The sequence below is a fragment of the Mytilus edulis genome, chromosome 7 (genome assembly GCF_963676685.1).
Source record: "Mytilus edulis chromosome 7, xbMytEdul2.2, whole genome shotgun sequence".
Lineage (NCBI taxonomy): Eukaryota > Metazoa > Mollusca > Bivalvia > Mytilida > Mytilidae > Mytilus > Mytilus edulis.
In genome coordinates, this window is record NC_092350.1 from 41200914 (window position 1) to 41273002 (window position 72089).

Below are 72089 nucleotides of genomic sequence, written 5' to 3' on the forward strand. Positions count from 1 at the left end.
CAAAGTTTTATAAACAGGAAATTTATAAAAATGACGACATTATTGATATTCATGTCAACACCGAAGCATTGACTACTGGGCTGGTGATACCCTCGGGGACGAAACGTCCACCAACAGTGGCATCGACCCAGTGGTGTAAATAGTTATCAAAGGTACCAGAATTATAATTTAGTACGCCAGAAGCGCGTTTCGTCTACATAAGACTCTTCAGTGACGCTCATATCAAAATATTTATCAAGCCAAACAAGTACAAAGTTGAAGAGCATTGAAGGTCCAAAATTCCAATAAAATGTGCCAAATACGGCTAAGGTAATATGTGCCTTGATCGAGTTATCGGGTCAGAAAAAAAGATACTCATTTAAACTGTATCGCGCGTACATGGATACGTCGAAGCGTAAACATACAATGTATTTACATATTACAGTTATGCAACATGTATGTTAGTAAGTCTACTGTATGCATGTCAGATTCGTTTAAAACGTTGTACTTCCAAAATGGTTTCAGTCAGATTATCTATTTTCAAGTTCCATTTGAAATTTACCAGTTGCAAAAGCAGGTCATTTATTTTCAACATCATCTAGATACATCGAATACAACCCTATGATATCAATAAGTTGTCCTGTTCGATTCTTCTTAAGTTCTCAAAGGCAATTGAGCCAATAATTCAACACGTGGTCTGGTGGATTTGTGCATTATTCAATAAACGATGACATAGTGGAAGATAACAAAATTTGGTATCAAACTTAATCAGTTGAAACCGCAATTCGCACACAAAATGCACCTACATTAAATAAACACATCTTATATATAAATACGAGATGAACTCATCTCAATTGATTTTTTTAAAAGTGTTCTCTTGACTAAGATGAGCGAAATATACCAGAGGGACATTCAATCTCATCAATCGAAAATAAACTGACAAAGTCATGGTTAAAAAAAGTAAAAGACAAACAGACAAACAGTAGTACACAAAACAAAACATCGTTATCTAAAGACTTAGCAACACTTACTCCAACAACAATTGAGGTGATCTCAGATTCTCAGGAAAGGTAAGCAGATCCTGCTCCACATGTCGCATCTGTCGTTTTTCTCATGCTAGAACAAGCCCAGTAACAAGTCTAATTATGTATGTCTCATTCGTAAAAAGAGAACGGGATAGTTATTTCGACATTATGAACATATCCGCTTTCAACTGAGAAACTTATATTACATAGCAGGTGTAATACCACCAATGATTTTCCCCTATAAGCCTTTGTTAAATTTGCACTTTTCAAAAAATTGTGCAGAATTTATCTTTGTTTCAAATACAGAAATACTTGGCATGAGTAAAGGTTTATGCTGTGCAGTACTATATAAAAAAATTCACATAACATTTCGTTGCATATATTTAAATAACTATCACTGAAAGTTAACCAATCAAGTTTCCCTTCTTATTTAACCTGTGTACAAGCTGTAGTAACCATGTAAACTCAAGTTTCCAACATATTTTATAGAAACCCCAGATAAAAAGTTAATGGTGCTCTAAAATACGCAAGACATATGTTTATGACACAGAAAATGTTTTACTGCAATAAAATGTAGGATGATTAACCTACAACTGTCAAATTCATCTTCGATTTATTTTCGTATACAACCGGATGTGACATATCTTGATGTGGTGGTATAACACCTGACAGTTATCCAACTCGTGAAGAAGATCGTATAATTTATGAGGAGATGATTTCAATATCTCCATTTGGAACTGTTGGTTTCTTGTGAGCACCAATCATGTATCAAGTAAAGCATGCAAGAAAATACGAGACCAGGAATATAGTATATATATATATAGTAGATAGAATATAGTACCTGCTTACCCTTCCGGAGCACCTGAGATCAACCCAAGTTTTTGGTGGGTTTCGTGTTGTTTATTCTTTAGTTTTCTATGTTGTGTCATGTGTACTATTGTTTGTCTGTTTGTCTTTTTCATTTTTAGTCATGGCGTTGTCAGTTTATTTTCGATTTATGAGTTTGACTGTCCCTTTGGTATCTTTGGTCCTTCTTTTGAAAAAGAACACCTAAAACTAGATTGCTCCACAAACCGTATTATTCCGGGGTCTTTCAAATTTTATTTGTTTTAAATATATATAAAACTTTAATCTACATAAGGTTTGGTCTTTTATAAAAATAAAGTCTAAATTTAATTTGATTTTAACACTTTATGAATTTTAACTTATTGTGTTAGTTAATCATCCAGGAAATATAATTAAACGATTTATTGGATGTAAATTTTCCTTCTTTCGTTGATATGATTAAAGATTATGAACAACCTACTCCTGATTAGGAAAAAAATAATTACCAAACTTTACCAACCGATTTAATTTAAGGAAGTGTATCTGTGAATAAAGCCAAAGTGGTAGCAGTGGACATTATAGAAATTAATAGTGTAGTTCATGTTGTAAATCATTTTCTAATCCCATTAAGATAGTTGCTTTAATTAGATTTGGAAAATACACAATTCTGTGTACAGAGTCCAACTTTGACAACTATAAAGTTAGATTTGACACAGATAACTGAATAATACTTGAATTCTGCGGAACTAAATAAACCTTGTTTGAAATTAAAAAAAGAAAAGAAAAGAAAATGGAGCGTTTAGATTGAAAAGCTGAAAAATAACTTCATCGACTATGTCATAAACAAAGACAAAAGCAGGGGATTGTTAAACTTTATTGTTCAATCTTATAGAGTGCAATATTTTAAATCCTGTAAATGCAAACATCTACAAAGACTAAATAGAATTCACATTGCATTTCATTTAAATTTTAATTTTTCATAATTACAATATAGCATACATAGAATATGTAGGTGTGAATAAAATGTATTTTCATAAATTGTGTCTGTTTATTTAACGCATCAATGTAAAAATATCGGAAATTGATGAGACTGTCATTAAAGTGAGAGGGTTAGCGCTATAGAACCAGGTTTAATCCACCATTTTCTACATTTGAAAATGCCTGTACCAAGTCAGGAATATGACAGTTCTTGTCCATTTGTTTTTGATGCGTTTTGTTATTTGATTTTGCCATGTGATTGTGGACTTTCCCAATTGATCTTCCTCTAAGTTCAGTATTTTTGTGATTTTACTTTTTACATTTGTTCAGAATATAGTGTACTCAGCATACTGTTATAAGTTATAATCAAAATTATTTTCCAAAGCCATATGCAATTCGTTTTGGATAAAGTACATGATCAATCACATGCACAACACCATATGTAGCTGTAATATCAGATTTTATAACATGCGCATACGACTTTATTGACAGTCCTTTTTCTGTAAAATGAAATGCATATTACGTTTACAATTATAAAAGTAGAGATACACTGTAAACAGCAATAATGTTCAGCAAAGTAAGATCTACAAATAAGTCAACGTGACCAAAATTGTCAGGTTACCCCTTAAGGAGTTATAGCCCTTTATAGTAATTTTTTAACAATTTTCATAAATTTTTGTAAATTTTTGTAAATGTTTAGAATATATTTTCCACTGTAATTACTGGGCCAAGTTCATTATAGATAGAGATAATTGTAGCAAGAAGAATGTCCATGAATATTTTTGTTTAATTTATAGAAGGGGTTGTTCATTGACTACGTAGGAATTCCATGGTCATTTGATAAGGTACTGACCAAATTAATTCAAACGTGAGACATTATTAAGACATAACTTCATTATCAAGTTTTACATAATTCATAGGTGCGTCGGTTTGAATCGAAAGTTTTACAAAACTTGTACACTTCTTGGTCATAACAATTTTAGAGGGAAAGATATATCCATGTATGTCATACCAATTATCGCTAATACATGTAATATGAATATCTATAAATATTAATTAAAATGTTAACCTATTAGTAATATGATATTTGAAAAATGTCTCATGCGTTGTTGAGAAAAGAAGATTTTTTTCAACATTAAAGTCGTTTCTTTTTTTTTAATTCTAGAAAACTAAAATGTTCATATATGATGTCGACGGGACGGTTTGAAACTCAACTGGATGTTTTTTTTCCAAACGGGATTATAATGAAAATATCAAATCATATCAGACCAGAGTCGGGTACAGTTAGGTTTATGTCGATTCTTATCAAATATGTGCTCAACTTTACTGGTCGAGTTCAAAATATAATCTATTCAGACTCTGAGCAGTTTGTAGTTGCCCCACATCTATGCAGCGCCACGACAAGAAATTTGGTCAAATCTCGGGTACACTGTGATCGTCGTACGATTGTCGCACGACATTTTTAGCATCGTGTCGCTGTCTTGTGTCATGGGACGAACATTGGCCATGCACCTTTTTGCTCTACGATTTTTTTTGTCCTGTCACTGTTTTGTTGCTGTCGTGAGAGTGTCTTCCCACAGTCGTGTCACTGTCGTGCGATAAACACATTGTCGTGGGTACTAGAATAAACCGTTTTAATTTTAAAAAATCGTACGATTGTCGTACGACTGTCGTTATGTGACAGTGGCAAGACAGTGACACGACAGTAACACCAACATCCCATGACATGAAAACCTGAAAATAGCCCCAAAACAACTCACGATAGTCGAACGACTGTCGAACGACTGTGGAACGACCGACTTGCTGCAAACCCACGACAATTCAATTGAATTACTTTTTCATCGTGGAAATGTCGTACTTGATGTGACAACTCGAAATATGTTTTTTCACGACAGTACCACACGACAACTATTTCATAGATCTCCCACGACAGGAAATCGTACGATATGTTGTGACTTGGGGTTTAAGGTCTACATGTGACGTTTATACCCATAACCCTTTTGAAAGCAAATTTTTATTTTGGATCTACACATACCTTCATCCTTAAAATTTGCATTTGAATGGATGACTTATTTCTAATGACTTGTAATCATTGGCGATTGCCATGTTACCAAGTGTATCAATCTGTACATGATCTGTACATGATTTAGACATAAAAGGGGAGGTTTGGCATGCCACAAAACCTGGTTCAACCCGCCATTTTTTCCTTTAAAAATGTCCCGTACCAAGTCAGGAATATGGCCATTGTTATATTATAGTTCGTTTCTGTGTGTGTTACATTTTAACGTTGCGTCGTTTGTTTTCTCTTATTTTTTAGTGTAAATTCACATTGCGATAAGACGTGTCACGGTACTTGTCTATCCCAAATTCATGTATATGGTTTTGATGTTATATTTGTTATTCTCGTGGGATTTTGTCTGATGCTTGGTCCGTCTCTGTGTGTGTTACATTGTAGTGTTCCCCTCTTATATTAAATGCGTTTCCCTCAGTTTTAGTTTGTTACTCCGATTTTGTTTTTTGTCCATGGAGTTTGAACAGCGGTATACTACTATTGCCTTTATTTAGAAATATTTGTTATACACACAATCACAGAAAAGGTGACGAGTAAATTTGTAATGTTTTGGGTACAATTTTCAGCAATCTGTAAGAAAGGAATCATTGGTAAATCAGAATGGTTCGACTGTTACACTTTTTGCGTTTGAATAAGGTAAGATTGGTCAGATAGCAATATATTATTTATAAGGCTACATTCCTAAATAGACATAAAGCATTTAAAAGTGGTAAGGATAAAGGCATGTAGTAGGTAGTAAACAAAAGGTTTAACTAGTTACTACACATATAGTTTAACCTTTACAGTTATTTCATGGAGTTTTATATCGGACAGTAGTCTCAATATCCTTTTATACATATTTTACAATCCTAGTTTAGTTATACACAGGAAGGCATAAAATCGTTACAACGAACATATTGTGAGTGCACAGTGAAAACAAATATCCACAACAATATCAAGGAACTATGTATATTAGACCTTTCATCATAATTTCAATAAAGAAGTGTACTTTTTTTTCAAAACAAGAAGCAAATCATTTCATTTTTTTTTTGATGGTTGAAAAAAGCATATAGATAAGAATTTTTAAAAATAGACAAAATGACATGGCTGATGACAACGACAGGAGTGCTCATAAAAATTGAAAATTTCGCTGAATAAAAACTACTTTTTGTTAGTTTAATTTTTTTTCTTACCTATTCCAGTTTGATTATTATATCTTTAAATTCATTGATATTTTTCACATGTACTACATGTTTAAAAATGTCTTTTGACAAAAGACCAAATGACACAGAAATAAACAATTATAGGTCACCGTTAGGCCTCCAACAATGAGCAAAGTCCATAACGCATAGTCAGCTATAGATGGCCACAAAATGACAATGTAAAACCATAAAACCGAGAAAACTAACGGCCTAATTTATATACAAAAAAAGGATGAAAAACAAATATGTAACACATAAACAAACGACAACAACTGAATTACATGCTCTTGACTTGGGACAGACACATAAATACATAATGTGGCAAGGTTAAGCATGTTAGCGGGATCCCAACCCGTTTATCTAAAAGAAATTAAGTGTTAACTGATTTTTTAACACCTTTTGTAAAACTTTTTAAATTTATTGTGTAAGTTAACCATCTAGGAAATATGATTAAACGATTTATAACCATAACGTCTCGTTTTAATTGTTATACATGGTCATTTTGCGGCCATTAATAGCTGACTATTCGTTATGGACTATGCATTATGGACTATTCGTTATGGACTTTGCTCATTTCTTCTACTTTGTTGATATGCGTAATGATCATGAATAGCCTGCTCCTAATATGGCTCAATAACGATAACCATACATTACCGATTAAATTTCAGGAGGTGTAACTGTGGATTATGCCATAGTGGTAGAGGCAGATTTTTAAAGATAGCTTTTAAACAAGGTCTAATCCACTATTTTTCTACATAAGAAAATGCCTGTACTAATTCAAATGTTATCCATTCGTTTGATGTAATTGCGCTTTAAGATTTCCATTTGACTAGGGTCTTTTCTTTTTGAATTTTTCTTGGAGTTTTTTTGTGATTTTACTTTTAGCAACTGATGGTGTAGTGCATTTTATAGATCACATTCTGATCCCATTAAGATATAGATTTAAATTTGATTTGGAAAGATGACAATTCTATCTACAGAGTACAACTATGACATTAAAGAGCGGGTTTTTTTTTCTTGCTATATTGTATTTTAATGAATAGATTTTGACCTATATATCCTTCAAATCTTTATCATGCTTATGACTATTTTTTCGTGTTGTTCTTTCGTTTTATACTAAAGCATATCCGACAATTGCACCTCTAGTTCTATCTGTTAAGACCCGAATTTTGTTACTTTTAAATTAAGTAGTTCTTCTGGAAAAATGGTAGACAAAATCGCTACCGATACAACTCCATAAACAGTACTACAGCTCAGATACTACACAGAAAACTGTATAATTCTCGAATTTGGAAGAACTGGACCCAACATTCATTTAACTGGATCCAGGTGATAGGACGGACAGGCAGCATTTCATGTCAAACCAGTGACACATGTCATAGTCCTTATAGTATATGACAATTTCGATGATAAGGAATGTCGTAAATGAGGAAAAGATTATTGAAGTGTGACTACAACTATTACGAAATGTTAGTGATAATTCGCAGAGAAGATGTATCAAAAAGTATTAACAAAATATTCGAACCCCCAACACGCAGAGTTTCTTATCAAATGGCAAAATTAAAAGGTTACAAACATCAACCGAAAGGAGAATATAAAAATTGTTAGATTAGACACGGTTTTATAGCTAGCTTATACTCTCACTTTTATGGCAGTTGCATTAAATGCCATTATATTGACAACATTGTCTAAACAAAACAAAGAGACATATAAAAAGTAAAAACGCCAACAATAGGGGTACATCAGTCAGTAAAGTTTTATAATCTTATTTACTTTAAAAACAAAATGTGACAACAAAGAAAAACAAAAAGGTATTATTTTCTTTGTTGTGATGTTATGCTATTGTTTCAGAAAACAGAAAAAGGGAGAAGGTTTGGATCCATTAAAACGTTTAATCCCGCTGCAAATGTTTGCACCTGTCCTAAGTCAGGAATCTGATGTACAGTAGTTGTCGTTTGTTTATGTAATATATACGTGTTTTTCGTTTCTCGTTTTGTTTATATAGATTAGACCGTTGGTTTTCCTGTTTGAATGGTTTTACACTAGTAATTTTGGGGCCCTTTATAGCTTGTTGTTCGGTGTGAGCCAAGGCTCCGTGTTGAAGGCCGTACTTTAACCTATAATGGTTTACTTTTTAAATTGTTATTTGTATGGAGAGTTGTCTCATTGGCACTCACACCACATCTTCCTATATCTATATACACAAAGCACATTACAATAAATTGAAGACAAGAATACAAAACAAAATACCATAGCCCATGTAACAATGACGGGATGTATAAGTACTGAACCACTTTAAATGGATATTTCCAAAACTAGATTAAACAGTGAAAATGATATTTACAAAGACAAACAAGAAAACAACTATATCACGTTTTTAAGGTGGTACCAAACACCTTGACTGAAATTTATTTGGCTCGTTTAATTTTCCTAAAATTTTGACGAAACATTTACTTTGACCCTTTGACAAAAATATAAAAATTCAAAAAATTTTAACAAACCAATTTATCTGAAAAATTACACTGGTCATATAGCAGTTTGACAAACACTAATTTTGATCATTGAGAAGATTAATATTCCCTTAACAACACAAAGTAATTAAAACGTTTAGCTGATTTTACAGAGTTATCTCCCTGTAGTGTTAGGTACCTCCTTAAGATGAGGAACAATATCAGTAACTAGAATATGTTAATAAAGCGTATTATTGTTTAAGTTGACTTACAATATTTATCAGCAAGGTCTTAATATCTTTCAATGAACATTTTTTCAGACGAGACGTTCTTTGACATGTTTGACACAACCCTGGTTCGTCAGATTTCTGCTCAGACACTGGTGACATCTTAAAAAAATCTTAGTAGCAGCTGCAAGCTCTTGAAACCGAACTGTATAGCAAATATATATCCCATGCTTGCCATACTGCTTATTGCTACATGTACTTGTGTGTAGTGAATTTGAATTAGGTGAGACATTGACATTTTTAAGATTAAAATCGTCTAGTTTGTCATAGATGCTGGTATTAAGATGACAGCTTTTGTCAAGTTCGAGGTATAAGTCTATAAATGAAACAGAGAAATTAGATCAAAGGATTTTTTGAAGTATATTATATCGAAATTATTTTACTTCAGTTATGGAAGGGAGACAGAGGTTATCATTTCGCTTGGTTTATCATTCATTGGGTTCATTGGTAGTGTCTTGACATATTACTGGGCAGATTGAATGACAGCTTCAAGATATAATAGTGGAACCAATCGACAATTGGATGCGCGATTTGCAACAGAGGGTAATCTTTTTAACATTTGTGTTTGATCTATGTTCTGTTAGATTTCATACTAAGTTGAATGTTTTCCGAAATTGTTGTAATGAGCGTATCTGGTGAAGGTTGTACTTGTTTGGCTTTATAACTAATTTGATCCGAGCGTCACTGATGAGTCTTATGTAGACGAATTGCACGTCTGGCGTATTAAATTATAATCCTTTGACAACTAATTATAGAATACGTGATGTAAGCATTACCATCGTTTCAATTTCCTTACACCTTATATACTTACGATTGGTCGTTCTATCTTAAAATTAACCGGGACGATACCATATTGAATATGCTTCAAGTCATAACGGTGACCTATAGTTGTTAATGTCTTTTGTGGATAGTTGTCTCATTGGCAATCATACCACATCTTCTTTTTTATATAAAATAATTACATGTGTGAGTTTATTATTTCTCTGGATAAAAATGCAAACTATAATTTACTACATTTAATTCGTTTGATAGTTTGTTGTTGCCAATAGGGGATTTATTTAAAGTTCTTCTTTGAAAGGTTTAGCAAGAAATCGACATTAACGCTTATTTTAACTGTAAAAACAAATATTACATTGTGTTGACAATTTATCGCAAAAATAAAGGGATTATTTTATTTTGTGAGATGAATTTTAATGTAAACATTTTCCTTATACTTTTAAAACAAGCCAGGTTAAACACATTCGTGTTAAGGATTTTGAAAATCTAATTGATTCATACTGAAAAGGAAATCATACTGTGACCTACGTGTATTGGTATTCGTTTTTTCGTGTTACATGTAGATGTCGTGTCAGCTCGTAAATTTTTACATATATGCATATCTTTTACTGTATCAAAATATAAACTGATAAAATATTCTTATATTCGGTTGAATTACAACCATGGACCTCGCAATGGGGTCGGTGGAGTATATAATTGAATAATTAGGGCCGAAAGCATAAAGCTACTTAAGTCAAGAATATTCCAAACGGACGTATTTCTACTATAAATTAGTAATACGATTGGATATCTAAACATATGTCATTTTATGCAAACGGACACTTATTCCTTGTTTTAAAAAAATATTGCCATTTAAAAGAAACAAATTCTGAATTGATCGTTCGTTAAAAATTGGTGAAAAAATAATCATTTTTCCGCGATAAAAATATCATTATAGATAGAAAATAAAAAAACAACATACCACCCCCTTCCAAAGTTAATTTTATATTATATGCCGTTATCGGGTGGTAATATAATTCCTTTGTGTCTTACTTCATGTAAATACATCAACAGTTTGATTGTATCTAGATTTCTAACTATAAAGAAAGAAGATGTGGTATTATTGCCAATGAGATACTCCCAACAAGAGATCAAATGACACAGAAATTAACAACTATAGGTTACCATACAGCCTTCAACAATGACCAAAGCGAAATGAAAATTTAAAACGATTCAAACAAGAAAACGAACGGCCTAATTTATGTACAAAAAAAGAACTAAATACGAATATGTAAAACATAAACAAACGACACTAATTAATTATATATAGATTAATAAGTGGATTTCCTTTCACATACTAAATGAACCACATGGAGTTTTAAAACCTGAACTTTATAAATAAAAGATGATACATATTTTAAGGTATTTCTTGTCGTAGAACATGACTTGAGACCGTCATACGGTCGGTCTTTTATTTGATCAATGCTGACCCCACTCGTGTTCTACGCTAAGAAAAACCTTAAAATTTGCATAACCTAATAACAAAATTACTGATTATAATCATATTTGTATCTCTATGGTACATTACTTTTATTGTTTCCTTCAATGAGGGGTGAAAGATACCAGAGGGATATCCGAAATCAGAGACCAAAACACAAACTGAAATAAACATTGTTACAATAGAAAAGGACAAACAGAAAAACAATGGTACACAAAGCTCAACATAGAAACATAAGGACTTAGCAACACGAAGCCAACCAAAACATTTATATGGTTATATTATAGTTCGTTTCCGCGAATGTTGCATTTTTTGTTGTGTCGTTGTTCTCCTCTTATATTAGAAGTGTTTCCCCCAGTTTTAGTTTTGATCTAGGACAACAGTATACTATACTGTTGCCTTAATTTATATAGTAAGATTAGCTTATAGAGTGCTATATTTTAAAACCGGTATATGCAGACGTCTAGGAAGAATTAAATAAAATACATATTGAATTACATTTAAATTTTAATTATGACATAATAACGACATTACAAACATAGTTTGATAGTATAAATAACATGTATTTACATAAATTACATATGTACAGATCATAGTGTAACCAGCACACTGTTGTCGGTTATAAGTTATTTTCCAAAGCCAAACGTACGCCAATATCGGAGTGGGACGAGAACATGGTCAATTAAGTGAACAACACCATTTGTAGCTGGAATATCAGCTGTTATAACGTGGCCATATGAGTTTACTGATACTCCTCTTCCTGTAAAATAAAATGTATATTAGGTATATAAAATAGATTGATTGATTAATTTGTGTCATACGCCACTTTACTGTGATATTTCGCCACTCTACTGTGATATTTCGTGGCGGTCAGTTTTAATTGTTTTAATTGGTGGAGGACGCGAGAGTGCGTAGAGAGAACCATCAACCTTTGGTATGAAACTTTACAATCCTAGTAAATTAAAATTGGAGTTGAGTGCACCTGCCTCGTGTGGGATTCGAACTCCAAACCTCAGTTCTGATAGTCCAATGATACAGGAGTATCACTCGACCATCGAGGCCCACTTATTTGAAATATAGCTTTTATAAATTTTAAATTTTATACAAAAGTTTCATCACTGATCAAGTGTCTAAAGTATCTTAATTTGTAATATATTCAGGTATCATTCCGCGTTTGAATATTTGTTGGGACTAGGTTTGAACGTGTGTTAGAAGAAATGTACTATTTTATACAAAACCATAATGCTTACAAGTCTGTTAAAGCAGGTAAATTGGATCATTTGAGACCGTTTATATATGATTATTAATTATAAACAGATTTCAGATTTTGAAATTGAAGAAAATTCTGCTACGATTGGGACCAATAATTAGGAAAGACTTCAATATTTTTTGTGTGTAATCTATGTACAAAAGAAAGCGATGAGAGTTTTACTTTTACTTCTAGTATTACGTTTCAAAGTCTAAAACGACTGAATATAAGTCCCTGTATTCTTTACATTTTCGATATTAACAAAATGCATTGCATTTTTTTTTTTCATTAGAGAACATGGGATATATGGAGGTTGTTATTTGTTAAAGAAAATCTTATCTTAATTGATCTCAATTCTTTTTAATAGTCTTTGTTATTTTTTTTTGTCTCAGGAGATTTGGGCTTGTATAGTGTTTTCTATCTACTAATTCACAAGGCGGAGGGAATATAGGAGATTGACAGAGAGTATGAGCTAATATCCCATGTGAAGCCAGAACTACAATAATAGTATACCCTTATCTTTATTTCAACAGTATCTCCATGTTTATCTTTGTTTTCTTTCACACAGGATATCCCGTTTAGATAACCAATCAAATTTCAGAATTAAACGGAATATTTCACTCCAGTAATATAAATTTTTGGATTTAACCCAGCTTCCGAGATATTTATTAAAGCTCACCTGACACGCTTAGACGAATGACATCCCTTTTTGCATCTAATGTTCGCAGATATTCTCTGTTATATAAACCAGGTGAGTATTCTGTATGTGGTACTAAATGATATTCTAAAACCTCTGTAATACAAAATGTTAGGTTCAGTGTGTGTTGTTGTTGGTACGGTGACATCATGTATGCCTTAATCGGTGAGAATGATTGATATCGAACAAACAAATAAAACCATAAAAACCGATCAAAAGACATAAATATCGTATAGTAATTAGAAACAAACAGAAAAGCTATTACTAAAAGGTTCATGTCGTCTTGTTCTTTCATCTGTCAAAACCTTTCAAGAGAGCACAAGAGATGATATTGCTGTTAGGTGGGGTTTTCAAGGATCAGTTTGTATTTTTCTATGCAGTGTTGTTTTTAATCATTTGCATTTCGTCTGTGTTTTGTTGTGGCGTTTTCTAGTAACTGTTCGACTTAAGCGTTTTGAGTGTCCTTTTAAAACTTATAGATTAAACATCTTTAGTAGACTAGTAAACGTTTTTGAAGTTATGTGAAGCCAAACACTTTTTAAATTGACTACTTTAGTGTGAACAAAGGCTAGTACGTTAATATAGCTTAAATTGGAAAGACTTATGTATATGAATTGATATTTGAAGCCTTGTTAGTTTGTATCAACTAAAGTTTACAATTCTACATTCAACTACAGCAAGTAACATAAGCTATATGTATATCTGAAATTTAGTCTCTATATAAAATCCTGTCCACAAAATAAGAAAAAATTACAGGAAGTTGCTAATTAACAATTACGTTTATTTCGCAGCTTCATGTATTCGTTTTTACCTTTAAGTAGAGCTGTATCACTATTTAATCTGTTTAAAACATTTGAAGATAATCTTGAAAATGCAGCATTAGTTGGTGCAAATACTGTTAAAGGATCACCTGTGTGTAAAAAAGAAGATGTCAATAACAACGAAGAGATTATCAGGATCAAAAATTTATTATAATTTTTATACCAAAAAAAATCAAATTCAAGACGTTTGGGATACAAACAACAAAAAGTAGTTAAATGTATTCTTTTTACGTGTTTTTGTTGTACTTAACGTAAAATCTTATCAAGGAATGACTGTAATATTTTTTTCTGTCTTTGAAGAAATAACATAAAAAAAGGTGCACACTGAATAACCCGCCTAGCGGTTTATTTTAAAAAGTGCACCACACTTTTTATGTTATTTCAAATAGACAGATTTAATATTACAGTTATTTCTTATAATTTAATTCTAAATTCTATTTTAAACTAGAGAAAACCCCGAAACATCGTTGATGACGACACGGTCACATGACTTCATTATGTCTATGAGCTGATAAACAAAACAACGTCAGCCAATCAGAAGACGCGTTACATTCAAAATTAAATTATATGTATACGTTTATTGGTAAAAAAGAAACCATTATACTAAATACGAAATACTAACTTTGAATAATTCCTGTAATATTTGCTTTCTGGACTAATGACAATAATGTGCTTAGATCTTTGTTCCCTGACACGAGGTCGACAACTCCTCCAGTAGGTGGTATCATAACTTTGTCAATGACATGGACGATCCCATTCGAAGCATCCAGGTCAAATTTCGAAATTTTGGCGCCCTCAACTGTAACTGCCTATATGAAAGATGAAAATAAGACCAGTTTTAGATTAATAATTTGTAAGTAATGCATTGCAGTACAAATGTATTTAAATACGGAAAAAAGTCAATAGAATCAAGAAGTTTATTGCTCATAATAAAGACTTAATTGCGGCTAACATTTTTGTTAAATTGTAGAAAATGACCAGTCTTGTATGTACAAGTACATATCAACATAAGATTTCCATAGCTAGAAAGAAACATTATGTGTAGCAATACATCAAGATTGCATTTCAAAATATAGATAAACTCATAACACGTTGAAATCACAGTCTGCCAAAAAAAAATACAATAACCTTATAAACAAATTACACTTACATTGTTATGTTCATAAATATTGAATCTGACTTTCAGTCCAGCAACTGATTCTACTGTTAGCTCATTCTTTGCATCTGTGCTCCTTATAACTCCATTTGTCAGATGATACAATAATATAGTGGTAAGAACAGTTTTGTCAGAAAGAAGTTCTTGTTCAGTTCCAAGTGCATCAAACGCAGCATTTGTGGGTGCAAAGATGGTGAAAGTTCCTGAAAGAAAATTATTAACTGCAATATGGTTTTTTGAAAAGTAGCAAATTTTATGTCAAACACAATTTTGTGGATGAGTCAAATTCTGAATAATTATTAACAATGAATGAAAGGCGGTGTTCGTACATACGCCAAGTTGAACATATTGGTTTTTTTTTAAGGCAATTAAACTTATGATTGAGTCCGTAAAACTATCAAAGTGGTCAGTAGATTTCAAAGTCAGCTGTTAATTAGCTTTCAGCCAACAATAACCCTCGTTTAAGGAAATGAGAAAATAAACACAAGTCTCAAAATATCGTACAAATTAGGAGAACTGTATATTTGTATATATGTGCTGATAGAAAACAATAGAATAGCAAAAGTAAAGGCCATAGAATTAATTTGAATTCATGTCTATTTTGAAGGAAACTATGCAATACAAATTGTGTTGAGGGTTTGAATTAGTAAAACGGTTATCTTGGTATGTTAGATTTAGGCTATCGTTAAAGCAATTTATATTTGAATTTAAGATTTTTGACAACAACTATTTTGGTCTGAATTATTTACTTACAATTTTAGGTTTTCTATATACAAATCATATGTATCCAATTACAAATTGAAAAATGTAAATGTTTATCAAATATTTGTTTAAATATAGAAAAGCAGATATGGCAAAAAAAAAAAACAACAATGAAACTAAATCAATTACTGAGGTCACAAAAAAGAGGTTAAAAAACCCCTATAATGCATAGAACTGATGTTCACTCGTATTTAGTAAAACATTAAAGGATACATCTACAGAAGTTTGAACTCTTATTTTAATCTCAATTTAACAAGCATATTTGGTTAACAGAAATACAAGTTAAAAGACTGTTCTTGTTAACATTCTTTTTGCAATTATTTTTTTTGTATTCTGAGTTCTATTCGTTGATAGGGCAAACTGATTATTTGCAGAAGTCCTAACTTTTTATTAAACTGTTAATTTGAATAAAGTGTAAAAATATGTATTCACAAAAATATTGAATTCAAGGAAAATTTAAGAAGTCCATAAATCAAACACGACAAAACCAAATTCCTGATTGTATAAACCAATGGAGCGAATGAGACAAAACAGTTTAACTCCCGACTTGAACATGCATTCAAAGGTAAATAAATATTTAAAACTGTATGTATACGATTCTTATTTATGTCTGTATCTAAATTGTGACAAAACAAAACTTAAAAATGGTAGTCAAAAATCTTGGCGTCATATCAAATGAGTAATAGCATCACAAAAAACTCAGTAAAAAAATGTTTGTTCAATTTTGTCACTTTTTGATAACTTTAAATTGGATTTGAAGCGTATAAAAAAACAATCTTCCTTTGTCAATATTGTTTAGCAGTATTTCTTATAATTTAAAATATAATACCTTCCTTACGCTCGAGGTACTACTAATAAATAAATGTAAGAAATTTTGTGCCAACTCTTATTCAATTTTTTATTAATATTCATAATGTTTGAAAAACCTTATAGTAGAACCTATCAATTGATGTTATGCAAATAAATTCATATGACTACATTTTACTTTATACGATGCTTCGTACATATCTTTTTACACCTTTTCCTTTTCCTCTATCGCAAACACACAAATTAACACATATATTATGTACTAGTAAATTGAAATATTTATATTACCTCCTAATATGGTATCAGCTAATCCACAGGCTGTCGCATACTGGACCAGTCTTGATTCGCCATTAGCTTGGAGCACCTCAACCAGGTTACCACCAAAAACACAATGAACAGCAAGAAAGATGCAACAATACCTAAACATGTTAAGACCTCAAAACTTCAAAATCAAAATGAAATTCATCTAATTGTTGTTTAATTTATAGTAGGGTTGGCTCATTGACTACGAAGGAATTCCATGGTCATTTTGATATGATAAGGTATTGACCACATTAAGACAAACGTGAGACATTATTGAGACATAACTTCATTTTAAAGTTTTACATAATTCAAAGGTGACTCGGTTTGTATCTAAACTTTCACGCGTTAACACATACAATACTTGGTCCTTATCTGTTTCAGGGGAACAGATAATCCATATATAGTCTGCTAATTATCGCCATTTCATCTGAGTATTTATTTTTATTTATTTAAGATAATTTAATCAATAAAAGTTGTAGGATATAAGAAATATATTTCAACTTTGTTGAGAAAATATTATTTTCATCAACACGAGTAGTGGTTTTGTCATAAATCTAGTAACGTAACGGAAGGAACTGGTTTATGTAATTTCACTGGACATTTATTGAGGCTAGTTTGTGCTATATATATAGTAGCAGGCCCACAACAATAAAAGTGGATTGGGTTATTTATTATTTAAGGCACAATATCTTTTGATAGCTGCAAGTGTATTACAGCATTGAAACAAACATATTATAAAACTAAAATGTGTAAATAAGATGTTGCAGGGACGGTTCGAAACTCAACTTGACACTTTAATCCAATTGGAGTATAATGTAAATATCAAGTCAAATATATGATTAATTCGTTATGGTTTGAATATTATTTCATAATATTGCAAGACAAGAAACATTGGTAAATCAAAACGGTTAAAATATTTCACTTTCTTTGTTTCAAGTGTTTTAAGATTTGTCAAAATATAAAAAAAAAAATTTTGAGGCTGCATTCCAAAATAGACACAAAGCATTGAAAAGTAGTATTGGTAATCATGGTGTAGAGTAGTTATGAAGGGCATTTGTACTAGTTACTTCAAATATTGTTTAACCTCCCAGTCAGTTCATGGAAATGGACTTGATTTCGGACAGTAGCCTTCAGTTGACTTATATAAATATTATACATTTTAGAATGGTTATACACGACACGGCATAGCACAGTTACCATGAAACCCATGCGTGTGTCATTGTTACATAAATCGGGTGTATAAAAACCAGAAAAATGTTCTTATGTTTCACACTGGAATAAACATCCAACTTACTTGCTTCAAGATGTTAAAGTATTTTGCTTTATTGTTTGTAGTAGGAAGTGTCTGGTGTGGTAATTTGGTTGAGGTTCTCCAAGCTGACGGAGAAAGTAAACTCATCAAATACGTCACAGCTGCTGGACTGGCCCCTGCTATACTTGCAGGTATGTGTTGTTTCCTTATGTAAGTTTAAGTTCAGTTTCAGCATGTTTATTTGCAAAAGTATATGAATGGAGTTTTTGAGACTTCTTCTATGTCCACATTTTAAATTTTTTTCAAGGCAGCTCAATTCTTGTGCAACATGTACAATGAGCTGCAAAAGGTTCTTTTCTACACCCGACTTCACCTGGATAGATGCTAGCTTGATGAAGCTAGTTTGTCTAGCGAAATATCATATTTTTTTTTTTTATCGCATTGTAAATATTTCAAACATTCTAATATTTACTAAATAGTGTGTTAAAATCACATTGTTAGGTAATTTTGAAAATTGAATTAATCGTTGTTCTGATTAATCCACGCTCAAGTATTTGTACTTTATGTGTTGCTATATAATTATCAAAGGTACCAGGATAATAATTTAGTACGCCAGACGCGCGTTTCGTCTACATAAGACTCATCAGTGACGCTCATATCAAAATATTTATAAAGCCAAACAAGTATTTATTATTTATGCTATCTTCCTACAACCGAAACAAATCATCTGATAAGATGTAAGGGTCAGAAACCGACGAAAAGTTCTTTTTGGTATCGTAATGGCAACTCCAAGAAAGTGTGTCATCATTTTGCATTAATTGTCTAAAATTGATAAAATCCCAAATAAAATCTTGTTTACATAAATATCGATCGTGTTGCTTATCAAGAATGTGTAAACTGTGACGTGTAGTGTAAGTACTGACACATATTATCTAGTGCAGGGGTTCTCCAAAGGGAAAGGCAAATTAAATTAGAATAAAACTTAAGATTTCCGTCATCTGCATAAAATAAGTTATTAAAATAACTTGCCTATAAATCTGAAAACTAAAACTTTTCTAACTCAGGAATAGATTCCCGTAGCTGTATTTGGCAAAACTTTTAGGGATTTTTGGTCCTCAATGCTCTTCAACTTCGTATTTTATTTGGCCTTTTAAACATTGTTTGATTCGGGGGTCACTGATAAGTCTTTTGTAGACGAAACGAGCGTCTTGCGTAAATATATTTTTTTATTTTGTGATGAGTTTATTTACACCTAGTGTTATAATTAGATTGTTATGCTGATAAATTTTTGTTCTTTAACGGCATTCACATTCACACCTTTGATACACAGCACAAATTACATAGTCTCATTACCAGCGCTCTAGATCACTCGACCGGATCTGCTCTTTTAAAAATATAACTTCAATAGTCGTAGTGTTACCTTGTCACGGAAGGCGAATCTAGAGATAGACACACGACATGTGTTTTAAGCGCGTGAATATGTTGTTATTATATTGTATACACAATGTATTTTTATTTGTCAGCAATCTAACTCGGCAATTTCTATATACCGTTTGTAATAATGCTTCAATTCATTATACAGTCACTAGAAATAAGTATATCAACTTCATCAAAAACTACCTCTACCAAAAGCTTTAACCTGAAGCGGGACAGACATACGAACGAACGAAAAACGAACGCACGGATGCACAGACTAGAAAACATAATGCACATAAATGGGCCATAACAAATTATTGTTGAAAGTGAAAGTAGTGATTTGGTAAAAAATAAAGAAGGCTAGAGATTGGAGGGAGGCAGGACCTTTTTCGGGACGTCGGGATCGGGTGTTTTTAAGCTCGGGGATTGATCCTTCCACATGTTCCGGGATCCGGGAATATATTTTTCGATTTCAGGATATAAATTTCTTTAAATTCTGCATCTCGGGATTTCATGTTTTTAAGCCCGGGATTTCGGGATCAGGACCCCTCCGAACACCCCTCAAATTAGCCTTAGTTGGTTTTAGTAATTTATAATACAAGATTCATAACCTAACATAGGCATGTTAAAAAGGCTCTCAAAAGAAAACACTCAGTCTGATGGGTTGTCCTAGAAGCATGTTTTATTAGACTATGATGGTCCATATATAAGCAGTAACATTTATTTTATGTTTTTAATTTGATTTGACTTTTACCAAAAGATGCATTGTAGCAAAGGAGAAGAATAATTGTGGTCTGAGACCAGAAGCGCGAAAATAATTAAATTCAACAGAAAGGAAACAGGGAGAGGGCTTTTGATACCTTGAGAGAGAGAGAGAGAGAGAGAGAGAGAGAGAGAGAGAGAGGACTTTTGTGTATATTGATTAATCCCTGGTATTTGCAATGTTGCAACGGCGAGGGGAATTATTAGTCTTTGTTCAATTTTTACAAAAATTTTGTATATTTGCATTATTAATTGCCTTCTGTATTTTTCTTTCCCATACTCAAGCAAATCATATAACTGGATCCTCTTTTTCAGAAACTTTTGAGTTGATCTATAGGTTTATCACTTTTTCTCATGCTGTATAAACTACAACGTTATCGCTTTCTGAGTACATGTTAAAATTAAGGATGGAAAAGGGGAATATGTCAAAGAGACAATAAATATAAACGAAGAGAACAGAAAACAGCGATAACATTCTGCACCAGAAGGCGGGCTTCAGATGCCCCAAAACAAAACAGTGTACTAGTTCAGTGAAAATGAACGTAATACTGTAAAAATCATGCAGGACTAACAAAGGTTGGAGCAAACATTGGGCGGGTTTTACATGTTTTGTTATCTTATCCCTCCTGTATACATCTAGCCAATGTAGAAAAACAAACACACAGAAATACGCACAGTAAAACTAAGTTTAAAAGAAGTCCGAGTCCTATGTCATAATATGTAAAAAGGAAACTAAGCAAAATAACAATGATACATAAATAACAAACGACGTATTACAGTTACTGACGTGCATGCTTCAAACCTTAATTGAACTGATTGAAATATTGTTTCTTCATCCCATAAGGGGTTTAATATGATACCTTCACAAAATATATAAGAACATAACCCGTAGCATGCCAACAACTGGTTTTAGAATAAATGTGTTTATTTTCGACGAAAAGACCCTATGATCGAATGAATCAATATAAATTCCAAAATATGACATTTGTAATAACCTGACAACAGTTTCCATTCTGAATAAGTCGGTTTAATTAACATGTATATTTGCTAAAAAAAAAAAAGCGCTAAGAAAACACAAGTATTGGCATCATTTCTATTGTAATCAGTCAGTATTGACATATTTAGAAGAAAATACTGTTTATTCTTTTATTTCTTGTTACTTTATATGATTTTTTTAAGTATTTAAAATAACCTTGTTTTGTATACATACAATTTATATTGATACATATATGTATACATCAGTTAGTACGTTGGTGTTGCCTCAACGGAAAACCCATCTATGTATGTATTTATGTGTTCATATACATATTTAAATTTTCGTCTTTTCTTGTTGTTTTTCTTCCTGGTTAAATGACACTTAAAACCTCTATGTTAAACAGTACAAAGCTTTCAAATTGGAAAAGATCATTAATGTGACAAAAATAGTTGCATAGCGCATAAGCTCATCATAGATACCAGGACTAAATTGTCCTTATTCATATATTAAAATTGACGCAGACACCGATTGTGTACCTCTTTGAAGCTGCTAACCATAATTTTTCAATACTTTTTTGCCAGGAACGTACACTATCTTTGCACCAACTGATTCTGCATTTGATGCCGTTGGAACTGAAGCAGAACTTCTCAAGGACACAACAGCTTTAGCAAATATCCTGAAGTACCATGTTGTCACAGGTGCAATTCCAAGTTCAGCTGTCAAAAATGAACTCCAGTTAGAAACCTTAGCAGGAACAAAAATCAGATTTAATACATACTCGCATAATCATGTAAGTGTTTAAAACGGGGGAAATATTATCTTAGTGTTAATGTCAAAAATTGTTATCAAATAAAGTGTGACTATTTTTATAAAATCATATATTTGTATAAAGTTCCCTTGGATCTTTCTATTAAACAAAGTATTGCGCTTGTTTTCATATTCAGCGAGAGTGAGTTTTTTCACACGTTTTATATTTGTTTAACCATTTAGGCTGTAACAGTTGAAGGTTCTAAAATCTCCAAATTTGACCTCTCAGCATCCAATGGAGTAGTTCATGTCATTGAAAAGGTCATGATGCCTCCAACAGGAGATATTGTTGATTTGGTTGTCGGAAACAGCGATCTCAGTACTTTATTGGCCCAAGTTCAAAGCGCCGGACTTGCAACTGCGTTAAAAGGTATACAAATTTGGCATAAATGTCACAAGACTCTGAGTAAAAATTAGTTAATTTAATATATTATTAATCGAAGTGATTGTTGTACCATGCAACAAGAGTATAAATAATAAAATGCTCTGAAAAGAGAAGAAAAAAACATTTTTAAAATATTATTTGCTGTTTACATTTTTTGAGAATTTTTCAAAAGTTCTTTTAAACTATGTAATGGCGAATCAAAATTAGTTCATTTTACAATTTGAAAGATAAGAGGTCATTAAGCATACAAAACATGATAAAAAAATATAATCAATGAACATTGAAAATACCCAAAGATTCTTTTCTTCAAAAACTGTTTTTTATTTATTGACAGGTGATGGGTTGACTGTATTTGCACCAACAAATGCTGCTTTTGCAAAACTTGGATCGTCGATTCTTGCCAAACTTACATCAAATAAAGCTCTTCTAAAAGGTATTATAACCATTTTAATTAAAGATTAAACTCAATGTGCAATGAAAAATCCAAATAAATATATTTATTGTAGCGTTCACCCCCCTTTTTTTTTAATTGCATAGTGGTGTAACATCTTAGTATAGAAATAAAAGGAGTAGGTCCGGTAAGGGCCTATTTTTGGCCTCAAATTTCAGGTTCATCTTACGAAAGATTTTGGACACTTTTTAAACACTTAATTGTCTATTTCAATTGATTCAATTAGTTTATGTGATAGATTTTAACTGATTTAGTCATTAAAAACGCTCCGATTCAAGCTTAAATATGAAAAATCTATCAAATCTGCCAAAAAACGTCACTTTTCAGATGGTTTTTGTTAAAAATAAAAGTGGCCGCATCCGTGTTCATCCTCAACCTTTATATATGTTATGTATTATCATCAAATACAACTTGCATTTCAATATTATGAATGAACACGAATGCGGCCACTTTGATTTAAGACGGAAACCGTCTAAAATTTAACTAAAATGCTCAAATTGTGAAGATTTCAGTAATTTAGCATGACTTAATGATGCTAGTACCCAATATATGTGCATCTACTTTGCAGTAAATAGCTTAAAGATTGCATTTTCACAATTTTGTAAAACTTCTATATTTTGGGGCCAAAAAGGGGTCTTACTGAACCTACTCCTTTTATTTTAAAAAAATTAACAAGAGGCTCATATCAAACCTTTGGTACGACGTACAAAAAAAAAACCCAATCCAACCACAGATAGTAAGCAGTTGAGACTAGTTTATTAGTGTTGATGGGTTCTGAACTAGCATGGAATTGCTGTGAGAAAACAATAGATCGGTTTTTTTGTGTCTTTTGTCATGATTCAAAGGAGATTTTGTAATTCGTGTCAATCTATTGAGTCAATCCACTTCCAACTGATTTTAACAGCACGTTGTGATGTCATGCTTTTACACCAGTCCCAGATTTTTGGGATGGTTGAACGACCACCAACATGTAAAACACTGCCATATTCATTATCTGTCATTCCCAAGTCAAGAATCTGTAATTCAGTAGGTGTAGTTGTTAGTTGTCTGTCATATTTGTTTTTTAATTATCAATTATCACTAATAGAACCCTTATTGAATTTTTGTGTAACTAAATAGTCATTTGTCATTTTATTCAGTCTTAAGAAAAAACACATCGATAGATAAATATAAAAGAGATTTTGTACTGTTCATGGTTAACAAGGGATTTTTTTTTTTAGAAATACTAGAATACCATGTAGTACCTCATACAGAATACTCAGCCGGTCTGTACAACAGGGAACACTTAGCTACAATTGACAAACACCATGACCAAATTCGTCTTAGCACAAGAGGTAACTGTTTAATCGTTATTTTCTCAATGAATCTGTTTAAAACTCTGAGTTACTGCAAGTATTCATTTTTGACATAAAGTTACATTCCATCATTACATTAATTGCAAGTCCGGTAATTTGAATTTGAGTCAATAAACGTCCGTATGTGGTTGGTAATATTCGTTTTTCGTTTAGAGATATTAAAAACAGGTCAAAAATCAAAATTAAAACCACAAGTGTTTTCGTTTTTCGTTTTAGATTTCTCAAAAAGACGAAACGACCGGAAAACGAGTGGTTTTATTTTTCCTTGTTTGATTTCTCAAAAACCAAAATGAAAAATGAGAGAGTGTTTTTGATTTCACCACGAAAATCGACATGTGGCCTTAGTTTCTGTATTTTGTTATATTTCCCGTGTTATATTGTACAACGTTTTCCTTCATTGTTTTAAAGCAATCGATATAATACTAAAGCACGGATTTTTGTTACCATATGAATACATTGTAATAAATCTAATGTGATAAAAGGCGAAAGATACCAAAGGAAACATCCAAACTCATAGATCAGAATGAACTAACAACGCCATGGCTAAAAAAGAAAAAGATAAAAAGAAAAATAATAGTACACAAGACACAACATAGATAACTAAACACTGAGCAACACGAACCCCACCAAAAACTGGGGGGGGGGGGTGATATCAGGTGCTACGAACGGGTTAGGGGATCATGTTCCACATATGGCATCCGGCGTGTTGCTCATGTTATTATAAATTCGGTAAATACCAGTAGTCTAATTCGGTTGGTCACATTGCAAATATCCCATAATATATAATAGTCGTCCTCTTGGTTTCTACTCAAAGGCAAGTGGGCTAATAATGAATCATATTAACTAAAACTTTGTTTGTTTTGGGATTTGTACATTATTCAATGAACTGCTTTTAAAATAGTGATATATAGTGAAAGATAACAACATTGTTGTCCAACTTTATGCAATATGACAGTGGACTTTCCATACGAACATCATCCCTAGATTAGAATTACATATCTTATATATATAAATAAATATCTGATTTGTTTCCTATCAAGTGTTATTTTTATTAACAGCTGGTATATACTAAAGGGAAAACCTTCAACTAAATGACTCCAGATGCGTTATTATTCCAGGTCCTCGTAAATTTTTTTTTAACTATATCAAATTCGAACGCTTATTTCTATCTGATTTTAACACTTAATGCTTAAGTTTATACAAAATGTACAACAGAATTTTGAGCCATGTTTATCTTCACTTTCTGAAATCGCCTGATTGCTTTTAAACGCTCCTAAACGCATCGCAATATTCTTAATTTATGTGATTAAGAATGTTTTCCTAACTATAATGATCATGAATTACCTGCTTCTCATATTGAAAAAGTAAAAATTAACATACTTTATCTATTAAATTTCAGGAGGTGTACATGTGAATAATGCCAGAGTGACACAGGCGGACATTTCAGCAACTAACGGTGTAGTTCATGTTATAGATCACGTTCTGATCCCATTAAGATATAGACTTCAATTTGGATTTGGAAAATAGACAATTCGGTGTACAGAGTACAATTATGACACCAATACTGGTGGTTGTTTTTTTGCCAGTTGTAGTTGAATAAATATATTTTTAACCATAGATTCTTTAGTCTTTTTGCGATGGTTTTTTTACGTACTCTATTTCATTTCAAAGATATGCATCCTGGACTATTGCATTTTCATGTCCGTCAGTTCATATTTGAATGTTGTTACTTTTAAATAAAGTATTTCTACTGGGTAAAAGGGCAAAAATTAGACAAGACCTATACAACATCAACATTAAAAATCATAGTTAAGGGCTTCAATTGAAACGAGTGTTTAAAAGAGTTGAGAACATACCATGAAGTCAATCAAGACAGTTAAAATAAGTCGATAAAATACAGCCAGCCAACACCATGATCAAAACAAAAAGATCAAAAACAGAATAGCAGTTATCCACAAATCACTTCCAAAAAGTAATGAAGAATCACCCACGTGAATTATAACCTCATAAAAATCTGTGATCACCTCAGGCGATTAGAAAAGTTTCAGCATGTTCAGGTTGGTAAAAAGAAATAAGACGGGATTGTTTGTACAATGCTCGCACACATAAGAGCTACGTGGCTGACCGGCCTGCTAGCGGGCTACCACGGGGAAAGGTACGTGGCTGACCGGCCTGCTAGCGGGCTACCACGGGGAAAGGTACGTGGCTGGCCGGCCTGCTAGCGGGCTACCACGGGGAAAGGTACGTGGCTGACCGGCCTGCTAGCGGGCTACCACGGGGAAAGGTACGTGGCTGACCGGCCTGCTAGCGGGCTACCACGGGGAAAGGTACGTGGCTGGCCGGCCTGCTAGCGGGCTACCACGGGGAAAGGTACGTGGCTGACCGGCCTGCTAGCGGGCTACCACGGGGAAAGGTACGTAGCAGGCCGACCACGTACCTTTTACCCGCGGTCATTCTTGACAGAAATATTCCACTAAGTACCAACATTATTATGATGGCAATAGTTAAACTTTCGAAAATATTCCAACTAGGTCACTATATACTCAGTTTTGGCCTCAAGCGGAACTGAAGAGACATTTATGGTCAAAATATCAATCTGGTGTAGTAAACCTGGTGCCGTCAATGTTATGACTACCACAGGCTCGATACATCTGCTGGTGAACTGTGTATGTAGCCCAGTAGCAAGTACTTTGGTACTCACGTCTGGACTGAAAAAATTGACATTGTGTTACTGAAATTTGTTGTTACAAATTTCAATTACGATTGATCTGTTTCGAGTGTAATGCAAAACTCAAATTCATTATACAAATTCAAATGGTTAAAAATTTGTTAACGTTCCAGTATGCATGTTCCTATATAGCTCATAATGATAACAGGTATCACTAATATCAAATGGTGCATAGAAATTTCACCAAAATCTAAAGCATTGGTTATGATATAATACAGTGAATGCTATGCATGTCCTTGCAACAAAACGTCACGCAACTCGGTAAGTCACATTCGGAGATAGAAAGTCCGAATTATAGTTACGATAACTGGACCCTCCCGTCATCATCTGTGTCATCAGATGTTCCTCCCATTTGTATTTTTTAGTTTGATAGGTTCCTTGTGAGCAACAATCCTCTTCCAAGGAAGCAATGATAGGAAATACAAGCCCTTGAATATCGTATGAACTATGATATCCTATTATGATTATTATTTTATATAAGAAAAAAAACGAAAACCCTTGATAAATTTCATGCGTTCGAAGCACTTTGCTGAATTTACCTTAATCAGTAACGCTCAAAGACGAATATTTAAAAGACAATGATGTATAATAAGCGAATCTTCCTCTGTCTGAGGAAGTAGAAACCTTACCTAACCTTACCTTACCTTAAAATTATTTCTTAATTCATAAACGGACTTCAGAAAGATGTGTTATTTATCAATTCAGTACCGACTATTCGGCTGATGATATCTTAAGGGACTGAGTATACACCATGCAGTGGAGAAAAATTGGGATAGTTTTCTTATTTTTTATTACGTTTGGTCATCTACTTTGATTAATGTAGAAAGTAGTGAGGCGTCGCTAAAATACATATTTGCCTTTATGGCACGTAGAGGAATATATATTAATTTTCATCAGTACACTATCGAAAATGCAACACATCTCCGTCAATAGAGGTTGTTTAAGAAGCTGTGTGACAGTGATCACTGAATTGTACGCGGATATAATAATGAAGAAAAAACATCAGTTAAAAACAGAAACTTGCTGAAGCAGACATGCAAAATGTTGTCTCCCACTGTTAGCTACCTTATAGTGAGTTATTTTGTGATTTGTTTCCGTAACTTGAATTTTTTTATGAGACGAGATAGTTAGTCTTGTGCTCAACCCCCTTACCTGGAGGGCCAGTGGATTTGTAGTAGAGGTTCCATTCCCCTAGATCAAATGCCGAACTAGGCTTACGAGCAAAGATCTACCCGGATTGGTATCAGAGTTGTATCTCCTAGATGGATTGCCTTTCTGGGCTATCAACCCCCATCTGACTGGCTATTTACCCATAGCTGGGACAAGGTTGATGAGTGCTAGGACATAACCACACGCCGGTGGACCTACACACTGCATCTACAGGGCCCTTGTTGCTCCCCGATCTCCATCAGTTTGGCCTGGCATCGAATGAGACCAGTATCCGTGTGTTACCACGAGGAGGCACCAATGGAGTCTTGGGAGAGTAGAGGCTATGTACAGGAGAGACTGACGCACTCGGCTCTCTTTTCACATACAATGCTAGTCAGCGGCATAAATGCACTAGAAGCATAACACTACCCTGTGGTTTTCACCACCAACATCGAATATTCTAAAAAAAAACATCAGCACTACTTTTGAATTCTAAACAACTTCACTGATAATATCAGGTTCTATCTTATCGTTACACTACGATATAGCATATGAACATTATAAAAGAGTTCTTACAAGACATGTGAATATCCGGTCACTATAAAATAGAGCATGTGATATCTTATTGGGCTGTGCGTTTTTGTGATATATCAAGAAATAATTTCCAAAGAATATGTGATGAAATAAACAATCAAGTACATTTCTATCAGAAGACCGTAAACAATTTCTAATAAAGAAACTACGATCCATGAACAAAATCATCAGACTTAAAAAGAAATGCAAATAATTTAATTGAAATATGATTCAAGTTTTCTTGTATGACTTCTGTATAGAACTTAACAATGACACAGTCAAAAACGCATAAAATAAAGGTTTATATAAAAAAGTAAAATCACAAAAATACCAAACACCGAGGAAACTCATAAAGGAAGGTCCGTAATTAAATGGTTAAATCAAAAACTCAAAAACATCAAACGAATGGATACCACTGTCATATTCCTGACTTGGTACAGATATTTTCGTATGTAAAAAAAGATGGTTAAACCTGGTTTTATAGCTAGCTAAACCTTACTTGGATGACAGTCGTATTAAATTCCTTTATATTGACAGCAACGTGTGAACAAAACAAATAGAACAAAATTGGGATAAAGCAGTCAATATTGTGTTATAATCTTAATTACTATAAACACAAACAAATGTGTAACAAAGAAACACAAAAAGGCATAAAACACATGACATGTCTTAATCGGTTTTTTTTTTAGGTTAAGAAATCGTCTTCAATGCATACAGAAATAGGTAGATCTTTTTTTGTAATTTTTGTTACCATCATCTCAACATACTTTTTATTCCGAAAGGTTCACCAGCAATGGCATAATCCCAGTGGTTGTAAACACTTATCAAATACACCTGGCTTTTAGTACGCTAGATGCGTGTTTTACAGTAGACTCATCAATACCACTTATATCATTAGTTGAAAAAATCAAAGTAGAAGATCCTTGAAAGCCAAAATTTCCCCAAAAGGATGCAAAATCGGAATGCGGTTATCTATTCCACGGGTAGAAATTCCTTTGTGTTTTAGGTGATTTCATCATCTTATGAAAATAGAAACCCGTCAATTATTTCACTATGCTAATATAGGGGAGGATTACAGAATTTTAAATCCCAACGCATTTTTGCGCCTATCCAAAGTCAGAAACATATGGCCTTTGTTAGTCTTGTATAGATTTTAATTTTACTTCATTTATATGTTTCGGAGTCTAGTTTAACGTCAATTGTCACTGAACTAGTATACATTTTTGTTAAGGGACCAACTGGAGCCCGCCTCCGGGTGTGGGATTTTCTTACTGTGTTGAAGACCTATTGGTGGCATTCGGTTGTTGGCTGCTCCTTGGTCAGGTTGTTGTCTCTGTGGCACCTTCCCCATTTCCATTCTCAATTTTATTCGAGAATATGTCTAAGTTAATGCACCATATGTTTTATTCAAAGACAAAAATGAAGATATGAATGAGGTCATTGGAAACTGAAAGTCGTACCTTTCTGGGTTAATGCTATAAGCATTAAAGGGAAAGTTGGACAATTATGTCATTAAAATTACAATGTCAACACATTATTTAGGAAAAGATAGATTTCTTTTAACAAATAGTGTCCACAGATACTATAAAATGAAATGCAAAACTTCTTTCCAAAATACATTTTATCCGGTATACACTTTAGGGTACGAACTCCTCATTCGTCAATTTCGGGGCTAAAACATATTGCATTTAAAATACATAAGCATATATGACTTTTTATGGAACGCCAACACTGTCTTGTTATGACCATTTTCATTGTATGATGTGCATTTACCTTTATATGATGTGCATTTACCTTTATATGCTGTGCTTTTACCTTTATATGATGTACACTTGTCATCATATGATGTGCAAATATCCTTATATGATGTGCACATATCCTTATATGATGTGCAAACATCATTATATTATGTGCAAACATACTTAAATGATGTGCATTTATACTTATATGATGTGCAAATTTCCTTACATGATGTGCAAATATACTTATATGATGTGCAAACATACTTGCATGAGGTGCAAACATTATCATATGATGTGCAAATGTACTTATATTATGTGCAAATATCCTTATATGATGTGCAAATATACTTATATGATGTGTAAATTTCCTTATATGGTGTGTACATATCCTTATATGATGTGCAGTTTCCCTTATATTACGTGCAAACATCTTTATATGATGTGGTTGTGTCATTATATTATGTGTTTGTAATCTTATATTATGTGGTTAGGTTTACTTCATTATATGATGTCGAAACGTCATTATATGATGTGCTTTCATCGTCGTTATGGTCAATGAACATGATTACGATTAGAATGATTACTATTACGTCATAACTGATTCCGATCTGCTTTTGTTAACTATTAACCCGGCTCAAGTATGTGTCTATCGTTAGCGAAAGTGCAATTTATAGGGAAAATGAGACAAAGCAATTAAACAAAATCAGCGTTTCAAACATTTCGGTTGAAGATTATTAAGATCAGTTAATACAGGAGCTAGTTGAAGAAATTCCCGGCTGTGGAGAAATTGATAACACATTTAAGAGCCTTTTATAGCTTGCTATTCGGTTTAAGCATAGGCTCCGTGTTGAAGGTCGTACTATGACCTATAATTGTTTCCTCTTACAAATTATGACTTGGATGGAGAGTTGTCTCAGTGGCTCTCATACCACATCTGCTTATTGATATTCATTGCAAAGGACACCATTGAAATCACAGTCTGTTTCAAAAATATTTCATAACAATAGCTATAAAATGATCTACTGATGCATAATATGGCGAGATGATTTGTTTTATAGAATGTTATTGAATAATATTAATCTGTAAATGGTAAGATGTATAATGTATTATTGAATATGTACACTGATATTAAATCTAGTATATCATATAATCTATGCTACTAAAGGAAGAGACCGATTTCTTTGAGCCGCAACTCCTCTAAAACCATACCAAGTCGGAAATATTTGTGATATGACGTTTACATGTAGTGTTTTTTTACTTTTAATTTGTCTTTGAACCAATCTTTTTTCCACAGAAAACGCAAATTATGTGAGAAAATACCAAATTTCGAAGACTGCAAGCTTAGTCGACGTAGTTAGTGCCCGCGAAATGCGAAATGGCAATGTGGGTAATTATAAAAATGAAAAAGTGGTATCTTTGCTAATGAGACAACTCTCCACAACAGACCAAATGACACAGAAATTAATAACTATACATTGTAGGTCACCATACGGTCTTCAACAATGAGCACATATTTGCATATACAGATTGTTTATTTTCAACTTATTTTAATGGAGATTTTTTTAATTGCTAATAAAATTCTGAAACATGAGTACTAGTATGTCAACAGATTTGGAGTAGCGTCAACGATTTCTGAAAAACAAGGGGTTGATTCCTGATGAAGTGTTTTAGACTTAATTTTCCGTCCGATTAGATCGGATTTTCCCCATCGTGGTACTTATTTTGATCCTTTTCGGTAATGGCAACGAATTTTACGTAGACAATACAGTTATTGAGTTAAAAGGGGGAAAAAACCCACTGAAAATCACACTTTGCCACACTTTTTCCAATTGAGGGTAATTAATATTTTTATTTTCCAACCGAGATGAATGGGGTGACGCCCGTCTTTTGGTCTTTTGCATTTTGTTCCTCTTTTTTGTCTCTTTAAAAAAATAGAATAAAAAGCATTAACTTTGTCATTACTGTGTCCACCTTATTACTGTGTCATCACTCTTTGTTTCAACACTTGCCCACTCGTTGGCATTTCCGTGTATCATCGGTACAGCGGATATAGCCATTAGGTACTAACCAAGGTGTCGTGGTCGATTTGATTTACATTATATCAATATGTACTTCAATTTAAACATATTTGTTGTTTTAAGAAATGATTTGGTCGTAGGTTGGTGATTAGAGAAGTCTCTCTATTTGCCCAAAACAAGAACCCTTACTAAAAACTTGTGCAAATACTTGTCAAAGAAGTTGGCGCTCGTCTCATCCGATATGATTCTATATTCATTGCAACTCTTTTTCTGAAAGAAGGCCACTGTTTGTGCGTAATAAGTATAGCTGTTTCAATAATTGGCATTGAAATATTTTGTACATATGTTATTTTTCGATATTTTATTCCGACAAGAAGCGTTGTGTATAGCTGACCACATGAATCCTTCTGTACGGTGCATAGTTAAATGAATGTACGGTCTATAGTTTTTCACGCTTCGAAGTACCTACAATGTTATATCCGCTGTACCGATGATACACGGTAATAATTATAATTTGGAATACTTTGCTTGCTTGTGACAATGGTGTTCGACAAGGAGAAAACTTATCACCTTTACTATTTTATTTACTTTTGATTGACTAAAATAATTTCTTAGTGACTACAAATATTACAGGACTTAACAGAACTATACCAGAAGATCTGGAAAGAGAATAAGAAATATATCTTAAGTGTTTTGTTATATTGTTTGCAGATGACACGGTGTTGTTGTCTGAAACAGCACAGGACCAGCAGACTCAACTCAATGTTTTCCATGATTATTGTTAGGCTTGGAACTTGAAAGGAAAGTTGACAAAATCTCCGATTTTCTTACAATGATACTAGTAACATTGGGATGATAAAACAATATAACTATTTGGAAATTGTTGTTACTAAAACGTGAAATTTTAATATGACCTGTTGGTGACCTTCTGCTGTTGTTTTTTTTATTTGGTCGGGTTGTTGTCTCTTTGACACATTCCCCATTTCTATTCTCAATTTTATACTGTAAATAGTTATTATTTTTATCTCTGTATACTGATGTCATACATTGACTTTGTGAGACTTAATATATAGATTAAGAGGCCATAAGCATACCGGTATGGATGATTGATTGACTGTTATTGAGCGCCACTTTCAACACTTTCAAGCTATTTCGTGGCGGTGAGTTTATATTGGTGGAGAAAGCCGAAGTGCCCGGAGAGACTCCCTGACCTACGTTTGGAAAACAGACAATTCTGGTCAATTAAGATTGGAATCGAGCTTACCTGTCACATGCGGGATTTGAAATCGCACACATAAGTGTTGACATGCTGATACAGCAGTTCGACTACTTATAAAAAAGAAGATGTGGTATGACTGCTAAAAAAACAACTCTCCACAAAAGGTCAAAATGACACAGAAATTAACAATTATACGTCACCGTACGGCCTTTAACAATGATCAAAGCCCATACCGCATATTCAGCTATAAAAGGCCCCGAAATGACAATGTAACCACTCGACCACCGAGCGCCCATCACTTTCACCCGAAATTGATTAAAGGATATATGGAATGAACCTGAACTCGGTGCATTACATTTACGTGCAGCTTTTTCTCATGTTTTTGTGCATATTTCACAGTTTCAACTATAGATGATTATGGGTGGATTCTTGAGGTCCAGCGGCAAATTGATATGTGCATATTCGTTCAAGAACTTATTAATATGATATGAATATAAACCCTGTTTTGTACTAGACTGACACCCTGATCCGGATTTTTTAACATGCTAGTTCAAAAGGTAGCATTCCGAAGGAAGCTTTTATATCACCTTACCCGGACATAATTTTGTGATTCCGAGCCGACCAGCTTTTGCTCTTAATTCTTAATCCCGCGGCTTATATAATTAGCTGGGAAGCAGCATGTAAATATGAATTTTAAAGTCTTTGGTTTTGACCCGGCCGCGGTTCGAACCCACGACCTCTCTCACTCAAGGCGAACATGCTACGACGAAAGTACCACCACTAGACATGCAGTAACCCGCAATATGAAGGTTTCGTGGGAAGCCGCTCATATACTAGTATACACTTTAGACTCAATTAAACAGGGCTAACGTACCGACCATTGATTTTTTTTATGTGAGTGGGGGGGGGGGGGGGGCAAGTTGTTTTGTATATTATGTTTGATTCTAAATTTCTTGAAATAGATTTTATCTATTTCAAAAGGGAAGCGAAATAGTTTGTTTCCATTTAAAATGAGGTAAAAATAAAACAATGATGAAACTTATTTATTTATTTATTTCGAACAAGGAAATACACGTGCTCCTTCCCTCAAACTAGAGTCGATGTCTAACACATTTATTTATTAATATAAAATGTACAGATTATCTGTTTAAGCTTTGGATACAAGTATCTGACAACACGTCATTTTATTTTCTGTCCTTGTATAAGCCTTCAAATTTTTGAAGGTGTGTATCAATCCAACAAAACCAGAGAATTGAGCGTTTTTAGTTAAGAAATAATTCCTTCATGACATGCTCTATACTCATTTTAACATGGGTAGGTATTATATTTGTCGATATTTTACACTGAGCGTTAGCGAGGTGTAAAATGTGGTCAAATATAATGCCTACCCATGTTAAAATGAGCATAGAGCATGACACGAAGGAATTATTTCGATTCTAATAGGACAAATACAGTATTTTTATAGGTCGAAGCGTACGAAAATACCGTAAAAGTGTTTGGCTTTTCCCGTTTCCTCCCCGAGGAGTGTGCATTACATTTTATATTTGATTAATTTAAAAACTTCGGGTAGATATAATGTTGTTTTATAAAATGTATAATAAAAGTTTATGCTAGCTGCTTAAATGTAAACATTTTAAAGGACAACGATGTAAATAACGGTAATGTACACAGTAAGTTCGTTCGCATGTGTCAAACATATTTTTTATGCTCATTAGAACACGGCTTTGTTTACAAAGCGTAATAAGGACGTCATATAAGAATCTGATCAGAATGAACTTAAAACACTGCATTTATTTATTTTTTACTGAGACCTGTTGTTCACTTACAGATAGAGAGTGGTGTTTTGAATTTTTCAAAGTGAAGATTTACGGCAGCGGCTTTTAATATTTTGCGTTTATCCTGGAAACATAATAGATTAATAAAAAAAACAAATAGTTCAATGTGTCTGAATTATACTCTATAGTAAAGGTTCTTTTTGGGCAATTTTGGCTTTTCAGAGTTTTGTTGTTTTATTGGCTATTATCTTGATAACTAATAATAGAGAAACCTTTTCTTGCAAGGTATAGACAAGAACATATATAATCAAAGTACTGACGTATGAAAGTTGTTTGCGACTTCAGGGAACTTAGTTTGGATTTGCCGTTTGTGGTTTCATTAATATTTACCACACCTTCATTCAATAATAGCATCAGATGAAAAATTCTCTGCGAGAAGAAATTGTTGAAACTAAATTTTCAGGTTTTAACAATTCAGGTGAGCGAAACGAGGCGTAAAGATTGATGGCTACGGTTGACGAAGAATTCGCCAAAAAATTATACCGCGGCTTTTTAACTATATACAATTGAATGCCACTTTTCCATTCTAAAAATGATAAAATGAAAGGCCCCCTTTATTTCTTCCTATCTATCCCCTCTTTTTTTTGGTTACAAATGACCGTTTCCTTATATGAGTCATTACTCTATCAGAGTCCGATTTTTTCCCAATTGTTTGTGTCTATCATGAGAATAATTATATAAAGAGAAACTCGAACAGCTAAAATGATCAGAAAGGCAATATTTACATAAATGAAAATACTAAACTTCGTGTATTATCTTCTTATAGAAAAAATGCTAACGTTAGGTATACCGAAATTGACAAATATAATGCCTTCCCTCGTTAAAACGATCATAGAGCATGACATAAAAGAATTATTTATTAAATTTATTAACCGTAGACTTCGTATGTTTATTATTAAAGACCCGTCGATTTAAACAAAACTTTGCAATCCATATATATTTTTACAATTTTTCAACAATATCAGATGTGATTTTTTGCATCTTAAAACGAGGTACTAACATGCCAAGGTTTATCTCAAGTTTCAACCATTTTCCAAACGGTAGCTACCGTGAGATTTGATCCTAATTAGTAGTAACGGTTACTCCGCAGAAGCAGATCGGAATCAGTTATGACGTAGACAGTAATCATTCTAATCGTAATCGTGTTCATTGACCATAACGACGATGAAAGCACATCATATAATGACGTTTCGACATCATATAATGAAGAAAATAAAACCACATAATATAAGATTACAAGCACATAATATAATGACACAAACACATCATATAAAGATATTTGCACATAATATAAGGTAAACTGCACATCATATAATGATATGTACACATCATATAAGTATATTTGCACAGCATATAAGTATATTTGCACAGCATATAAGTATATTTGCACAGCATATCAGTATATTTGCACATCATATAAGGACCTTTCAACATAAGATAAGTATATTTTCACATCATGTAAGAATGTTTGCACATCATATAAGTATATTTGCACATCATATAAGTATATATGCGCATCATATAAGTATGTTTGCACATCATATTATGATGTTTGTACATCATATAATGATGTGTGCACATCATGTAATGATGTTTGCACATCACATAAGGATATTTGCACATCATATAAAGACGTTTGCACACCATATGATGACAAGTGCGCATCATATAAAGGTGAATGCACATCATATAAAGGTAAATGCACAACATATAATGAAAAATGGGCATAATAAGACAGTGTTGGCGTTCCATAACTTTTAGTTTTATCAATTGTTATCATGCAATCTTGTGGGGCAACTAGACGAGAATGGAATTAATAGTTTCTACAGATATCCAGTTTGTTTGAATAAACACTAATTTCCTGTGAATTTAAGTTTATTAAAAAGTTTAACAAATATGCGGTAGTAATATCTTACCAGCAGTTAACATATCAACAAATAAATACTGCATATATACAATACATTTACAATTTAACTTAATCAATTGCATAGTGCAAAGTTATTTTCCAAATCCAAGGAAAAGCAAATATCTGGCGGGAATTAGAACGTGATCAATGACATGAACAACTCCATTTGTGGCGGCAATATCAGCCTGTGTTACTTTTCCATTGTTAATTGAGATTCCTCCACCTGAAACAAAAAAAAATATATTTTAGCTAACAATATGCAATTTACTTAAGTAACACATAGCATTTCAAGCAAGTATTTAAGGTGATATTGTATAATGTACATTAAACCCGATTCATTTAGTGTTCCTTCAATTCGTTTTATACGGTGATGCGAATAAGTAATAGATGATGAGAAATTCTTTTTTTATAGACATCCAGGCCCATATTATTACTTTTTTCTAATTGTGTATGCATTTTTACCGCTTCTTATATTTTTTTTTAATTTAATCAACAGGTGTCATGTTAGATTAAAATGTATAATTTTAAATTCCTTACCATATGCATGTACACGAATTGTATCATGATGTCTGTCCAGTGTTCTTAGAAATTCTCTGTTGTACAGACCAGCTGAGTATTCTGTGTGTGGTACTACATGATATTCCAAAATTTCTGCAAAGTAGAGTATATACAATATTATAAATTAAAATTGTATAAACAAGTAAATACCACCAAATCATAGTACGTCACATCCAGTTTCATTGCATACGAAAAAGGGTCGAAAAAATTTTCCCTTGAATTTGACGGTTGTAGGAAATTAAATTATTCATTTCATTGCTGTAAAGAGGGAAAGCTAAATAAACTATGATCTGTATACAATACAATTTTGCAACTATGTGGAAAAAAGAAAATCTTTGACTCATCCTGATCAGTATTTCTCTACTTACAGTAAATAAATATTCTTAAGTAGGAACATACCTTTAAGGAGGCCTTTATTTGAGGTTATTCTGCGTAAGAGAGTGGATCCAAGTCTTGCAAAAGCAGCGTTTGTTGGTGCAAAAACTGTCAAACCATCACCTGCAAATAATATCAAAACGAAATTATAATAATAACAGTGTTTAAATCAATATATATTTATTCGAATAAAATAGATATAGGCATACATCAATGAGACAAACAAAACGCTTAAAGATACATACTTAAACATATAATAAAATCAGTTAAGAAAAACTTTGTATCTCTAACAAATCATTTCAACACCACTAAACACTCAAATTCACCAATTCGTTAACTTATGAGGGGCAGTGGCATCACAGACGTTCTAACTTGATCTGTTTTTGTGGTAATAAGCTCTGGGAATAAGTTTCGGAACATTTGGTCATTCAAGTTAGAAAACGCAAAACCAATGATGAGGGATTTACACAAATGTACGTACGGACCGACCTAACGCCTTAAAGCCCCTTCGCAACGGCGTAGGCATAGAAAGAGAAATATAAGTCAATCCCCTCCTTAGTTTGAATACCTGTTTTTCAATCCCTTATGTTTTAAAGTATTAAAGAGCTTTGTCAATCTATAAAACTGTCACGCACTCATTATGAACAACTGACATACCTTTCAGTGCACTTGCAAGTCCTACATCCTGAACCTGGGCTAATAATGTGCTGAGGTCGCTGGTTCCAACAACCAAATCCACAATGTCTCCCGATGGTGGCATCATGACCTTCTCAATGACATGGATGATTCCATTTGATGCAGAGAGGTCGAATTTTGTTATCTTTGAACCCTCAACAGTAACAGCCTATAAAATAAATAAGATCGATTTATAGATACTTTAATGTAACATTTGTCTGTTCAGTTTTCTGTGTAGTGTTGTATGGGCCGTCGGTTGTCTGTTATTTTTACATTACTTGCTCTATGTGTTGTCACCTTTTCTTTGACTCTTGTTTTTAAATTCCCACTTTGATAATACCTTTTCGCCAAGTGTTAGTGTAAAATATTAGGACTGTCTGTCTATACAAGTATTTCTCTTAATATTTTGTTCGTTTTAATCAATTCGTTTAATCAAAATGTGTCTAAACTGTAAATAGGAGTACTACGTGTAAGACAAATTACATCAACAATGTTTTTAGTTTATGATAAAATGCAAGAGAAAAATAATTTTTTTAGCATTGCTTAAATATCGGAATAGATAGTTTGCGATTCAAAATGGTAGACACAATTATATACTTTCATTTAAACTTTTAAATTGATTTGAGTATGACCATTATCGGGATCAGTTCAAACATCTAAATAAGAAGCTACGATAGATTAAACTAGAGATGAAAACATCTTATTATAGAATTTGAAACCATCTTATTTTTTCAGAAGTGTTCTTACATGATTGTGTGAGTATGTATTGAATCTGATCTTTGTTCCTGCTAAGGTTTCTAGTTGAAGTTCATTTTTGGCTGCTGTACTTGGAATAACACCTTTGACAACGTGGTATTTCAAGATTTCTGCTAAAGCTGCAGTATCTTTCAAAAGTTCTGCTTCAGTTCCAACGGCATTAAATGCAGCATCAGTTGGTGCAAAGATTGTGTATGTTCCTGTACAAAATACAGAGTATCTGTTAACACAAATTCTAAAGACTATATTTCTTCTTTGCAGTGAAGATAATTCGTTAAACTAGTTAACTGATTGCGATGTCTAGTTTTAATTCAAAAAATCATCAATCAATCATATTTTTATCGAACAGGAATACCAAAATAAGTAATAAACTACAACTTAGATGGATATTGAATCTACCTATTTATTCAATTTATTAAAAAATAATCAGCATATATCTGATAATGAAAAATATCAATAATAAGAATTAATGGAAGGTATAAAGTAACTCTTCTAAACATTTAAATATAGCTTTTGAAAGTTATTTTTAATGCAGAGTATTTTGTTTCGAAGGTTTGATGTAATAATCAGTTGGAGCCTGATGCTGAGACATACAATTTTAAGCTTTTTACAAATTAAAGTATTCAGGGAATTTCCTAACACAATACTTGTTTTATCCTTTTCTGTGTTGCCTATGCAACATCTCTCACCAAATGAATTCCTTATGACCACCATAATCAACGTTAGTTAGCTATTAGCTTGTATAAAAATAAATGTGGTGTTTAAACTATGTTGAAAATAATGAATTTCTTGAATTCAAAACTATTGTATATTTTATTTAACTTAAGCATTGGATTATATAGGGGTAAATATATCCATAAAGGACAGCTGAGCAATACTTTAGTTTCAAAATACTGTTTATATAATCCAATACATACCTGCAAGTATAGCAGGGGCCAGTCCAGCAGCTGTGACGTATTTAATGAGTAAACTTTCTCCATCAGTTTGGAGAACCTCGACCAAATTACCACACCAGACACTACCGACTACACACAACAGACCAAGATACTTAAACATGTTAGTATTTACAGTATATCAAATGTTTAGTTCCAGTGAGAAAACATCGGTTAAAAACTTGCTTTTATACCATCATGTTAGGTAATTATGCCACACAAACTAAAATTAACGTGGTAACCATGATATTCAATCTCGTGTTTGACCATGCTTGATAAGAAAAGTTTTGTATTGATGTTTATATAAGGTGACCACTATATTTTGACCGAAATTTGTATTAACTGTAGAAATTTAGTAGAAATCGAAGGTACATACGTACGGTATGAATGTCAACTAATCATGTAACAAATTATACACTAACCATCAAATTTCCCCCAAGCTATAAAAAAAACCCTCTTATATACTGAATCCTATATGTTCCACTAACCTATGAAACATTTAAAAACCGAAAATTCATAATTCCCCTAAATAATAAAAATGGTTAATTTTTACGCCAGACAGAAGTATTTTTCTACAAAAGACTTATCAGTGACGCAGAGTTGATATCAAAGAGTCAGTAATAGTAAAGATTTAACATACATTGCCACGAACGTGTTTCAAAGCTCACTACCTCAGATTCAACAAGTTAGGAATCACCCACTGTAGATAAACTACTTAATCCACTCGGACAGTCTTGACCAGATGGAAGAGATTTTAACTCCAGAAAATATTTTTTTTGAGAACTATTTCAAATTATATATGATAATGCTTGGAAATATATAAGATCATAAAATAAAAAGTAGTATGAAACCAAAACAAGCATTAAATATGACCTTTCAAGCATTTACACAATATTTGTTTTTATGTCATGATGTCATCAAATGCATACATAGTTTTTATACAACTCCTGAATTTATATGCAGTTAAAGCGTTTTTCGTCTTTTTTCTTTCTTTTAGGAAAGACCAAATTATATTCAGAGAAGCTTTTTTGGACTATGATAGGTATTTGCATATTCTCCTAGATTATTAAGTTTCGAGATTCTTGAGAACGCAAGTAGTTTTCAAATCCACTATATACATAAATATATGTGTGTACTTAAAAGTTGATGTATCACAAGGCAAAAAACTCATGACATTTTTAACAAATATACAAACTTCGTCTTGGTCTGTTGCCATTGTAACTCGTTAAATTTGAATTCAGTCTTTAATTTTCTGATCACCTTGTATCTTAGTGTTTTGAGGACAGATTTATGAACATGTATGGTAACTTTTAAATTTTAACTAACATTTTTGCAAAATATGGGCCTTTTTGTCCTCTTTCTTTTTTTATCTGTATAACAATGACGGCGATATATCTTTTAACATAATTTTAATTTTCAACGGTACATTGACATATTAACCATCAAACAAGTATAGATTAAATTTTTTACTGGCTTTGCATATTTGTACTTATATTGTGTTTTGTTCTTGGAGTTTGTATTACATGTAGTACTTGTGTTAGTAAAATGTAGATTGTTTTAGCCCAACGGAGGGAACTCCTAAGAATCAATCAACGTGAGCACAATTATATAAAGTTTATACAATGTAAAAGGACAAACACGATCAACATGTGAAAGAATGGTCTGGACAGAAACATCGGAATGTGGTCTCGTGTCCTGACATGTTATGATAAGAGAAATAGCATGTGAAGTGTTTACATAAATTAACACGGCCGACACTCGGCTAACCGAGAGATTGGTCGGTTAATCTATATTGAGTATGCGGCTATATCGGAGGTTGGTATGTTAATCGGGTTGGCTAAAGTCTGTTAATCATGTGTTATCGAGAAAAACATTGCAAGTTCAGTATGTTTCATTGTATAACTTTAAAAAAATATTTTTATCATAAAAAATATTCATGTCTAACAAAACAATTCAATGTACTGAATCCAGTGGTGTAATAATTTTTTTTCTAGCTTCGATAAACGTTCTATAAAATGAAAAGACGGGTTACTCATCAATAAATTTATACACATTTTACACACACAAAATGTACACAAAATGGCACATTGGTCGAATTGACTTGCATGCAATATTTTGAAAATCGAAAACAGACAGGCATTATGTGTGTTGACCATAATAATATCATTGTGTGAAAAATCTTCACGAAAATCTGTATGTTGGTGACATTAATCAATTTTTATTTAAAACCTGGTCTGTTAATGGGTCGGCGGTATAAAACTCGGTCTGTTAATTGGTCTGTTAAGAGTTATGAATGGCAATAAAAGTATAATTTTATTGCTACTATATGGGGTGTTGTCGGATCATGGGTAGGCTCAGGACGAGCGGCTAAAATATACGGAAACAACACATGAACAATGAAACATAAAATATACGGAAACAACACATGAACAATGAAACATAAAATATACAGAAACAACACATGAACAATGAACAGTTTATACAATAGAAAATGAAAATTGATAAAAATGGTTTCAAAAAGTGTATTATTAAAGTAATATTAATTTCATCCAAGAATGGTCGCATTTATCTTGTGGATTCTGTTCAAAAGTCATCTACATTGCTAACAAGTATATAAATCAGAGATAAACGTCATAATGTATCTAAACATCAGTAAGTAAAATATATTGGGGTGCTCAGTAAAATATAAAGAATAGCAAAAAAATAATTAGTAACGGATAAATAAAATGTAAAGAAAAGTGGCATAACAATTTAAAGAATACAGAAATAAACAACACCCCCAATCCGGACCCTCATGGTATACACGAGAATCTGGATGGAGACACAGAATGTAGAATAATAGATAAGGACAGTAGAAAGTGGTGCATTGCTAAAAAAAAAAGAGAAAAAATAATAATTGTTTACGAATAAAGACATAAAACACCCCTGGGTGTTGAAACAGTAACGGACTGCGATGTACTCAAATTAGTGACAATTGCTAGAAGTTTACATGCGGACAACTGCAGTTCTCCTCTGCACTTACAAAATGTATGTAAAAAGGAACTAAACGGAATAAAATGAATTAAAACTTGAGATAACCAAATGTGTGTTCTTCAATTTGTGCTATTGAAATACCGGGTCTAAAGACTTTTTGTTTGTTTTTTTCTTATTGCAAAAATTTATACTTTTTCAGATATTGTCTCATATATATATTTCAATGCAAAATCATAACACGTCGTATATATATTTCTATTTAGAGGGATAATTCATTTATGTATAGCAGAGCTGGATTTAGGGGATGTTATGAAAATGTATATTTCCCATTTCACGTCCAAAATATAATATCTTGGTGAAATCACATGCGATCATAGGCATAGCCCCTGCTTTTTTTCTATCTTTTTAGAATGATCGAATGAATGAATGATTTTATTCTCGTAACATAGCTACAGAGAAAATAACAGTTCACATATAATACATATTTTGTTTCGCATGTGTGAAAATAAATAACAATATAATAGTATTACAGTTCCTCTAACCAAGAGGACAGACTTTCAATGAAATGTATCGTATAAATCTACATAATTTTTCTAGTTCTACAACATTTTCAGATGAGAATACTTTTTTAAATTTAATAATTGTAGCATTTTTCTTACAATAATGTGGTAAATATTTTTCTCTTTCTATGTTAAAAATTACATAATGTAGTGAAATTCATCGCCAATATTTTTAGACTGTTGCAGAGATGACAAGACCTTTCCGATCTCGGAATAGTTTGCCACCTTCCCGTCTCCACTGGCAAACGATGATTTCCGCTTCTATACACAAAGTATATAAAAAAATCAAAAAAATCGATAAATACTTTTCAAATTCAAATTCAGTCTTCAAAATTCTATAACATAAACTTTTTGAGATTGGTGTAAATCTGCACACCACTCTTGTCGAAATTGGTCTTTAAGGAGACCCCCCCCCCCTTTTTTAAAGCATTTTTTGTTAAAATGATCTTCGCAATGCCATACATTTGACATGCCACGTTCATCAAAAAAATTCTTAATACATAACATCCATTTATTTTTTATACCATAAATTAATTGTTATAATTAATGTCACAGTATAATAATTCATAAAGTATACTACAGGATAATTTATCTTCATTCGTCATGATTATCAAGAAGGCGATATATATATAAATATTCTTTATTATAAACTTATTTTTGCTTACTGTACATGTGTTTAGTTAATTTATAATAAGAAATAATTACACAAACTCCTTAACAATGATGCTGCCATAATGATACACTTCTTTACATGATAATTTTATTTTCAGCAATCAAATAATAACACAAAGAATAAAAAAAGGGGGAAGGGTGCATGCCCCTATTGCCCGTTGAATGAAAATATATTTCATGTTCAATTGTTCAATATCATTTTTCCATGTTGCACCGTATGGGTCCATATATATGATCATGATATATAATAATATTTGTAATAAAGTGTATTGTGTTCTATCCAACATCCAACATCCAACATAGCAAAATCAGACTCTTTGCAGATGACAGCATAATCTACCGACAAATTAAAACTCAAAACGACTGCCTCAAGCTTCAAGAAGACCTAGAAGCTGCCATACAATGGGAAAAAGATTGGCTTATGTCTTTCCATCCAGACAAGTGTAACATCATGAATATAACAACAAAAAGAAATCCCATCCACTTTTATTATAACATGTATGGACACATCTTAGAATCTGTAAAACATGCAAAATACTTAGGCATCACCATCTCAGCAGACCTAAAATGGAACACTCACATCCAACAAACTGCTGCAAAAGCAAATAAATCCTTAGGTTTCATCAGAAGAAACCTTAAAGTCCAATCGCAAACAATTAAAGAAAGAGCATACCAAACACTCATAAGACCAAAGTTGGAATACTGTTGTACTGTATGGGACCCATTTACAAACGAAAATATAAAATCACTGGAAAAAGTACAAAGACGGGCAGCAAGGTATGTGTGCAATAGACATCACAACACCAGCAGTGTGTCTGAGATGCTAGATACCATGAAATGGCAAACATTACAAGAACGCCGACTACGAACAAGGCTTATAATGTTCCACAAAATTGTAAATGAAAAGATAGCCATTCCATCGCAAAATGTATTACAACAGAGTCAGTCTACTACAAGATCCACCAATAAAGAATCCTACAGACAAATTCATTGCAATAAAGACAGCTATAAATTTTCTTTCTTCTGTCAAACCATCAAAGACTGGAACAAACTAACCCCTGAAATTACCAAAAACAGTACTACAGAAAACTTCAAGGATGCACTCACACACGACGTGCTCCTTGATACTTACCCTCATCTGAAATAAACAGATACTCTTGTTTTTATCTTATACCAAAAAACTAAAAATAAAAAATGTAATATTTAAAAACTAAATAAAAAATTGTATAAATTAAAAACAAAGAAAAATTGTAAAAAATTGAAAATACGAAAATATATGACCAAAACAACTTTGAATAAGAAATATTTTGTTAATTTATATTTTGACAAAATTTATCAACATAAATTTACTAAAAAACATTTACCAGGCATGCGCCGGAAAGTAAACATCAGTACGTTGATGGTTTTCTGTAACAAAAGAAGAAGATCCTTTCTGGTCTATAAAATCGGTCTTTCGTCAGATCTCAGAAACGGAAACGGAAGTGCTTTCTAGGTTACATGACGCCAAAATCTTGGACGAACTACAACTTTGACTTATATTCTTCCTTGTCTGCTGTTGTTTGGGCTAATGCATTGGTATAATTTTAAACCTTTGCAAAAAACTTATCATGGTCACTGCCTGTTCCACACACTTATAATAATTCAGATTCCAATCGGTGTTTCGGGGGTTTATAATTTTCCCCCTTTTAATATTTATTTTTTAATTATTTACTTTTGTTTACATATAATTGTTCCATATATCCAAACAAGGAAAAAATCATAAAATATACTTAGAGAACATTGGATGATAGATCAATGAAATTTTACATTTCTGCTTGAATATTTTGTCTGGGCCTCAGGTAACAGGTTGTATCAGGTCCATTCGCACATGTATAACTGTCAACTTTTCAAAATCTATGTGGGGGATTTTAAGCGAAAGAGGATCCTATGCATCTCTTACATTGTCATATGTGTTTTCAATCTACAACTTCATGTACTACAGGGCTCGACATTAACGCTTGTCCGATTGTCCGCTACCAGAGGTAAAAAAGGGCGGACAAGTAAAACCCCAGTAGAGCTTGTCTGATGGGACAAGTAAAATAATCTGTAGAAAATAATTTAAATCCCACTCTGATGATCAAACGAAATTCGTTAATCAATAAGGTTCTAAAAATGTTATTTAATTTGACCTGTTATAAGATTACAAAATCAATCGATAATAAATTTAAACTGTTGTCTTGTCATATACTTCGGCATAGAAAAAACACATTCTGTAAACGTAAACCAGTCATCGACACTCTTACTACTGAATCTTCCTCCGATCATTAAGAACAACCTCCAATGGAGAAACTTTATCAGTGATGCGCTTTAAAGATACGGAACTCAGCTTTGAGATTAAGATAACAATATTGACTGAGACGGACATTTTATAAACAAACCCCTTCAATACAATCATGGACTTAACAAAATTTGGTTTCACTACATCTGGGAAAAAGAAAAAAACAAAAGACGAAGAAGAGTATAAAGAAAGGAAGAAAGAATACAAGCTTAAAAGACAGAGGACGTATTTACCGAGCTGGGAAGAGGAATTCTTTGGGTTAAAATATGCTGTTCATACGGACGATGATGGGAAGGTTGATGAGTCAAAATCAAAAACTGTGATATGCCAAACGTGTAACAACTATTCTGATTTAGCAGATAGAAATTGCTCTATGTTCATAGGAACAAGTGCTTTCAGAAAAGATACATAAGTTGCTAACAATCTCAGTCTTCAATCACTGGTGGTCAAGTGGAAGACAGAAAAGACCAGGCTTCAACCCTCATGAGTTTAGAGGATTGAGAGCACTACCAGATCCTGACTCACTCTGATGATGACATTGATGACAACTAGATAATTAGAACCCTTTTGACTAAATGCAGTAGCCATTTTTGACTAGGATGTCACTAGATAATAAATATATAAACTATAACTGTTATATTCTTTTATTTCACTTTGTGCTAGCCATTAACATAAAAATTAACTATATTTTTAAAAGAAAAAAAAAGTTCACAATTATTTTTCGGACAAGTAAAATTCCATTCGGACAAGTTCATTTTGGTAAGTACTTGTCCTACAGGACAAGTTAAAAAAAAAGTTATTGTAGAGGCCTGTACTATATTGTTTGAATATAAAGGATGTTTGTTCTTTAAAAACAGTTAAAAACAGTTTGAAATCAAATCAAAACGTTAAACATGTACAATAGCCTTTTTACCTCATTTGAATGCCGTTTTGATTTGTTGATTAGTTTACAGAATAAAAAAAAAATTAAATTCAGGTCAACACCTCTCATGGGGGATTTCATTTTCAATCATATGGATGTTTATGCAATATAATTATATGCATTAACTTAAACCTTTCATTCAAAGATAATGATTGGACTGGACATGCTGGAAAAAAACAAATTATTTTCTTTTTAAAAAAATGAACTATATTTTTATAATTCATGCAATTACATGAAGCATCTTACAAAAATATGAACTTTTTGACTTATTATTTTTGTTATTGGTTTTAATGCTTACAATACACCTAATTGCTATTTATTCCATTCCGGATAAGTTCTAAAATTACTCAACTTTTTCATCCAGTTGAAACTATCTGGGACCCTGTTTAAACAATGCACCATGCAAGATACTTTTTAATGAGACCTGTTTAAACCACCGTAAATACTTCATACAAAATATTTTTTTACTTCAATTTTAATTTCGAAAAAAGTGGATAATACTCTGTCAAAGTTTTTTAATGGTCGCTTTCTAAAGTTTTTCCTCCCTCAGCTCACTACTGATGACCTCTATTTTCGGCGGCATGACCCAAACAGGAAGTTGTGTAAATGACTGTTTTTCCCGGATTGGACTAAATAGCGATAAGGTGTATGGTTTTCTCATTAGTTTTGTTTTATGTTTTCTCTTGTCGAGGCCTTTCAGAGCATGTTTTGCCGTTTGAGTTTTACTTATTGTTAAAGTTCATTCAGTGACCTATAGTTGCTGACATCCACATCCTTTGATTTATAGTGTACAGTTTCATTGACAATCATCATGATCATGCCAGTCATCTCCTTTAACTTTATTTTATAATACTATGCATGTAGGATCCATAATGTCATTATAGATGTGCATGTAGTAATAAATTAATGTAATGAAAAAGCCACTTATGAGAGTTAGTACTCAGAAAAAGCACATAGTCCTACATAATGCATACTCATTACATTGTATATATGCATCAAAATCATGGTCAATGACCACATTAGAAATCTACAATGTAGTTGAGTTATAACATGTATAATGCAAGGACACATGTTTGACTATTGTTAACACTCATATATATAAACATGTAATTTGTAAAATGTAAAAAAAAACACAGTCTTGTTTATATTAGATATAGGAAGATGTGGTATGAGTGCCAATGAGACAACTCTCAATCCAAGTAACAATTTATAAAAGTAAACCATTATACATGTAGGTCAAGGTACATTTGTACGGCCTTCAACACAGAGCCTTGGCAAACAGCAAGCTATAAATGGGCCGAAAAATTGCTAGTGTAAAACTATTCAGATGGGAAAACCAAGTCTAATCTATATAAAAAGGAGAAACACTTATGAATAACACAAACAGAAGACAACCACTGAACATATTGTTTATATTAGCATGATTTAAAATTATATTTTATTTACATGTACAATGAAGATGGAAGATGGCTGACCAGAATGATAGTGATTCAGACTGGGACAGTACTCTAGACTTTACATCTCCAAGACAACCTGGTTTATCTCAGCCACCAAGGATTGACATTGAAATAGAAGATGAAGATTTTAGTAGACAGGATTCCAGGGCTGATCCAAAACCTATGCCTGCAGAAAGATATTCAGTGGCATTAAGTTAGTTTATTCATATAACTTGTATAATGTTAAAGGAAAGTTTAAATCATTTCACTTTTGGAGAAAATATTTTATATCGTGTATATTGTGATCAGACATTACAATTCCTAGTTTTTTTCATTTTTACCACTATTACTTTGAACAAGGAGTCTTACAAAAAATTAAAGATACACAATAGTCATATTATCCAGCCATATTTTAAGAAAATTTGAAGTACACTGTAATTATTAGTTATAAATATTTTGTTCCAAATCAGTTGATAACACGGTCACCTGCACCTAAAGTTTGTGTATTAATAGGTGACAAAAGGCAAATCATGAGATGAATATCATAACATGTATATCCATATTTTTTTATCAGATAACAAGAAAAATTCTGAAGATAAGAAAAGGCAGAGAGATGATAGTCAAGTACCAGAGTAAGTTTTATCTTGTATATATTTAATAGTTGACTTTCAGCAGCAAATATGTTATGCATTTTGTACCTTATTCAGTGATATGCTTTTTAGATGAAAAGTTTTAAAAATGAATTTGATTCCTCTAAAAATTTATATGTTTATTACAGATTTAGACTAAATTTGTATTCTACTTTTTCACAATTCACGATGACATTGCTCTTTAGGCAAATTTCATAGTTAGTCTCTCCAGGGTATTCCAGCTTATTTTTATATCTTATATAATGGTTAAACATATTAGAAAGGTACTCATATAATATGTATCTGGATTGTTTTCCTCCAATTTTATGGAAGTTGCAGGATTGGAAATTAGTCATTTTTATGCCCAGGTGACGAAAAGTCTTTTACATTTTCATACATCATGTTCATAATAGAGTAAAAATTCATTTATGATAGCTGTCCTTGTGAGAAATCAAATTTTTGTCAAGCCTTCGACTTAAGTCGAAAAAGCGATCCTAAGCGATCCTACATTTCGTCGGCAGCGTCCACAAATTTTCACTCTGTGGTTAAAGTTTTTGAAATTTTAATAACTTTCTTAAACCATACTGGATTTCTACCAAAATTGGACAGAATAAAATTGAGAATGGAAATGGGGAATGTGTCAAAGAGACAACAACCCGACCAAAGAGAAGACAACAGCAGAAGGTCACCAACAGGTCTTCAATGCAGGGAGAAATTCCTGCACCCGGAGGCGTCCTTCAGCTGGCCCCTAAACAATATATATACTAGTTCAGTGATAGAAGCTTGTGTTTATGATCATAAGATATTATCCAGAAGTAAATTTTGTAAAAAATAAATATGTTTTTTCCTTATTTTACTTTTAAATGGACTTAGATTTTCTGTCAGAAAACAACACATTCACTCTGTGGTTAATTTAAAAAAAATTTTAATGACTTTCTTGTACTATTTTTAATTTGTACCAAACTTTGACAGAAGCTTATTTTTGCTCAAAAGTTATAACTTGAAGGAAATTTTGTTAATATTTTGTACCTGTGTATCTGTATTTAACTTATAAATGGACTTAGTTTTTCTTCCAGTTAATATAACATACTGTACATGTCTGCAGTTAAAATTTTTAACACATTTATTAGATTCATAAACTATTCAGATTTTTACCAAACTTGGACAGAAGCTTCTTACAATCAAAAGATAGCATCAAGAGGAATATTTTTATTGATTTTTATCCTCATTTTGTTGAGCCTGCGATTTACAGCAAAAGTAGGTGAGACACCGGGTTCCATGAAACCCTTCCAAATTTTTAGTTAGTGTTTTTACATAATACCCACATATGCCAAAACTAGTTGTTAGCTTGACATTTCACTTATCATGTTCATTTTTTATTGTTGACATTCACATTTTACTTCCTTTTAAATTTGCAGCCCTGGAGTTTGAAAGAAATGAAAAAAAAAAATTGTTTCCAACATATTGATAATGGAATATATAGATCATAACTACTGCTGGGTCATCAAACATGTCTTGCAGACAACAATTTCAAGTTGTGTTTCAGCAACACTGACTACTAAATCTAATGTTTGCTGCACCTTATTCACGCCTCCAGATTAGTTTCATCTTAGCTTTTTCATATTTTTGACCATTTATTTAGATAAATACTTGGGACATCAGTCTCAATATACAATTATAATTCTTATATGATTTATATATTAGGAAATACATTGATATGATTGGTCGAGAGAACTTCCGGTAGTTGATCTGGATGTTGGTTATTTTTCGATAGACGACGTTGACCGAACTTCTTTTCGTAACCAATGTAAACCAGATGGTGGCGATATTAACACCGATGTTAACAAAATTTATTTTCACTGCACGTTAATCGTTGAATAAAATGATACACAAAAAAATTCATTTGAATAATAATAAGAGTTTTTACAGTTAACTTTTTATCAGATAGCAAATTTTATAGAGTACAAATCTTTGCGTTAACCAACAAATATATTCATGCGCCAGGCATATTCAATGACATAAATATACAATTTAGGTGTAATAGAGGTAACGCATGTGGAAAAATATATTCCTTATTTCCAATTTTAAAGAATTATAAGGATTAAATGCCGTTTTAAAGGAATTTATTGGTGTATTAACTGGACCAAGTCACTCACAAACGTATCATAAAAGTCCTTCAGACTTTTAGTTGTTTGTGAGTGAATTGGTCGAGTTTATACACCAATAAATTCCTTTAAAAAGGTGTTTAATCCTATAATAAAAAAAAATATAAACTCTTAAGTAGAATTTTTTTTTTTTTAGAATAAAAGAACCTCCTCTATATGCAACAGTCCAGAAAGATTCTCGTGGTAAGGTTGTAGAAACCAAAACCAATGATAGTCCTCCATACAACTTTAGACAGGCAATGACAGGTATGGGTTAATAAAACAAATTATGAAATTATAGCATAGGCTAACAATTCTCAGTTGTATCCTTCATGTCCTTGAATAGATGACAGCTGTTTCTTTCTGCTTGATGGAGTTAAACTGTGTTATAACATTATCTTGGTGTATGCTCTTGTATAGAAAGGGCCTTTTTATTACAATAATTAACAGATGATTTACTCCATCCGTCTCTTTTTCTGTCTTGTTTTTTTTTTATTGATATTTCCAAAGTTTTGTGACTTTAATGGTAGAAAAATCAGATAAGTTACACTTAAGCATTTTTTAAGTATCAAGTTTGTTATCAGAATTATATGTATATATATACACAGTGCTGGGAGGTAGAAAATTAGGCAATTTTTGATCGTGATAATATATGGAACATTTATTGTCAATTATTTGCAATGAAAGGCTATAATAGTACTAGTGAAATTATATGGATATGTTAGTATTAGATACACATTTCAGAGAGTTTTCCCCGAATGGGTGCACATGTATCTTAATTTGAAACAAGACATAATGGCCAATGACAAATGAGAGTTTTTAAAAAATTAAGGAGGGGGTCTTTCATCCTTTTGATTTTGACTATTTGTTATTGGAAATCATGATAAATGCAGGGTATCCAATTTCATTTAATGACATCTTAGTGTCAGTTATTGTAATGCAGGTTTTTAAGATACAAAACATTACCTCTGACAAGACATTTTTATATTCTAAACGAAATTTTTAAGTAGTAATCTATTTGTAAAAAGGGCTAAATAAATTATCTTTTTCAGAATGATATGGAAATGAGATCATTTGTATGTACAAATCAAAATAAACATTATAGAAAAATTTACCTGCAAGTAGCATTAACGTAAGCTTATTTAAATATTTTATTTATATGAAGGTCCAATTACACCTGGTGGTCAGAGGGAACCAGCCAGACCTGGGAAGGACAGAAAAGGAAATCTGTATGATGTAGCAAGGAGTCCGAGTGATGGCAATGAACAACAACGAAAAGCTACAGTCACAAAGGAAGAAAGCTTCAGAAGTAAGTTTATCTAATTATATTTGTATCTGTAGTTTAAATAAATAAAATAAACAAAAAAGTTATGCATAGAAATGAAATGTTAAAAAAGCAAAGTACTAGGTGATGTTTAACAACCTGGACATTTGTCTGTGACCTTTGTAATGTTTGGGTGTTAGAGAAATTAAGACAGTTTTGTAAAAAAAACCTATTATATTAATTTATAATGTCAGCTGTATTACAAGTTTAATCTAAGCCATAACCTGAGACATTTGTAATTTTTAAGATAGAATTTTATTTATAGTTTTTGGTCAAGGTAGTTTTTAGCTAACCTGGCCGAAGGGCCATGTGAGCTTATGCCACCACTTGGCGTCCGTCGTCGTCCGTCGTCTGTTGTCGTCTGTCGTCGTAAACTATTTCAAGAATCTTCTCCTCTGAAACTACTTGGCCAAATACTTCCAAACTTTAACTGAATGTTTCTTAGGGTATCTAGTTTATAAATTGTATCCGAAGTTTTGATCTATCAACAAACATGGTCGCCATTGCTAAAAATAGAACAAAGTGGTCAAATACAGTTTTTGGCTTATATCTCAAAAATGAAAGCATTTAGAGCAAATCTGACATGGGGGTAAAAATGTTCATTAGGTCAAGATCTATCAGCCCTGAAATTTTCAGATGAATCAACCAACCCATTGTTGGGTTGCTGCCAATTAAGGAGGCTCGAGGGTATAAAAATTTCAGAAAAAAAATAAACATTTGTTTTTCATTACAAATTTTATTTATTACCATTTGTAGTTGTTACTTTATCATATGGTACAAAAAAAAATTAAAAAAAATGATTCGTGTTGGCCCCAGATGACTTTTAAAATGTAAACTGATCATCTAAAAAGTTCCAAATTATTTCCCTTTGGTGGAAAAATGCCATTTTTTGGCTTTAAAATTGAAATATCTCTTTTAACTCATTGGTGACCTATATTTTTTAATATAATTTCGATATATGCTGTACTTAAACTAAATTATTGTAAAATTTGAGCAATTTCTGTAATAAATTTCTTTTTTTATTTCGATATTACCTTTATTTCTCTTATTAGTTCAACAGGAAAAAAACACTTTTACAAAGATGTATGCTTCTTTCGAAGGCAGATTGTGAGCGCAAATGAACGGTGACCCCATTTTTTTTTTTTTCTCTTAACTATAAGATAAAGTTCATTTATAGAAAAATATTGAGAAATCCTATATAAATGATTTAGACCCGCGAACCCCCTTAATTGGTAATTTTAAGGACATTTTGCAGTTTTTGGTCATTATCTTGAATATTATTATAGATAAAGATTAAAAGATAAACTGTAAACAGCAAAAATGATCAGCAAAGTAAGATCTACAAATAAGTTAATATGACCAAAATTGTCAATTGACCCCTTAAGGGGTTATTGTCCTTTAATGACAATTTTTCACAATTTGTTCATCATATTTGCTAACTTTAAAAAATCTTCTCCTCTAAAACTACTCAACCAAATTCAACCAAACTTCAACTGAATGATCAGTAGGGTGTATAAAATAAAGTTTGTGTTTTATTTTCTATTTCGTCAAAAAACATGGCCGTCATGAACACAGGGTAAAATGCAGTTTTTGGCTTATATCTCCAAAACTCCAGCATTTAGAGCAAATAAGACAAGAAGTTATAGTATTTATTAGGTCAAGGTCTACCTGTCCTGAAATTTTCAGCTGAATTGGGTAACTGGTTTTTCAGGTATAATTCCCTTGAATTGATGATTTTAAAGAAAGTTTGCAGTTTTTGGTTATTATCTTGAATATTATTATAGATACAGATAAACTGTTTATAGCAAAAATGTTAAGCAAAGTAAGATCTACAATTAAGTCAATTTGACCAAAATTGTCAATTGACCCCTTAAGGAGTTTTTGCCCTATAAAGATTTTTTTCACAATTTGTTCATCATGTTGACTTACTTTTAAAAATCTTCTCCTTTGAAACTGCTACATGTATATCAATTTCAGCCAAACTTAGGCTAAATGAGTTTCAGAGTATCTAGTATAAATTTTATATTTTATTTCCTTGTATGTCAAGAAACATAGCTCCTATGGCTAAAATAGAACATAGGAGAAAATAAATTGAAAAGCCAAAATAATCATTGTTGTCTCTTTGACACATTCCCCATTTCCATTCTCAATTTTATTGATGAGAGATTTAACCAAAAAAATTAAGGTGAGCGATTCAGGCTCTTGAGAGCCTCTTGTTGATGAAGTTGAAGTCCAATTAGAGTTTTTACCCCAATTTTATGGTCCACTGAACATGGAAAATGAAAGAGCCAGAAGGGCATCTATGTACTATGGACAGATTCTTGTTTTAAATGTATACTTCACGCCACCATCAAACATGAAATGATTGAGGATGCATGAGTAGTTACATATATAATTATATTTTTATTAGGTGTGAATTCCTGGGATTCAGATGCTGATGAAAAGACTCTACAGGAATTAAGACAAAATTTTACTGTTGAGAAACAGAGAGAACAAGAAGCTGAATCACTTAAACTTCAACTACAGCACCAAGGTACAACTTTATACAAAAAATCTAATCTTAACAATTTTTTTTTATTCTTTTCCATACATATACTAATAGAAGTGACATCAAACTTTATATAGACTTCTTTACATGATGATGTTTTTACTGAAATTATCATGCAATAGACTATACTACATGCATGACTACATTATATACAGTCATGTGCAATTGTTTAGGTCAACTGTGTGAAATAACGGACATATATCTAAAATTTATAACTGCTTCATGAAAATTGCTTTATATGTATAAGACCATTATTGGCAATAACTTGATAATACATTTTTGAGGATTAAAATAATGTAACATTTAAACAAACAAAACGTTTTAGAGATAATTGTAATGATAGAATGACTTAACTGTTTCTGTCTGGTACACATGTACAGCGTTTCAGTCATACATAGAAATGACATCTGTATAATATTTTTAATACTTGTTATTTCCAAAGAGGATAGATAGTAGCTCAAGCTAAAAGTTGAATTTGTAATCTTTGAAAATCATTTGTTTCTAGCAATATATATAGCAGATGTGGTCAAATGATCTAGAGCGCTGGACATGAGGCTAACGATTGGTGCTGTAGTGTATCAAAGGTGTGAGTTCAAGCCCATTTAGGGACAAAAATTTGTGGGCATAAAATTCTACTACTGTTGGTTGTAATTTTCAGACATATAAAATTGAGAATGGAAATGGGGAATGTGTCAAAGAGACAACAACCCTGACCATAGAGCAGACAACAGCCGAAGTCAAACAATGTGTCTTCAATGTAGCGAGAAACTCTCTCACCCAGAGGCATCCTTCAGCTGGACCCTAAACAAATATGTATACTAGTTCAGCAGGGTTTAAGCTAGGATTTTGAGAGCTTTAGTCACTTTTGCGCACTATGAAAATCAACCTTTTTTTTGTGTAACAGCAAGGGACCAAGGATGTATGCATGTTACTAGCTAAGTCTAGCTTCATCTTTGACTTTGTCAAATTTTAAAAGCCTTAGGCATGATTGGCAGTCAGTATTGTATGATTTGACTGTATTGGCCCTTATTATGAAAGATTCTGACATGGCATGTGGAAACTTAGTTCACAATTTCTCTTCAGTTTGTTCCAGAGGACATTCCTAATCAACAAAAGTTGGATTCATTTTTTTTTAAACAAGGAATCACAGCAAAAAATAACTTGCAATGATTATATATCACTGCATAATCATTATCCTTGTAAAACGTCTAAATCGAAATTTGGAAATCATTTCTATTAAGTTGAAACTGTATAAAATCCTTTTTGGAACAAGTATAATGACTGAAAGGAGGTTGTAAACAAATCAAGAATAGATCATATTTACTACTACTCTATAAATAGTCACAGGTATACTTTTACGCATGCATAGCACACAGTACAGGAAGCCCCTGTTTAACTCGTGAAGACGTCTCAGAACGTTTTGAATAAAATTCTATATTTTAAATGGAAATTGTCGAAAGTATTTGATGGGAATTTATATTAATTATGACGCAAATGTGTTCAAATGACGAATCTTTGACAAACGAACTTCAAATTGTGATTGTTTGAGAAATATTGAGATTCAAATGCGAACTGTCCAGGGGGTAAAAATTTCTAACAAATGACGAAACTTTATTCCTGGTTGTTGAAAAGCCAACTGACTGATTCTCCTGGGGAAATAATTATGATGGTCAATTATGAGGTTTATTAATAATTAACGGATTAGCGACCCATCTGATAGCGATAAGCGGATACGTTGTAATCACAACTTGTAACACCTGTTGAAAATGTTAATTACCTGGGGGTCATAAACTTGTCAAAAACATAAAGACAGGTAGATTTGTAGTTTTTAATGCGAAAAATTGATTTGAAATACTTTCTTCAATGGGAAAACCCTTTTGTAAATTACGAAAGTGACGAGCGCTAGCAAAATCACTGTAATTCAGTGATAATGGATGTCCTACTAAACTCTGAATTATACACAAGAAACTAAAATTAAAAACTATACAAGACTAACTAAGGCCCTGACTTTAGACTGACGCAAAATTGCATATACATATATATATTATATATATGGTTGTGTTTATGTTTTTTTAGATCCATTATATGATGACCCAATGGGTACAAATAGATCTGAACCTACATGGAAGAGTTTAACCAGTGGGTTTGGTGAAAAGATTGCTAGGCTTTCAGGAAGAGGCAAAACACCAAAAAATAATAACAGAAATCAAAATGTAAGTTTTCATAGATCCTATAAAGTTTTATTTAAGCTTGTGTTTTAATTCATTGAGTGATTCAATCAGATTGATGTAAATGTTTAATACAATAGTGTAATCTCCCTAATCAGACACCTGAGTATTCCAACACTATGCTTAATCCAACATTTTTTTCTAGTCCCCAAGTCAGTCGTATAACACAGGTTACACTGTAATTGCATTACATGTTTGTTAATCTGATTGGGTAACAGCAATCTAAATTAACCTTCATTTCAAATTGAAATGTATGATGCATGATGCCACCAGCTTCCACAAGAAAGTGAACAGGAAAATGTATAGAAATCTTGTTTTCATGAAAAAATGTATTTATTACCATTGAATGCTTCTTTTAGTAACTTTATAGTTTTGTAAAAGTGTTGATCGTGCACACAATATAGAATGTTTATATTACAGGCAAAAACTGATCAATTCAAGTTAAACATATATAGAGTTCATCAAATGATAGCTAAAACTATGTTTATGCTCTATTTACCTTGACTTGAGACATATTGAATATATATTTGTCTAATTTTGTGTAAACATAAAATTTAAAATCATGTTGTGGCATTTTATAGCTGACTATACATTATGTCCTATTCTGCTTCAATTGGACTTTACAGGATATTTTGTCATTGGAAATCATACAACATCTCCTTGTTTTATATATATTTACTGTATGTAGGAAAAAAAATAATTTACTGTCTAATTTTTAAGGATGTACCTCAGCAGTCAAGACAACGACAAGAGCATCGACCCCAGCAGCCAGCGCCTAGTGACTTAAAACCTATAGCATTGAGGGCAACACAAGATATCTTCCGTGCATCAGGGTTGGCAGATAAAGAAGAAGTTCCAGAAACTACAGAGGATGATTTAAAGATGTTCCAGTCATATGCAGCCCCCATCTTCCCACCTTATGTAACAAAAGAGGATGAGGGAGCGTAAGTCTTTAATTTAAAAAAAAAATTATCAACTATTTTAACTTTTGAAGGTTTTTTTGCTTTTTGTTCTTGATCCATGTTAGGTGATTCAACCAAAAAATTAAGAATAATCTATAGGAATTGATTTTGTTTTCAGCTCTTTAACTTCTCCTGCATGATAGTAATGTTGAGGGATTAAAGAGCTGATGAAATTATGTTTAAATCAATAAATATTACAAAGTAATTCACCAAATTCTGACTAATGTGTCTTAACACTAAAATTCCATATGAAAGTTCAAGATATAACAATCAGAGGCTGAAAGTTCAAGATATAACAATCAGAGGCTGAAAGTTCAAGATATAACAATCAGAGGCTGAAAGTTCAAGATATAACAATCAGAGGCTGAAAGTTCAAGATATAACAATCAGAGGCTGAAAGTTCAAGATATAACAATCAGAGGCTGAAAGTTCAAGATATAACAATCAGAGGCTGAAAGTTTAAGATATAACAATCAGAGGCTGAAAGTTCAAGATATAACAATCAGAGGCTGAAAGTTCAAGATATAACAATCAGAGGCTGAAAGTTCAAGATATAACAATCAGAGGCTGAAAGTTCAAGATATAACAATCAGAGGCTGAAAGTTCAAGATATAACAATCAGAGGCTGAAAGTTTAAGATATAACAATCAGAGGCTGAAAGTTCAAGATATAACAATCAGAGGCTGAAAGTTCAAGATATAACAATCAGAGGCTGAAAGTTCAAGATATAACAATCAGAGGCTGAAAGTTTAGCTGTATGTCTGAGACTCTATTAGATAACAGTTTCAGCTAAATTTCATGTAAACAACATGTATGATGTTGGACTTGGTTTTCAAAAAATGTATAAAAAACATAAAACAGCTAATTATTCCCCTCCATTGCCCGGGCCGTGATATTGGTCATATGAAGTTAATCTATTGTAAAGTTTAAAAAATAAATAAATCTTTCTTTAAATATTTCTTCAATAGACAGTTTACAGTCTTGGACAATGTTTGAGTGATAGGGTGACATTTTTGAACACATTTGCATCTGTTCACATCTATTAATTTACTATATAAATAGTATTTTATTTGAAACAGAATGAAATTCAGGTAAGGAGAGTTTGGATTTGATTAACAAGCAGTTTACTTTTAATGTATCAAAGCTTTTAATCTTTCATTTGAACATGCAATGCAATATATTCAATTTCTGTGAATTAACTATTTGTCAGACTTACACAGTAGAACCTGTACAAACTAGCTTGATATTGGACTAGTGAAAAAGGGTTGGTTTCAACTGTAGGTCCACTATAACCCTTGGTTTATTATTCAGGTTTCTGTTTTGACAGAAAGTTATAAACTTGTGAAGTCAGATATTTTATATTTAGAAATTCTGTCTCACTGTAAATTGTAAACTGATAAACACAAATATCGTAATCATGGTAATAACCTTCAGTTTCACTATAAGTGCATTGTTTTCTTTTGCATGAAAATCCTCGTGTTGTATTAATTGTTCTTTGAGAGTTTCAGTTTACTTCCATCATTCATTTAATTCCTATTAAAAATAAAGAATTTCATCAATTGAAATTTCATCATGATAAAAAAAATTGTGGTACAATGTGCAATACCTATAAACTCAACAATGGAATTTAGTCATCCAGGTCTTATTCATTATAAGGGTCTTTGGTTTAAGGTTAGGGTTCACAACAGGGAACCCAGCATTTTGAAAATACATATTTCTAAGCCTGCTATTTGAAATTTATCAAGTTATAAATGAAATATATATTCCTAATTCTTTCAGTTTATTTTGATTAAAACTTAATAGTGTTTCAATAATGAGGTTCACAGTTGCTAATTGATAATCCTGAAAATCATCTTGTTTGAACAATTGTGTGTTGACTACAATTGGATCTATACTGTTATCATGTAAAGTTAATTAATAAAAAGGTAACAAAAATGTAATTAAGAGTATTGGGAATGCCTAATTTGATCAAAATTTGGAATACACGGTCCAATTTACAGAGAGTAATTTTACAAAGTCTTTAAATGGGAAAAAATGAAACTTTAATTTTCAATGGAACAGGGAAAAGGTTTATTCATGGTCAGGTTTACCCAGGTTTTACTGCAAACTAGTGCCACTTGTTCTTTAACAGCACTCAATGATATAAGGTGTATGGGGCAAGAGCAAAGTTTTGGTTTTATTTTTTATGAGTGTGGTTTTAGGGTAATATATTAAGTTTGGAATTTGAATATATTAGTATACAAGATGCTAGCAGTTATATGTACAGTATTAATATATGCAGTTGCTGCAATGTTCATAGCATGTTCTTGTACATTAAAATAAAAATTGTATCAGAAGAGAAAATAAGAAGTTAATGCTAGCATCTCATCCTATTCCTATGTTTCCATTGGTTTCTCTTGTTTATATATATATACCTCAAAATTCAGAAGAGCAGTCTCAGCAAGGAAGAATTAAATACAAACTATCCCATTCTCTTTAAAAACACCATCCCCTTTTTAGCTCACCTCACCTGGCAATTGTCGTTGTCGTCGTCTGTCGTCGTTAACTTTTACAAAAATCTTCTCCTCTGAAACTACTGGGCCAAAGTTAACCAAACTTGGCCACAATCATCATTGGGGTATCTAGTTTAAAAAATGTGTCCAGTGACCCTGCCAACCAACCAAGCTAAAAATAAAATATAGGGGTAAAATGTAGGTTTTGGCTTATAACTCTGAAACCAAAGCATTTATCGCAAATTTGACAAGGGGGTAAAAGTGTTTAAAAGGTCAAGATCTATCTGCCTTGAAATTTTCAGATGAATCGGACAACTGGTTGTTGGGTTGCTGCCCCCCATTTAGTAATTTTTAAAGAAATTTTGTCGTCTTTGTTTATAATCTTGAATACTATTATAGATAGAGATAAACTGTAAACAGCAATAATGTTTACAAAGTTAGAACTACAAATAAGTCAACATGACCAAAATGGTCAGTTGACCCCTTAAGGAGTTATTGCCCTTTCTAGTTAATATTTAACAATTTTTATTAATTTAGTAATTTTTTGTAAATTTTTACAAAATATTTTCCTCTGTAACTAAAGGGCCATGTTTATTATAGATAGAGAAAATTGTAAGTAGCAAGAATATTCAGTAAAGTAAGATCTACAAACACATCACCATCACCAAAACACAATGTTGTCATGAATCCATCTGCGTCCTTTGTTTAATATGCACATAGAACAAGGTGAGCACCACAGGCTCTTAAGAGCCTCTAGTTTAATAGATATTACATTCCTTGGCCTTGAATAATAAAATAAAATGTTGTTGGCTTTGAATAAAATTGTAGCTTTTTGGTTTAGTTTTAAGATATTTTTGTGTGCTGCATAAGGATATGATTGCTTGCTATCAAGCTATAACATTTTACTTGTTTGCAAATTTGTATGCCCCATTTATGGGCATTATGTTTTCTAGTCTGTGCGTCGGTTTATTTGTCAGTTTGTCCGTTCATTCATCAGTCTGTCCCACTTCAGGTGAAATTTTTTGGTCGAGGTTGTTTTTGATGAATTTGAAGTACAATCAACTTGTAACTTGGTACACATGTTCCCTATTATATGAATTTTATAATTTTATGCCAAATTTGAGATTTTACCTTATTTTTACGGTTCACTGAACATAGAAAATGTTCCCTTTTTTAAAGCTTTAAAAAAAGATATATAAAAAAGAAGATGTGGTTTGATTGCCAATGACAAAAATCTCCACATGCCCTGTATATTGTATTATCTGGCTATAATTATAAGGAGATGTTGGGTATAGGGAAAAAAAGTCCAGTGGCACTAAGTGGCACTAAACAAAAACAACAAAAATATCTATTTCTTTGGCTAATTAGCCTTAGAGAAAAAGATACTACTGCTGGCTAATATTTTGTTCACTTCATTATTGATTTTAGGATCAGATACATATTGAAACTTATATTTTTTTTTCTCAAGAAATATAATCTCTAAACATATTATATATACAGAAATGCAACATCAATCCACTCATATGTAATCGTCACTAGAAAAAACAATGATATCTATATTACTTTGGTTTATTAGCGATAAAGAAAAGAATATTACTGTTGGCTAATATTTAGTTCACTTCGTTATTGATGTAAGGGTCAGATAGATATTGAAACTTAATCTATTTTGGTTAACAAATATAATCTCAAATATGTATGACTTACCGGTAATTGTTTACATAGATTAGTTTTGTAATTTAAGTTAATGTTCTAATCATGATGTTTTTACTTAATCTTTATTTATTACCTAAATCCTGATATTTATTATTATGTTTTCTGTTTTGCTGTAGGCATAATAAGCTACTTTTATCATAAGATGTTTGTCTAAGCTAGCTTTTTTTTAATAGTATAATAGAAGTGATGATAATAATTAGATTTTAGCGCATGTGTGTAAAAAGGTTCAGAAAAATTTCAGACATTTCACAGGCTTCCTACACCAATAAAAACTGACACAAATAAAAACTGACAGCCTCGATATATTAAGAAAAAGTTCCCAGAGTGGAGTAAAATACCAACAGTCAAGCAATCCTAATTTCTGATATTTTGTTTCATGAAACCCTAGGGCAACAAACACTTTTTTAAAGTCAAGAAAACAAATATTGTAACAAAGTCCAGATAATTTAAGAATGATTTAAAATAGATTTTTTTTTCATTAATTTTCAGATGATAGACTAGTCCATTTATTTAAATGTTTTGGGGGTGTTTTTTACTATTGCCAAATTGTTTTACAACTTACTACGTCATATAAAGATTTACATCTGAAAGAGTGAAATTAAATCTCTTTTTCATATTTGGAAGATGTTTTGGTTATTAAATAGATGATTGGAGGTTAAAGAAAATTAATGCATTGATCACTTATATGATTCATTTTAATCCTGTTTATTTTTCAGATATACCTATTATTTTGGCCATACTAACAACCTTCAACAGTATGAAGTAGAAGATGAAGCTGAGCAGGCATTTATGCCAAAGATTGCTGAAAAGTAAGTGTAAAATATTTGACTTGTTACACAATGTATATTGATTGAACATTTGTGTTCACAGCTGATTTTCAAATAGATATAGGAAGATGTGGTATGAGTGCCAAGGAGACAAGTCTCCATACAAATAACAATTTATAAAAGTAAACCATTAAAGGTCAATGTACGGCCTTCAACACAGAGCCTTGGCTCACACCGAACAACAAGCTATAAAGGGCCCCGAAATTACTAGTGTAAAACCATTCAAACGGGAAAACCAACAGTCTTATCTATATAAAAAAAAAACGAGAAACGAGCAACACGTATAAATTACATAAACAAATGTTTAGATTGACTTGATTATTGAAATTATTTCGATTTCTTTTTTACAAATTTATAAAATTGCAAACTTAAAAGAACGTAGAATACTTCAAAAGAAATTAATATTTAGAAGTTCCAAAGGTTTTAACTTGAATAACTTCTCCACCAATAAAATCTGACCACCATGAAATAGCCACTAATGCTGATTGTGGCATTAAACACCAAAACTCACTGAAAAAATATCTAATCTTTACATATAATCAAATCACTCCTTATGTCTAATATTTAAGAAAGTTCGCTTCTCAATTTCAAAATAATTAACTTTTCAAAACATTAGTTTATTTTGATAAGGGATAAACAAAGGAATCAAAAGAGCAAAAAAAATATATCTAGGTCAATGTGCTTGTTTTCGAGATATTAGCCATTGAAATTTTGGTGGGAAAATATTCTGTCTAGACTTTTCATAGCTTTATCATTGACAAGTATAAGTTCTCAAAAACTTTTGCAGAATAATTGAATTTTTATAAGACTTTACAGATGGCTTATCTTTTAACATGTAAAATATTTTTAAAAAGAAAAATGAGGGTCAATGGGCAATTATTTTTAAGGCATTCTTATGGATAAAACCAGAGGATTCCAAAAATCTGACAAAATAGTCCAAAACATAAAGTTTTTATACGCCCATCAAAATTTTGACGGGACGTATTATGGTATACAAATGTCCGGTGTCCGTCCGTCCGTCCGTCCGTCTGTCCGTCTGTCTGTCCGGCGTAAACATGTCGCACCGTAACTTGAGAACGACTTATCCAAATTTCATGAAACTTAACATAGTTGTTTCTTATGATGGTCAAATGATCTGTATACTTTTTGGTGAAAATAGGATTAAAACTTTTTGAGTTACGGCACTTTGTAACTAAAACAGGGGTGTGTTTTTTTCACATGTCGCACCGTATCTCAAAAAAAATTCTTAATTATGGCTTAAAACTTTAAACACTTCTTAGTTATATTAATCTTAATATCTGTATACTTTTTGGTGATGATTCAAAATTTTATTTTTGAGTTATTGAGTATTTTGTAAAAAAAGGGGGAGGGTTTTTTTACATGTCGCACCATATCTCAAAAACGATTTATGATTATTGCTTAAAACTTTACACATGTCTTTGTTATATTAATCTGAAGATCTGTATACTTTTTGGTGATGATTAAAAATTTCATTTTTGAGTTATTGAGTATTTTGTAAAAAAAGAGGGAGGTTTTTTTTACATGTTGTGCCGTATCTCAAAAACCAATTATGATTATTGCTTAAAACTTTACACACTTCTTTGTTATATTAATCTAAAGATCTGTATACTTTTTGGTGATGATTCAAAACCTTGTTTTGGAGTTATTGAGTATTTTGTTAAACAGGGGAGGTTTTTTTTTACATGTCGCGCTGTATCTCAAAAATAATTTTTGATTATTGCTTAAAACTTTACACACTTCTTTGTTATATTAATCTAAAGATCTGTATACTTTTTGGTTTTGATTCAAAATTTTATTTTAGTGAAATTTACTTTTTTGTAAAAAAAAACAGGGTTGGGGATTTCACATGTCCCGCCGTGTCTCAAAAACAATATATGGTTATTGCTTAAAACTTTCTCAGAAACTATTTATGATTATTGCATGAAACTTCCACACAAGACGTCGGGCGTATCATGCGCTCATGGCGCAGCTGTTTATTATGAAATAAGGAATTGCCTCCCCTGAATCACTGCAGCACTTAATGATCTATGCATATACACATACTATGATATGAATTGTATGGATAAGGATTTGTAAAGGCATTTCCTTTTGTCAGATCTCTTTATTTAAATGAACAAGTATGATGTTTTAACATTCAAATATTATGACTTTGATCGAATAGATAACTAGAAACTTTGTTTGAACTGATTATATTCTTGTGTTTGCTTCAAAAATTTATACAAGAAAACTTAAATATCAATATCTGGCTATTTTAAACACTTATCTATGATTGTGTTAGGTGTCTATCTACAGTGTCATAATAACATTAATGGATAAATTTGTATAGGACAATGCCAATTTAAATATAAAAAAAACATGTAGACAGGGGGGTATTTAATATAAATTACTTTGAGGAAATGGGAGGGGATGTTTATAGTTTTCAATACAAATAGTATGAAAGTGAAAGTAACGTCATGTTTTGTCAAATGATTTGTTTATAAAATAATTTATTTTTCAGATTTGAAAGAATTCTGACAAGAATTTATCAAGAATTTTTTGGAGTTATTAGAATAATCACCAGCATAGCAATACTACTACTTGTGGAGACTTTAAACTATGTGTTGAAGTATGTTTTACAACCACTAGTGGTTGGAGTCCTGGGAACAATTGGAGAATTTTTCTTTAAACCATTGCTTTCCATATTTTTCAATGGATTTGTTCAGCCTTTTGGAATTTTCCTGTGGAATGCAGCTGTAAGCTTTAGACATATGTTTGGACCCCTTGGAGATATCCTGCGGAGAATACTGAAAGAGGTAGCAATGTGCTGTAAATCTTTTAAACCTATTGAGATACATTGGAAAACAGGGCATGGAACCAAATCTGATATTCAAAATGTCTAAGTAAAACAAGGAATGTGTTATGCAGCAGTTCTTTTATAGCAAATCTTTTGAAGAAAAAAATAAATAGAAATATCTTTTTTTCAGCAATTATTTGTTATTATGACAAATGTATTATACAAGAATATTCTGATCTGTTAGCAATTATTTTAAAGCAGTTTTGTGTTTACCATGTTTACAAATGGACATTTTGTCATTAGATTTCCTTTTAATTCCTGGGAGTTTCTTTTATCATTTATAAATAAATCATGTTTAACTTTGCAAATACAATGTTTTGTTTTCAGATTTTTTTTGTTTTAAAATTCTCATCATTTTAAAATTCGAAGTTAAAATAACAAAGAGAATTTCATATAAATTCAAAGTTTATCATCCTCATTATTATGTTAAATATTTTTTTTAAAGTTTGCAATAATATTAAGAATGTCTTTTATACATATTCTTATTTCATTTTGAAATTGCTGATTATTGTCAGGAAGTGAGTGGTTGTGAATTTGTTTTTAAAACAGAAATGACACCAATCTTGTAATAGATACTATGACAGTTGTCAATCATACCACATCTTCTTTTTATGCCCCACCTACGATAGTAGAGGGGCATTATGTTTTCTGGTCTGTGCGTCCGTCCGTCCGTCCGTTCGTTCGTCCGTCCGTCCGTCTGTCCCGCTTCAGGTTAAAGTTTTTGGTCAAGGTAGTTTTTGATGAAGTTTAAGTCCAATCGACTTCAAACTTAGTACACATGTCCCCTATGATATGATCTTTCTAATTTTAATGCCAAACTAGAGTTTTTACCCCAATTTCACGGTCCACTGAACATGGAAAATGATAGTGCGAGTGGGGCATTCGTGTACTGAGGACACATTCTTGTTTATATATGAAATGATTAGGCCTAAAATAAAATATTGTTTGTTTCCCCAATCCCGACCGACCGGGAAAAATCGCCGCGACCGGAATAATTTTATTGCCGATTTTGTGTAGAATTTTTTTTTTATCGAAATTCATGTGGTGGTGCGGTGCTCCTATGAAATGGACAAGTCAAATACATAAGACATAAGGAGACGCTGTTCTTCAAAGCGCCTTTGAAATCAGCATTGTTGAAAACGCCTTGATGACGCGACTTGGCTTCTTATTCCACGTGGTCTCGGGTCTTTACGATATTCAGAACAATATTCTCTAGACTGTTCATAGATTTACATGGACGCCGTTCTGTCAGTTTTTGTTGCCGTTTATTCGAAGATTTTCGAAGAAGGAAATATTTGAAGACATATGTGAGGACGTTATAGCCGATTTAAAATTGACTGAAATGGAGAAGGATGCTCTTGACAAAAACACATCCGTGTATCAAAACAAAGTGTTTCTACTGAAATATTTAGTCCACACTACGATGATGACATGAAACTTGCACTAGACTTTAATAAAGACTTTTTGTTTATGTAATTTATACATGTTTCTCGTTTTTCGTTTTTTTTTATATAGATTAGACCGTTGGTTTTCCCCTTTGAATGGTTTAACACTTGTAATTTTGGGGCCCTTTATACAAGCCTTTATAGCTTGTTTGGTGTGAGCCAAGGCTCAGTGTTGAAGGCCGTACCTTGACCTATAATTGTTTACCTTTATAAATTGTTATTTGGATAGAGAGTTGTCTCATTGGCACTCATACCACATCTTCCTATACCTATTTAAGTTTTGGAAATTTTGCATTGACATTAATATTGATGGGACCTCTACAGAAAAAGAAGCCTCCTCCTCAAATGTTGTCAACACCTTTAACAAAATGATGGGAGCCAGTCAAGCTGTCAACAAATTTTCTAAGGGAAAAGAAGAAGCTATTAACAAGTTAACAGGTATGCATAATAGTGACCGTCCCAACATCTATTTCTTGCAAGCAAAGGTAGACTTTTTTAGGATAAGGAGAGTCTCCTCACCTTTGTTTGCATTCCTTTTCTTGCAAATTTTCAAACCCCTTTACCTAAATTCCCTAATGATTTCCTTATGCCCTTACTTATTTAACCCGTGGCCTGAAACATGTGAAAGCAATTGATTTAAATTAATCATTTGGTCCCTAATAAAAGCAGATCACTCCACACTAGTCTTTTTAAAGCAGACAGCCCATGCATACTTCTCTAAATAGTGGTAACTGTTCGAGAATCAAGAGCATTGGACAGACTGCTAACCAAGTATGACTACTGTTGGGGATCTGTTATCACACCTGAAGGTTTGCTTTTATAGTATTACCAAAATATATTCTTTTCATTTTTAATATATAATAACATTGTCTTGCATAGCATGATTTTGTGACCCAACATTGAATGACATTTCCACATTTAACAAACACTCTCAGTTGATTGTATTTTATATGCATGTTCCATTGAGTTATTCAGTGTTTGATATGGGTTCAATGTTCAAATCCTTCTTTCAGTGGAAAATTGCATACTTCAATGAACGGTTTAAACTTCATTCTACTAGAACACATTCTGACGTTGAACTTGGACAGATTTCTGACAGATTATACTGCTTAATATAATAAACAGAAGGCTCAGTATTTTAGACATGTTCTTCATTGAAAATTCCCAATATATATATACAAAGTACTCTAGGATATTATTTTTTATTTATTAAAGATCTCTGTTGTTCTTTATTTCAGGTGATGCTGTTGAAGGCGTGGTGAATGTGCACCTACAAATAGACTGTGATGTACACATGTGGAATTTCCGTATTATGACTCTACCGTGGCACAGCCCGATATATGTGCCTCCTGTGCAGCTGTGGGGGCAACAAAGACTGTGTCATTATTGGAAAATTACCACTCAAAAGAAACCCAATTAAATAAACTATTTCAAATTATACATAGAGTTTTATTTAATAAGTCTGACATGAGGAAACTGATAGCTTAATACACTCTAGAATTTAAAATACAGCCCTATAATGATGGTTTGTAATTTCCTATTTACAAGTACCAAAAAAAAAATAATTTACCAAAAAAATAAAATAATTTACCTACCTACCTACCCTCACCTGACTTGATAGGCTCGGGTTTGGGGAAACAAACAATTATTTATTTTTGGCCTTAACATACAATTATTTAAGTTTTCAATAATGTAGAATTATTATTAATGTATTTCAAACCATATTAGGAATTGATTCAAATATGTGACACAACAATGTTAAAACCTTAACATTTTCTTGATTATCACTTCTATTTTGTATAAAACAAATTAGTGAACCAATTGAATTATGTTCACTCAGGTGTTCGTAAAAAGGATATAGTAATATTCAAGGTCAGTATTTTTCAAAGACGGTCATGGTGAAAAGGAATGTCAGAAGAACATAAGACTTTTGAAAAATAACAGATATTTGTGGCATAAAAAACTGATCATTTGGACCAGTTTCATTGAAGCACATATGCATACTGAATATCATTCATTTATTGACAAATTATGTCTAATGTTTAGACTATTCAACTTATGATAATGCTTTTTTCTTTCAGAAAAACATTTTGAACAAACAATTGAAATTATTAAGTAAGGCTTATAAAATGATAAGTATAGAAAATAATACACTGGTGTAAATAAATGGTCCAGACATTAATTGATAGTTTTTTCTTGAATAAAAATACACTGTTTGTTATAATTTTAGTACACTTTTACTAGTTCAATCCATAATGAGATCTCTATTTATAGCTAGTATCTGACCCTGAACTAGTACACATTTGTTTTAGGGGCCAGCTGAAGCCCACCTTGGGTTGCAGGACTTTCTCTCTGTGTTGAAAACCCTTTGGTGGCCTTTGGCTGTCTGCTGCTCTATGGTTGAGGTGTTGCCTCTTTTACATATTCCCCATTTCCATTCTCAAATTTATTTGGGAAATTTTGAAATATAGACAAAAGAATTTAAAAGATTGAAAGACAAATCTCATTTCAGTTAACATCATCATTGTTTGTTTAAACTGCAATGTAAAAATCATTCAAATGCAATGTTTATTTTATTTTGAATATTTTTCATATTATGCACGACTTATTGTGATATTGTAAATACTATTGACTTTTTAAAATTTACTATGTTTTTTATACTTGTTATATTATTATGACTGATTTTTGTTTTAGAAATCAAAAGTGTTAAAATATGTTTACGAATATAATCAAATTATGTTTATTTCTTTATTTATTTCACAGATTTTATTCATTTTACAATATTTTTTGTTTTATATATGAGCACAATATTTTGTGATTTAATAATCTATTTGAGTGAATTAGTAAATGGATCGTAGATTTGTGTGGACCAGTTAGTGCTTTTAACCTTAACAGTCTTGTAAATAATGTAAATTTATTATTATATTATTATATTATAATATTCATGGGATACTGATTTATTTATTTTTTTAGGTTATATGTGAACCACAAATTTGAATATTAAAATAAAATAACAAGTTTCCTTTAGGCTAGCTTGATAATATCTATGTGAAAACCACCAAATAAAATATTCACTTAATTACAGTTTTTCTTGAATCCACAAATTTAAACCCTGAATATATTAAACAAATCCACAGTAGTATAAATACTTTAGTTAAGTTAATATATATTATTTAGTTCAATGGAGTAGAACAATGATAAATGAGTATGCAGACAATTATCAAACAATTTATCCCTGTATTGCACTGAGTTCTGTGCTTATTGCTGTATTTTTGTTTATTCTACATTTGCTAGAGGCAAAGGGGAGGGTGAGATCTCACAGAATATT

The 72089-nt window shown here is 32.1% G+C and overlaps 3 protein-coding genes and 1 long non-coding RNA gene across 4 annotated transcripts; 3 read left to right on the forward strand and 1 right to left on the reverse strand.

The window, feature by feature from the left end:
- Window positions 1-11539: 11539 nt before the first annotated feature.
- Window positions 11540-40891, reverse strand: LOC139483127 (transforming growth factor-beta-induced protein ig-h3-like). Its single transcript, XM_071267160.1, has 13 exons — window positions 40701-40891; window positions 39775-39983; window positions 39010-39196; window positions 38377-38475; window positions 37957-38070; window positions 37515-37642; window positions 21806-21995; window positions 16831-16977; window positions 14968-15176; window positions 14440-14626; window positions 13808-13906; window positions 12979-13092; window positions 11540-11810 (listed from the first exon to the last, which is right to left on the reverse strand). Exons 1-13 carry the CDS (start codon window positions 40837-40839, stop codon window positions 11677-11679), a joined length of 1956 nt encoding a protein of 651 aa, XP_071123261.1. The 5' UTR covers window positions 40840-40891; the 3' UTR covers window positions 11540-11676.
- On the forward strand, window positions 18064-25866 carry LOC139481468 (transforming growth factor-beta-induced protein ig-h3-like). The gene is made up of 6 exons (XM_071264831.1): window positions 18064-18288; window positions 21833-22041; window positions 22242-22428; window positions 22778-22876; window positions 24115-24228; window positions 25649-25866. The coding sequence occupies exons 1-6, from the start codon at window positions 18108-18110 to the stop codon at window positions 25774-25776; spliced, it is 918 nt and encodes a 305-aa protein (XP_071120932.1). The 5' UTR covers window positions 18064-18107; the 3' UTR covers window positions 25777-25866.
- Window positions 40892-46385: 5494 nt separating the features above from the next.
- LOC139481469 (uncharacterized) lies at window positions 46386-67426 on the forward strand. Its single transcript, XM_071264832.1, has 10 exons — window positions 46386-46495; window positions 49619-49809; window positions 50170-50227; window positions 52526-52635; window positions 53534-53677; window positions 56103-56225; window positions 58317-58453; window positions 59189-59412; window positions 64352-64444; window positions 66981-67426. Exons 2-10 carry the CDS (start codon window positions 49626-49628, stop codon window positions 67360-67362), a joined length of 1455 nt encoding a protein of 484 aa, XP_071120933.1. The 5' UTR covers window positions 46386-46495; window positions 49619-49625; the 3' UTR covers window positions 67363-67426.
- A 1660-nt stretch (window positions 67427-69086) lies between these two features.
- LOC139481470 (uncharacterized) lies at window positions 69087-70199 on the forward strand. The gene is made up of 2 exons (XR_011654623.1): window positions 69087-69199; window positions 70000-70199. It is a non-coding gene; the product is annotated as an uncharacterized lncRNA (long non-coding RNA).
- Window positions 70200-72089: the final 1890 nt, after the last annotated feature.

Excerpts from the sequence above, each read along its gene's own strand:
- LOC139481468 (XM_071264831.1), top strand. The coding sequence starts at position 18,108 with ATGTTTCACACTGGAATAAACATCCAACTTACTTGCTTCAAGATGTTA. Across the intron at positions 22,042-22,241 it reads ATACATACTCGCATAATCAT|GCTGTAACAGTTGAAGGTTC; the intron begins GTAAGTGTTTAA and ends TTAACCATTTAG. Across the intron at positions 24,229-25,648 it reads AATTCGTCTTAGCACAAGAG|GAGGTGTACATGTGAATAAT; the intron begins GTAACTGTTTAA and ends ATTAAATTTCAG.
- LOC139483127 (XM_071267160.1), bottom strand. The coding sequence starts at position 40,839 with ATGTTTAAGTATCTTGGTCTGTTGTGTGTAGTCGGTAGTGTCTGGTGT. Across the intron at positions 37,643-37,956 it reads AATTCGTGTACATGCATATG|GTGGAGGAATCTCAATTAAC; the intron begins GTAAGGAATTTA and ends TTTTTGTTTCAG. Across the intron at positions 15,177-16,830 it reads AGCTGATACCATATTAGGAG|GAACTTTCACCATCTTTGCA; the intron begins GTAATATAAATA and ends ATTTTCTTTCAG.
- LOC139481469 (XM_071264832.1), top strand. The coding sequence starts at position 49,626 with ATGGCTGACCAGAATGATAGTGATTCAGACTGGGACAGTACTCTAGAC. Across the intron at positions 58,454-59,188 it reads ATAATAACAGAAATCAAAAT|GATGTACCTCAGCAGTCAAG; the intron begins GTAAGTTTTCAT and ends CTAATTTTTAAG. Across the intron at positions 64,445-66,980 it reads ATGCCAAAGATTGCTGAAAA|ATTTGAAAGAATTCTGACAA; the intron begins GTAAGTGTAAAA and ends TTTATTTTTCAG.